At 41.5% G+C, this 60,948-nt stretch overlaps 3 protein-coding genes across 5 annotated transcripts; 2 read left to right on the top strand and 1 right to left on the bottom strand.

Moving 5' to 3' along the window:
• Positions 1 to 9,935: 9,935 nt before the first annotated feature.
• Positions 9,936 to 11,145, top strand: LOC118780822 (DNA-binding protein inhibitor ID-1-like). Its single transcript, XM_036533539.1, has 2 exons — positions 9,936 to 10,473; positions 10,663 to 11,145. The coding sequence occupies exons 1-2, from the start codon at positions 10,105 to 10,107 to the stop codon at positions 10,696 to 10,698; spliced, it is 405 nt and encodes a 134-aa protein (XP_036389432.1). The 5' UTR covers positions 9,936 to 10,104; the 3' UTR covers positions 10,699 to 11,145.
• Positions 11,146 to 13,801: 2,656 nt separating this feature from the next.
• Positions 13,802 to 18,856, bottom strand: LOC118781088 (MRG/MORF4L binding protein). Of its 3 annotated transcripts, XM_036533959.1 has the most exons (7): positions 18,660 to 18,856; positions 17,602 to 17,723; positions 17,378 to 17,459; positions 17,135 to 17,209; positions 16,948 to 16,984; positions 16,047 to 16,085; positions 15,269 to 15,426 (listed from the first exon to the last, which is right to left on the bottom strand). In XM_036533959.1, exons 1-7 carry the CDS (start codon positions 18,793 to 18,795, stop codon positions 15,348 to 15,350), a joined length of 570 nt encoding a protein of 189 aa, XP_036389852.1. In that variant the 5' UTR covers positions 18,796 to 18,856; the 3' UTR covers positions 15,269 to 15,347. The 3 variants fall into 3 exon arrangements, with proteins under 3 accessions (XP_036389851.1, XP_036389852.1, XP_036389853.1); XM_036533960.1 differs by lacking the exon at positions 16,047 to 16,085; XM_036533958.1 differs by lacking the exons at positions 16,047 to 16,085; positions 16,948 to 16,984 and having other exon boundaries at positions 13,802 to 15,426.
• Positions 18,857 to 19,093: 237 nt separating this feature from the next.
• eef1a2 (eukaryotic translation elongation factor 1 alpha 2) lies at positions 19,094 to 33,446 on the top strand. Its single transcript, XM_036533957.1, has 9 exons — positions 19,094 to 19,132; positions 19,893 to 20,024; positions 23,801 to 23,980; positions 25,771 to 25,950; positions 26,235 to 26,531; positions 28,918 to 29,068; positions 29,351 to 29,607; positions 31,241 to 31,475; positions 32,725 to 33,446. The coding sequence occupies exons 3-9, from the start codon at positions 23,837 to 23,839 to the stop codon at positions 32,850 to 32,852; spliced, it is 1,392 nt and encodes a 463-aa protein (XP_036389850.1). The 5' UTR covers positions 19,094 to 19,132; positions 19,893 to 20,024; positions 23,801 to 23,836; the 3' UTR covers positions 32,853 to 33,446.
• The last annotated feature ends 27,502 nt before the right edge of the window (positions 33,447 to 60,948 follow it).

Genomic DNA, 60,948 nt, shown 5'->3' with positions numbered 1-60,948 from the left:
CCCTGGGTGAGCCGGACAGGTGGCCTACACCACGCCACAAAGCCAGCCCTTTCTTCATACAGGCTTATCATTGGTTTTTTTTTTTTTTTTTGGTTGTTTTTTTTTTTTCCTCGTGGCAGTTTTTACACTTTGTTCAGGTTGTGTAAGAAAGGACACAAAAAACAACATGGGCAAGACAAACAAACACAATGCTGGCCCATTATCTCAGCACCCGCCTTCTCCCACCTGCACTCCACATCCTGTAAACACACATCCTGTACCCATGCCTGGTTTCAGAGTGGGCAGCAGTCACAAGGTGGGGCCACGCCCAGGCAGGTGTGGAGAGCATAGGGAAGGTTGTGCTGCCTGACGGGGGTGAATCGTGCTGGCCGGTCTAGTGAAGGTACTCCTGGAGTATCAGATTGTTGATATGTGCAACCAATTGAAAAACAGTACAATGTTCTCCTTCATATTTAATGTGTTTAGGTATCTTTACTATCTGTGCCTTTGCCTGAACACCTAACAGGAGTTAGACACACCAGCACACCAGCAGCAACTAGAATGGGTCATGACAGTGAAATTTCCTCATGTATGGATTTTATATGGATGGTATAGTGTCTGTGCATGTGTGTGAGTACATGCCCATTCAGCAGAAAGCTGGCAGGAGGAACAGGGCAAGCGGTGCAGAAGGGCGAAACAGCCTAGGGTGGGAAAAAGGCAGATTATTTATACATTGCAATGAAAACACGAGGGGTGCGGTTGTCAGTTTAGAGTCACAGTGGAGGCCCATTTGTCAAGCCCTCCACTGTTCCATGTACAATGCAAACTGGCAAAGCGCACAGCTTTGTGAAGGAGTGGCTGAAGCTTTCAACTGAAGGGATTTGTTAGTATTAATCTTAGGGTGCAACTCTGATGAGCAAGCTCAGCTCTGATCGCTTCTCTCTTAGCCCTGATGGGGGCACTAGAGTGACCATCCCCTCCAGCAGCACTTCTGTCCTGCATTTAAACTCCGTATTATAATTGCTATGCTTTCCCCTGGGCTGCAGGGAATGCCTCAAAGAGGAGACAGGTAATAGAGCTCACTAAGACAAACATCCACGTGATGCCCTGCCTTCTGAAGTGTAAAAAAGCTCATTGTCTATTGGGGATGTGTCTGTGATGGGCACTAATGTGTTGCAGAGAGGCAGAGAGCCTGTGGAAGGCTGATTGAAGGGACATACCCTTACATTCTGAAGGGATCTCTGCACATCAGAGCTTGCGATCTGTGAGAACAGTGAACCGTTTTACAGAGCCTGCTGGACTGCCCCTTCGTCTGAGGGGCAGTTGAGAGTGGGGTTATTACCTCTTACAGGGGCTGCTGTAAGTAAGACTGATCTCAGATTATCCTGCTCCAATAACATGCTGCTCTGTGTAAAGTTGTGTGCACCTGACCCCAGTGCCGGTGCCTCCCACTCCCCAGAGACCTGTCCATGACCAGGAGAATCCAGTCAGGGCAATATGAATGAAATTGGGAGTCCTATGAATTGGCTTGATCTCAGGCTAACATGCCCTTGTGCAGGGGCCTATCCATCAGCATGAGAATCACGCCAGGGCAGGGCAGAAGGGCAGGGGTGACTAAGGGCGCTTCCTCATCCTTTTCTCCTTTGATCTCTTTCCTCCCCGCTTTCTGCGTGTATCGCCCATAGCACCCTCAGTGCTGGAGATGTGCACAGCACCCACAAACAGCACCTGTTTCCCCCCTCAACCCCTTCAAGCCTCACCATTTACGTCCTCCTGACTGCTTCTCCTGAACTAGGGAAGTCTGGCCATCAGCTGGGCTCATAAAACGGAGCTGAGTGTCCGGCTGAAACCCCTCTCTGTGGGTTCAGACATTATGTCTTTACTGGACAATGCACTACAAATACAAGTTTGCCGCCTTTAAAGATAGCCCAAGAGCTGTTGCCTGAAGGAGTATGACTGGTTTACCTAACAAGTATCACCTAACATGTATGTCTGCTGAAATCTGGAATCTTTTTCTTGTAAAAAGCAAATAAGTACTCAAAAAATGACCCCAGGGACAGCACAGTCAGATTAAATGGTCCTTACTGATTTATAAATACTTGGCATGTCCGAGCAAACATATTGCCTTGGTTTTATTTTCTTATAGATATAAAAAAACACATAGGTGCCTTTTTATGTATTCTGCAGAGAAACAACACCAATGTGAATGAAAACCTGGCGCTCTCTTGTGCTGTCCAGATGGGCCCCTCTCTTCCTCAGCAGGCTGTGAAAGCTATGAGGAGGAAAAGGCGGCCTTCCTGATATTGCAGACGGCATGGTGAACTTTATTTGGGCTTGTTTTTTTTTTTTCTTCTGCCGTGGGTGACAGCTGTCGAGTGGCTATAAATCTTCGCCTGGCCAAAGACGTTCTGCCGTTGCCCAGCTGTGAACAGCTGGTGCTTCTAAAGGATCTTTTCTACCCCCTGAGAGTCTCTAAAGGTGCAATAGAGGAGACGGAGCGCATTGTTCTGCTGATCTGAGCCGCCGAAGGAACGGCCATTAAAAGGGGGGCTCGTTAACACAGACTCATTGTCTCAAACTAAATAAATAAATAGCAGAACTAAGCAGAAACAAACTTGTTGTTAGATAAGCTCATGAGTAGATTACTTATTCAGAGCTTCTCAATCTTGTCTCCTGTCAAAACTAATTTTGTCCTAAATTAAACAAAGGTTTGGTATTTTTCACAGCGGAAACAATAAAAATGTATGAGACAAAACTTGTCTTGTGCATTTATTTAATCTCAAGAGAGTTTAATGTGACATTCAAAGCTGATTTGTAAATCTATATCCATTCTCCCCTTTAACTATTGATAGCGAAAATGAAAGGGATGCTTTAATCTCAAAAGGGCATTGAAAATCGAATGGAGTCCGGGATGAAAAGGAGAATTTAAGAAAAGGAATCTTTCCCCCTTTCTCTCCCTCAGATGGTGGGAGGAATTTGCATTTTCAGCAGCTTGAATAATGAGCAGCGAGCTCCTCCAATCGAACGCACCAATGGGGCGGCGCCATCGAGGGGCGACCCTGACCCACACCTTGCGCTTAACACTGTGATACCTGCTATGAAGAGGGTGCTGTTTTTGAGCTCTCCGTGAGCAGAGTGCCTCAAACCCTTAACTCTGCCCCCGGAGTCCCCTCAGACTCCCCCACCCACCGCACTCTGGCTCAAGTGGAGCTCCCCACAACGCGCCTAATGACTCCCCGGCTACAGGGCACCGGCACAATGGAGGGATTGATTGTGTTTATTACCTTAACATGCAAACCGCAGACTGGTGGAAGGAGATCTTTTCAGGGATCTGATGCTCTGGGAGATGAGTTAAATCTTTCATCTGTTCTGGAGGAAGAATCAGAGCCAATAAGGGGGGGATGGTGGGGAAGAGAGTTCGGGGAAGGGGTGTGTGTGTGGTGGGTGGGGGTGTCCAGGCACGAAAAGGACTCCAGCATTATTAGATTTGCTACAAGCTATAACAGTGTCTCCCATTGTGTCTCCGAAGCCCCTGGCCGTGTATGGCCCCCATAGCTAGCTTCTCCAAGCAATTGCCATTGGAGTGGAAAGTATTCCAGAGCACAATGTCCAGGCTCTCAATAGATCTTTGCGTGCCATTGGTGCACTGTCATGAGCAGATGGCGAGCTAATTAGAAGCTATTAAGTGCTTTGATAGTGTGTGTGGGAACCAGGCTGACGAAGGGGCTGGTGCTCAGGCCCTGAATGCGCAGACAAGCTGCTGAGAAGTGCCCACCCAGCCTCTCCCCCTGGGTGTGAGAGAGGGGGCAACCGCGCCCTCGGCCATGAACACAAATCAGGACACCGTTAGTGTCTCCTACTGTGGGGGGAAGCCCCGCAGTAGCTTCCCATGCAGGCCGTGCATGCTGGGAAGGCTTGAATCTACTGTACATCCTCTTTGCTCTTTTGGTGTTCTTTCATTTTCTAAAATAAAGGCTTTTTGTCTATGCTTGGCTGGAAAGCCAGAGAGAACCGCTTGATGAGCTGGAGTGGATGTCCTCAGTTGGGGGGGGGGGGGGGGGGCATCCGTACACTGGCGAACCAGCAGACCCTCTTGAAGTGCCATTCATTGCGTTTGGGAATGTATAACATCGGACCCCTGTGGACCGAGAGACGGAGTGGCCTCAGCTGTCCTCCTTACAGTCGATTGGGTGGGGCCCTGGGTCTGAAATGAGCCTGACCCGCTCATGACACGTTGCTAAAATGTCTGCTGGAGTCAGCAGGCAGGATGTGACTCCCATAGGATGCTCATTAGCTGCCTCTGCACCAGGGATGCAGCCACCCAGGCACTTTTTACACTAGCACCAGCACTTTTAACCTTGATTTGCATCATGAAACATTTTCCAAATCAGGATTTTTTTCTTTTTGGCTAAAGAGTAGCAAACGGTCACACTTCAGGTTTCAGCATTCTAAACTGTATCCAAACCCACCTTCGGAGGTAGCATATGAGACATGGACAGCGTATTTATGAAGAGGGAAAAGTGCAAATATAAAGACAAATCTCTTATTGATGAGTTTTATGATCAGGGGTGTAATTAGCCTGTCAGTTTCTAATGTAATCTTTAAAGGTATGCTGAACATTAGGCTACACTGACCTGATGGGAGCTAGAAATCTGAATCATCTGGTGATGCCATCAGTAAACAGGATAATTTGTATGTAACCCCACTGCACACTGCTGTGCATGCTTATCTGGCACAGAGGTGTGCTGTACATGATAACGCTACACACTCTGAGAGACAATATAACTAAACACATTTTTCAATTGTGATGCTGAAATATGGTGGGATACTAATATACTCCTAGTGTAAAAGAGCTTCAGTGGTAAATATCTGAACGTTTTCCAGGGACAATGAGTGAATTCCCACCATGTCTGTTGCACTTACCCCTTACCTCCATTCACAGCCTCTGTCCCACAAGGTGTGAAGATGCTGTGTGCTTCCACAGAATCTATGCAACACAAATGAACACACTGTCCTCTTTTTGTTCCACCTCTCACATGGTTCTGTTGCTGTCACCAGTCCGATGGCATTGACACTAATAGCCAGTCCAGACATTCAAACCTCTCAAACTTCTTGATACACTCCTGCTCATGATTGCATTTGTTTAGCATAAAAAGTGGAAAATATTACTCAAGGCAGCTGAGCTTCTGTAACTTCTGTAATTTATCTTTATTTCTTAAATTAATTTCTTAAATTGTCTATGTGGCTTCTTTTCGTTTCCCTGGTGTCTTGGTATATGAAGTGCCGTGGACAGCCCCGCAGTAAATTGATGATGTTTAGCATCTTTTTCCCAGCCACGGCAATCCGCTGACCCTGACCCCGCTGACTATCACAATGCATTTCTGACACAGGGGTCAGTGGCTGGTGTTCGTCCCAGGCTGCCCTCTGGAAGACAGAGCCCAGACCCCCCACTGTGTCATTTTCCTGCACCCCAGGCCCAGAACTGCATTCCTCAGTGGGCCAGATGCAGAGATCGTCATTTCAGGAGAATGCAGGTATTCCACCCAGGATGCACAGTAGAATACACAGTGTTAAATATATCACAACATAGATCTAAAGAACGTCACACATGATGAGCTTATGACTGCATCATGTGCAGTACTGAGCACCTTGCTCCCTGAGCTTTCCATTCCATTTGGTATCTAAGACAGGTTTCTTTTACACAGAAACCTTCAAAATGAGATGTGAACACCTGCACAGAGCTACACCTGCTCCTTGACAGACTGTGGGAAACCAGAGGCCACTTTAAAGTTATTTAGTTACCATACGACAATAAATCTAGTTCATACTCAAATCATTTCGCATGCGGAGTACAAGCGCCATCTGATAAAAGGATGTTAATATTCTACCTCATGGAAGCCAGGTTCCCACGTCGCGCATGCAGGCTCCGCCCCTCCCCCCTCCTGACTGTATTCACCTGTGCACACCTGCACACAGGTGATTGTTATCAAACAGGAACAGCGAGATCTGGAAACGTGGACATCCTGCAGCTGAGAAGGATGTGTGAGGAATGTCCCTCCTTGTATATGACACTCCCTGCTTGCTGACAGATGCTTGAATGACTCAAGAAGGATTCTGAAACAAGTCAGCTCGAAATATTCACAGACACACAGCAGAAACTGTGAGCACATTGAAAACCATAAGCTGTGAAATAAAAACAGATATATTAAATGAAAAAAAAAAATGGAAAACCTTTCAGCAAGACTTTACACCAAAAGCCACCAGCCACTTTTGTGAGTACCACTGAAGTACAAATTATTTAGCAGTATACTACTGTGGAATGGCACAACCATCAAATATTTAAACACTCCAAAATATTTTTTTCTGCTGATAAGGCACTAAAATCAGCTGTAAATATCCTTCAAACAGTTCCTCAGTTCCAATAAAAGCACAACATCTTAAAGTAACCCGGTTCTCTGGTCTGAGACTGCTGCTCCTGCAGAACTGTCCCCTGGGAGCACCATTCCAAAATCATTTAGCACTTCTCTGGGAGCCATCGGCTCTGCAGGTTATAATTAATGCATCGTATTAACTTGTCCCATCTGATACCACCTCACCACTGAAGTTACATCATGCCCATGCACCCACACACAAGCATGACCTAACTCATTACCTTGCAGTACTGGTGTTTCTTTTTTTTTTTTTGCATTCTCGTCAGTGTATTTAAATGCCATCAAAGCCAGGCTTCCACCCTGACACAATTAAACGTGAGTACGATGAGGATTTAATTCAGTCATCAGAGAAGTAGTGGTTATTGTTAAGACAATAAAAGCGGCAGGAAACCTGTTCAAATATGCATGGAATGTCCTTTTTTTCTTATCATAAAGTTCTCACTCAATTTTTCTCACTTGTCGCTTCCTGTTCACAACCATTGGAAGCCTGTTTTTCGTTGAGATAAAGAGGGCGTGCACGGCCGATAAACTTCCTCTTTCTAAAAAGGAAAAGCCGGCATTAAAAAGGGAAAAGGCGTAGCTGTGGTGGAGGCTTGTGAAAACAAAAGTGTTGTGTGTTCACCGTCCCTGAGGGTGGAGATTTGCCACTGCTGGCATTCGGCTGCCGGTCTGACACAACGGTATGATCACCTCCAGCCTCTCTCAAAAACAACAACACAGCAGGGAAAGGGTGATAATGGGGGGCCGAGGTAAAGGGAATGCAGAAAGATACATTTTTTTACACATCAATTAATTGCTCATTTAAACCCCACCACGAATAATCTAACCTTTTCAAATGAACTACCGTGAGGCCTGAGGGTCAGTTGGGAGGGGGGGCGGGGGCTACTCTTCTCTGTCAGTTAAAATCAGGAGCTAATATGTTTCACTTTTATTCTCTCTCCCTCCTCTTTTTCCCCCTTGCCTTGATGTGCTGTAAACAAGATTAAAAGGGCCAGCTGTGTGGAGTTATTGTTGGTGTCAGTAGGAAGTGCTGATAGCTTTTGCAGCTGAACAAAAGCTGCATGAGAGAGCAAAGGGGTGCACCAGACACAGTGGCTCCAGCCTAGATTTCTCCCACAATCCTTGCTCTGCACTCCCATTGTTCTGGCTGCGCCCCTGGCTCCCTCAGCCATGACCTGAGACAACGGACTGTGAGGACAACAGGATGTTAAAAAAATGTGCTGCTTGTAGAGCGAGGTGTCACACTACCAAAAAAAAAAAAAAAAAGAAAAGAGAGAGGAAAAGGGAGAGGGATAGAGAGAAAAGGAACATCAACTGCAAAGCTGTAATGCACAAAATTCTTCCTGATTGTACTGACACAAATAATAAATGAGACCATGAAGATGTTATAAATTATCCAAAAATGTTTTGTTTGCTTTGGCAATATACACCATTTTTTTGAAAACAAACAAACACAAAGACGTCAAATAAATCAATAAAATAACTAAAATCTTGCACACTAATGTTTGTGGGATATGCATATCATATACATGTGTAGTCTACCACAAAATTCTGAAGTCTGGTTTTAATATTTGCGGTTCTATCCCTCTCAATTTACAAACGATTTGTTTTCATTTCTCCTATTCGTTAACAATTGTCCCCGTTTTTCCAGTTTCAAATCAATAGCACATTTTCAGACTTACTTGCAGACCGTGCTTTATCCTACACGTCCTGGTTTTTCAACACTGGCCAGTAAAACGTACTCAAAAATGCTTTTAAAAAGCAATGTTTCAGACCCTCCAACTAATCCATATAGTGATGTTTGTTGCTTTGTTGAGTATTGTAACTGTTCCTTTGCAATCAGTATGCTACGAGTAAACTACAAATATAAGCTATATGAACATTACAAATACGTTACTTAGTTATAATTTTAACTAAAGGTATGCATAAATTAATTACACACCAACAAACTTCATAGAGTGAAGATATTTTCGCTACTTAAAAAACGCACCTGCAACTGGATGATAAAAATGATTGCTCATACGTTAATCACTGTAGAACAAAGCAATCCTAAAGGAATTTGCTTTGAAAAGGAAAAAAAACCTCCATCTAGAGGCATCCAGGAACTATCACTACAATTCAAAGCCCTCTGTCTCTCTCTCCCTCTTTCCCCCCTTCAGGAAGCTGATCGAGCAAGCTGGCGACAATGGCAGTTTGCAGGTGTGCAGGGCGGTAATCTCTTCTGAGAGTGGTTTTACGTGATAAATGAATGACGATTTCTGCTGCCAGTTTGTTCTCAGGGTTTGCACTGCGCAGGTGAATGGGGGAGTGCGAGCCTGTTGTTTGTGGTCTCCATGGAGACCGCCCGCGCGGCGCCAGGCTGACAGGCGTCAGGGATTGTATGAATGGGTGACGTCACGGGGCTGGCGCCTGCCAGTCTGCCTCGGCTTGTTTGGACAATCTGGGGAAGATTCAGAGCAGAGCAATGCAATTTCAATGCACACATAAGGCTAAACACACAGTGGGAACATGTGAAAGAATCTGTAAACCTATTCATTGGGAACCTTTTTTAATAAGGGAAAAAGTGGGGTGTTGGGGCGGGGGAGGGTGTAAAAATATGCAATTTGTAAGTATAAAGCGCCCTTTAACGTGATTAACAGCGGTGTACTGTAGGTGCATGAGAATGTGTCTGATCGTAGATTGCGATGGTTTCGTTGAATAGGGAAATACTGAACTGGCCATTTATGAACATATTTCAAGAAATTATTTAAATTATTGAAACAACATTTTAACCATTGCTCACAATGAAAAAAAAACGTTCAGTGAAAGTCATTTACTGCCCCTTTGGATGTCATGTGTTTTCCCATGACAATAAGAACGTCTCATGAAAACTCAACACAGTTAATTTATCAATAATGATATTTTCTTTTGATTTGTTGTTTTTGTCAAACAAAAGAAAGACACTAATTTCAGGATGAGGAGGTACTTACTCTTTAAAATGGATAAATCTAATCCTATATAGTTAAATAAAGTATAATTACATAAGAATTAAGTGGCTTCCCCCTCATCTTTTGGTTGGGGATTTTAATGGTGAACTGTCACATTAAAATGGTCACGATAAAACGCATACTGGTGTACGTATAGTTTTTGTTTTTTAGTCTGAACCGGCAGAAGTTGTCAACTGTGGCTAAGCGTACAATTAAAGGGATATTTATCCGACGTAATTGCAGCATTCTTATGAACCCCTCCCCCCTCCCCCCAACCCACGTCTCGAGGCAATCTCTACACCTGCAAAGCCCCCAAGCGACGGACAGCTGGGTTCCCACATATCACCCATAAAAAAACACATTTGTTTCCATTTGTAACACCATCTCCTAACAGACTGTAAATCTAGATAACCAAAGCCGCGTTGTGATTGGTGGAAAAGAGAACGACGGGCCATCCCTCCGCTGTAAGCGCGACCTTCTGATTGGCCATGTACTGCAAATCCAACTTTTTCTGGTCACGCCCCCAAATCGTGTACGATAAATACGGCGTTAGCAGCCGGAATTAGATTATACTGTCACAGTATAACACTAACTCATCATCGTGGCTCTAGGAAGAAAACGTGAGCAGTAGCTATACTCTCTGCAATCTGTTGAGCAGCTGACTTCAGCATCTTATATTTACAAAACCAGTGACTTGCTAGATACAACGAGACCAACCGAAAATCAAGATGAAAGTTGTCGGATCTACCTGTGCCTTGAAGACCAAGGTTGGCAGCGAAGATGTGGTGAGGTGTCTTTCCGACCAGAGCCTCACTATTTCCAAGTGCAAGATCCCATTGCTGGACGAGCATATGAACGTCTTCCTTCACGACATGAACAGCTGTTACAGCAAGCTGAAGGAGCTCGTGCCCACTCTGCCAGCCAACAAGAAAGCCAGCAAGATGGAGATTCTGCAGCACGTGATTGATTATATCTGGGACCTGCAGGTAGAGCTCGATTCACCTGGCATGAACCGTCAACAAGCTACCAATGGGTCGCCGCTCACCCGTACCCCTCTGACCACCCTCAACGCAGAGCTGGCCAGCATCTCTGTCGAGGTAAGAGTCATACCATTTGCATCCCTCTCTATGCACGTAAAACATAGATGCTTATATCTCTGTATAGCTATGTGTTAGTAGGCGATATGTGAAGTGCTACTGATTGTCCAATCATCATATATAAGAATATTTCAATGAATGAATTTCCTTGCGGCAGTGTATTTACGTGTCTGTCCTGATTCTCCACAGAACGGATGCTCAGATGACAGAATTCTGTGCCGCTGATTTTGAAGCACGGGAGCCGTCATCAGCAAAGAACAGCGAGTGACACGAAGAACAAGAAGGCTGCCAAGGTTCATCTCGGCAGCTTTGAATCACGTAGGGAAGAAGCGACACCTCCCATGATAGCTGAAAGACTTTCGAGTACATCCTTTAAGCGACAAGAGGAATTGTCCTGTAGCTGGAACTGTCCTGCGATCTAGAAGAGCTCCCCACTCGTTACGGGTGGGACTGGGTCGTGCTGAGGGCAGTCACCAATATTAGCACCTCAACGATCACACTTGCTCGTTGTATTGGGGTTCACCAGAAAGGCTGTTTCATTCTTTCATTTCTCCTATTCTCTCCTTTTGTACTTTGTTAAATTTACACGTAGAAATTTTTATATTTTGTAAAAAATGTCAACTTCTCAGATTGCTGAGTTATATTTGTATTGTATATTACAATGCTATAAGATGTGAAAGTCTATATTGTTATTATTACAATGTACCTAAATCGTGTTTTTATTAAAACAAGAAAAGTATTTTGAAAACGTTGTCTAACCCGTTCTTTTTATATAATTGTGTAGATCTTGGGTATGGGGTGGGTAGGTATTCTTTTTCTTATCCCACTACTAATGGTAAACTTAGTGATGCCAAGCTCAGCCTGCTAAGTGACAGCTGCCATCTCACATCTACAACATCACACACAAACGGGCACATTAGGGGCTAGGTGTTACAAGAGCGCATGTGTTGGCATTGTTTTTGCTATCTTTATACTAAGTAAACCCAGGCCTACAATGCCACAGCGTCTTACCAGAGTTTTCAGCCTTGGCTTGACCATGTGTTCTTATACAACCAACATATCAACAAATGGCTGTCAACAGATGTAACACTTTCACTGGGTGAAAACATTCCTCAGATCACAGAAAGGAATATCAAGCTGTCAGCCTTGACTATAGTCATGAAGTGCTGGTGTGCATCTCATTAAAAAACACATCTTGACCGAAAGAGACAATAACTCGTCTTTGAACATGCTAATCATACAACTCACAATTAGGTTTTGGACAAATTCCGAAATGTCGCATAATTCACGTAGGACATCACCAAATGCAGTTCTTGCATGGGATTCCGATTGTAGTAGGGTACAATATTCTCTCCCACCTTTAACTTACCTTATACAAATCAATTTACAGGGAAACAATTATGTTTATGTTCCAATTAATTAATAAACACTGAATGAAGTAATTTTACACACAAAAATGCGCAGAAGATTGCGTTTTGCAGAAATTTGCAAGAGGATGTATTTTAACATTTTTACGATGAACGCATTTTAAAATAAATCAAATTAATGCATGCGTTTACATTTTCCCTTTCACACACACACAAAAAAAAAAACGCATTCGCGCGCGCGCACACGTGCTCTCGCTCTCTCTCTTTCTCTCTCTCTCTCTCTCACACACACACACACACACACACACACACACACAGTCTCTTTCTTGGCTGCGATCCCAGCCCATCTGCAGCCTGGCTCATGGATTACTGTTTGTTAATGTTTCAATCAGCTGTGCGCCCAGGAATGTGGAGCTATTTAACCTGAACTTCCCCAGGTGTGGCGAGGCGCCGTTCAGTCTGGGCCCGCCTGCCCTTCCCTGCCCTTGGCACAATGCTATCACACAAACACAATCACACACTGGCTTTGCTTTAAAACATTAGTACTGCAGCTGTGTGCATCGCGCTGCAGGGGAATTGGAACAACATTGCACCAGGGAGAAAAAATAAATCTTACTCTGGATTGCCTATGGCGAACCGTTTAACCCTTGCACGTCCGAAACAAAACGTTAAAGCTTCTTCAACAGCACCCTAAATAAAATAGGACTGTTGCTCTTCCTGCTATAAACAAAGAAGCATTAACCTTCATGTATACTTCCAAGGTTTTGTGTGTGGTAAAATAAAGAACCTTAATCTACTTTATTGTATGTTTTTAGCAGTTCATGCCATTTAATTAATATCTATGAGTCCCATTGTCGCTAGCACGCATTATGCTTATTCGATCGCAAATTAAAATGACAGTCAAAGTTTAATTATTTTTCACATAGATGTCAATGTAGAGATGTTAATTATGCAGTCTAAAGCTTCATATGTATAGTGATCATGTTAGTACCCACGAACTCAGCGACGAAGCGAATTAATTGTAACTGCGTAAAATTAAAACCATTCAGGTACTTCGACTGACATTTTATGATCTTACGCCCTCTTGTGGTACACTTGGCGAAACTTCAATAGTAACTCAAAAATCGAATAACATACGGAAATACACGCAATGACGCTAGTTGAATGACAGTTTCTACAAATGGGCATTTATAGCCAACACGCATAACCTTAAGAGGAATGACACAGTGGTATTACAAACAGCGGACACACAAAACACAGCCAAAATTCTTTAGATATCGCTGACATTAAGTAACCAAAAAGGTCCGCTGTTAAACCTAGTATCATGCTGCAGATATTGTGACGCCACGTCTGACATAAATCCACTAACACCATCACGAAAGCATGTATTTTTTTACCCTTGTCTTCAACATAGAAAGAAATACGGCAGATCAGTTTGCCAACACACGGAATGACCATTAGTAACAAAAGACAAAGACCACAAAACATTGGCAGGGAAAAAAGAAAAAAATATACTGAAAAAACTGACATGAATGTGTACCTGTACAATTAAGTATCCTGCTAGTTTAAATGTAAAAAACAGAAAGCGACAGTAAATCACATCTGGGGTTCACACAGAAAATCGTTTCACACAGTAAACCGCACCATCACCAGCCCTTCCAGGGACACAGAGAGCTGTAAAAGCAGTTTACTTTCATGTGAATAATGACATCATAACATATAAATCAGTAAAATTGTTTCTCAAAAAATACTGAGTGCACGGTTGTTTTTTCATTTGCAATAAGGGCCAGAAGACAGTGCCATGCACAGAAAGTTAAGGTAAGGTCCATATAAAAGGATACTGCTTAGAGACCTGAAATGAAACCAGACACCAATTTGCCAAAAATTAAAGTTTAATAAGGTATCAGCATGGAGCATGGCAAATAAGTTAAAAAATAAACACAAATTCAAATGGATGCTCAGACAAAATACAAAAGCCAATAAAAAAGAATGAGTGCAATTATTCCTGAATTTTGTTGATGGCCACTTAGCCAGACAGGTCCTCCACTGTATTCAACTGGGGACCACTGACAGACATAAATTGATAAATGAGACAAAAAACAGTAAAATCAACATTACAACATGCACCATCAATCTCACATGCTTTTCATTATAGGAATGGACACAATGAAATTTAGGCTGTGTGTGGAAAAAAATGCTTCAGATTTACTGGCTACAGAGTGCACTGGCTACAGGGTATAATCAGCAATCAAGCAGTCAGCACTGTAATAGCACTGAATGGAAAAAAGTGTCCATGGCTGTCATACACTACAGGATTCTCATATCATCAAGGCAAAAAAAACCCGGAGCTGCCTGGATTTCTGTACCTTTAATGGAACCCTCCTTAAAAACCATAATGATGTTGAAAACACAACACCAGTAATTGTCAGTCATTCACCTATCATTCATTCACCTATGAGTTTATGGCAAATTCTTTGACAATGAAGCCTGCTGCAAACGGATATATTTACAGTTATATGTGCATGTATGCATATTTATGGATAGTATGCAATACATGTGCTATGTATATTGTATATTTAGTATGCAACATAGGTGAGGTGTCAAAGTATTTGTCATAAACAGTCATGAATGATTATGGCAAGTATTTTGTCTTGCCCAGGTTCAAGTAAAGTGATACCATGATTTCTAAGGAAAAACTTCAAAGTCCAGCTCCTGGTTCTGCATTGCTGGAAAATGATAAGCACACATTCAGTACAATTACTTGTCAATGTTAGGCTCAAAGGGAACAATACTGTGACAGTATGGTCTTCCAGCAAACACCGTGAAAAATGTCAACTCACATTTCTCCAGGAAAAAGGTTGGATATTTGCAATGAACTGAACCTAGCGCCACAACAACTAAAACAAATTTCTTTCAGTTATTATCACTGTCGGGTTGTGCATGAGGGAGAAGTTCTTCCATCTATCCAAACAGCACGTGTGACTCCGGGCCATTGTTTTTAATTCAAAAGTCTGTTCAGTGACATCTAGGCCACAGACAATGCTACATGTCAGCAGAATTACCTACAAACCTTTCACAGTGTGATGTAAAATCTCACCAAGTACACAAACCTTACCATTAACCAATTCAAACTAACGACAGTGGTTGCCTTGGACTGTGCGGGACCAACTTTTTGTCTGGGTTTAAGGCTTCTTTCTTCCCCACGATCTAATCTAATCTTAAAAACGCCTGTACGCTCTTAGCATTGTAAAATCAACTCCTCTCATGATTCTTTGCATCCCCTTTTTGGTGCGTTGTCGCATGTCGTCTCCACGCTCCTGGCCTCACAGATCTGCACTGAGAGCGCGGTCTTCCCGCTGCGTCACGACTGACCACGGTGGCAGCTCGACGGTGACCCCTGCTGGCTACGTCCTGCGGCGCTTGGACCCACCCGGGCTGGAGGGGTTACTGTTGGAGAGGAGCACTTTCTCAGTCACACGGTTCCTCTTCCTCTTGTCTGACCCGCTCTCACTTGAAGCCCTCTCTCTGTCTTTCTCCTTGTCTTTGCTGCTGGCTTTTTCGGTCATCTTCACAGAGGAATTGCTGCCTGCAAAGGAGCGGAAAGATCAATGGACACAGGAAATTTGACTGACTGCGACCGAAAGGAGCTCTCATGGGCGGGATCATTCAGTTCCGGTGCTCTCCTAATTGAATTCATGCTTGAAGTTGCATACAGAATGTCATAGTTCCATGTTAAGATAAACCTTTCAGCGACTTAAAACTCTGTGAGATCAGCTTTTAAAAAGGCAAAGAAAACCAGCCCCTTGATTGTTTGCTGCTGGGAAAACTCAAGTATTTAGAAACTTCCATGTGGAGTATATACCAGTCCTTTAAGGCTGTCTCTTTGGTATGTGCTTAGTATGTTTAAAACAAGTCAAAGTTAATCTTGGATCTAATTTTGAAACTTGCTCACTTTTTTAAAATGAAGTATTACTCAAAAACAATCCTTTGTTGCCTTTAAACACAGAGAGGGCTTGAGTCGCTGGAAGGTAAAATGCATCTTTTCCTTTTCTACAATCATACCTGTGATTTGTGTAAAGAAAATAACGAACAAAAGTAAACAGAAATTCCAGGCCAGTTTTTCAGTGTGAAGGGTGTGGATCTCTATTGCAAAATGTAATAAGCATTCAGCGGATATCAAGCTTCTCTGCTGGTTATTATAAACACCTGGAAGGTAAAATGGCTTCCTCTGGTTGCTTTGCTCCACTGTGAATGCAGGTCAATGGGGAACAATCAGGATTTAGTGCCGTGTGGGTCACAAAATATGCAAAAGAAAAAAAAAAATCAACAAAAAATCTGATGTCAGATCACCTTTTCTTTCTGAGTATTGACCCACAACCTTAAAACTACTAAAACGCAATAAAACGAGTCACATGTTAACAACCATAGAAATAAAATTACTAGAACAGTTCTACATCTTAAGAGCAATGGACGGATGTGAGCAGCTTCAGAACTGGGCTTACATATTGGATACGAGTATGAATTTTTGTTTAAGAACCTGCTCTCAGATTAAAATGTAATTCTTCATCTATGACCGAAGCTGCTGAGACACCGTGTAGCTATGCCTTGTAAGGCGTTTCATTAAGGGTAACATTTATACTGCACAGTTTTACATATATAAAAGTAGAATTTCAGTCTAGTAATTCTAAATCTATGGCAAAGACCACAGAAGAACAAAGGTGAGTTCAATAGGCAACACTTTGAGCAATATTTCACCGGGTTGCTGACGGGAGGTGAAGTCCTGAGCTCATTTAAACACACTCAAACATCTTCAAGCTCTGGTCTTCAACACCCATTAACACCACTGCTGGTCGACACACACAACGTTTTGCCTTGTGAACTTACTGTACACCTGGCTACACAGAAAATATCTCTATGATTCCACATGCCATGCTTCTCATATACCTCCATGGTAAAGAAAAAACCAAAATCTTGCTTTACTAAGGAGAAAAACGCACATTGTCTGTGCACTCTGTTGTCACTTAAAAGGGCCTTTGGTCATGAGCTGGTCTGTACTGAGGTCATGTTGGAGTTTTGGAACAGAGTGAAAGTGTTCTTCTGTCCATACCTCTCAATATCCTGGCCAGCCAAACTGGGACCCAGACCTTAAAAATGAGACATAAATGACCAGAGTGAGGGACACTGGTTTGTGTCAGAAGATGGTGCCAAAGCGCTGCATTGGTGCAGCCAATAAACTCACTTCAAAAAAGGAAGAAAATATACAGGAATATAGAATAAACGTGTGAGATGAGAACCTTCTTCGTGTGTCGCAGGTGGATCTCTCTCTTCTTTGATTTCTTCTTTCACTTCGTCATCTGTCACCAGCTTCCCTGTCAAAGTGGCAAAATACTGTTTTGGTTTGCTGAAACAACTAGATCTCAGAATATTTTTTTTATTACTACTTTTTATTCCAGGTTTTCCCATTTGCAAAGGAACTATGGTGAGGCTTACTGTCCACTTTCAGGATAAAAACATAAAAAGATCACACAGGCCATTACCTTCTTTCACTTCTTGTATAATTTCCTCAGGCAGAACAAAACTCTTTTCAGAGTTGGGAAACGGCAAAATTTCTGATTCATGCTGCAATGAACAAAACGTATCACAGTAATAAGGATGAATTCCTTTTCATGCTTGATGGTTCTTTGCATTGCACACAAATCAATCGCCAACTAAGTGAGATGATTTCTTAGCACGTGACCCTTACGACCATTTGCTTACTTACCAGGGCTTGCATATCATACATTGTTCCTAGGTGGTCCCATATGACTTTTGATGACACTTGTCTGCCGATATTCTGGCTGAATTTATCACGAATGCAAATCATGTGAAAGTGACGATTTACTCCTAAGATTAGAAAAGAGGAAAAATTATACACACATCAACTGACAGTTTAATAAGTCAGCAAATCGCAATACAGAGAAATAATTGCAAATCTGGTGGAGTTTGAGGGGAGTTATCTTACTCAAAACCAGAGGGACGACAATTACAACCATTGCTATTCGACATTTTAACCAATTTTTCATCGATTACAATGCCATATAATCCCATGTTTGTGCCACTGTTATCGGTGCACCCCCTGTAGCAAACACACTGCAACTACAGCTAATGGCCAAAAAAGTCAACGTTGCTTTCTGTAAAGGCGTCATCCAAATATATAACGAAGAAAAACGAGTCCATATGCTTAGCTCTTGCTTCTTGTGGACCGCAGGGAGAACCGATTAAGATATGTGCCACTGGCTAGCTAGCTAGCGTCGCGCCGTAGCGATTTTGTTAGCTCGCTATCATCTTCCATTTTCTCTGGGTTGTTCGTGTTTAAATGCGATTTCTGAATGCACAATAGCCTGCCTATTGGTTGTATGGCCACGTTTGTCTGTATGGAGACAGAGTCGAACGGAAGACCTGAAGCTAACATGATTAGCTAGCTAGCTAGTTATTGGGAGCAAGTCGGCTTGTTAGCCACCTGGATGTTTTGCTACTGTGATTATGTAGCTAACTATTTTTTAGCAAATAGCGGGTAAGCAGTTAAGGTCGGTCTAACCTTACTTAACGTTAACTAGCTAGACGCATCATTTAATCAGAATGATAAACTTTACTACATGCGTTTACCGTGCATTCTGATCCACGACGTGTGTGTAACACATGTTGATAAACACAACTGGTTTGTCTGTAGCTAGTGCACTCTTGCAGAGGATGAACAGTCTACGAAAGCCCGGGGATTTGCTGGGGCCTTGTCGCGAAAACGTCGCGGCCGTGATAGTTCTACATGGTTTGGAATCTTACCAACAGGTTTGTGGCCCAGCATAGCATGGAAAAGGCACACCTCCACTTCTTGGCTCCAAATAACCGACTCTTCGGTTGGGCTGAGTCCCAGATCTGCCTGTTTTTCGTCTGTTTGAACAGCCTCTGCTTCCCCCATTTTCCCGTTCTCTTTATTACATGGAATGGCGAGTTCGACAGAAACTGCGAAACAGCGCCACCAGCTCACTGATTCAAAAAGGCCTGTGCTCAAGCTAAAGTTATGAATTAGAAGAAGAAGTACTGTGCCATCAGCTGTGCGTACAATTTCACCACCAAGAAAACAAATAATTTAAAGCCTTCATTACATCAAAACCGAGGCCTTCGGTTTGGACCAAAGTGAACGAATGTGCCAGTGCTATACAGAGGAAGCCATCCATGAGATTTGTTTCAAGAAAAATAGCCCACTGCACTGGGCATGTAAACTATGCACGCACCAACTGCATGGAAATGATCATGTAAGTGTCATAACAGCAGACATTCATCGTCTTAAATGAAACCTTAAATGAAAGGATAGACTATCCTTTCAGTTCTGCAGGCATAAAATCCAGTGTATTCTTGCTGATTATGGAACTGCATTGCAAGCAAAAGACAAGAAAAAAAAACAATAAAGGATACTGCTACAGCATATTTCAAAAAGAAATAACAGATATTTCAAGATCAAAAAGTAACCAGTTTTGGACTTTATTCCTGATCAAAATTCCAGTTATGAAATGAAATATTAGACATATTCAAATAAATAATTGACATATTTGAATAAAGCTGTAGATCTCTGATTTTATTTATTAATATGCATCAATGACTAACAAATCATATAAATAATGTTTTTTCATCATTAAAGATTTTGAAATGTTTAACCAAAACACATTGTTGAATGAGGAGATGTGACTCCTTCACGTACTGTACTCTGTCCGAGCGATGTGTCCATGTTTCATGTTTGTATCCTGTGAAGTGCTGCCTCTTCCCATTCTGTCAGGACAGTGATTTTTTTACTTTTATGTGTATTAATTGTATTAATTGTCATCTAATGTTTTCTTGGGCTGCCAGATGTTATTACTATCTGCACACCAGCCTCATATGTTTCTTTGCTGAATCACTAGGTCTCTATCTTTCTCTCTGTGTCCTTCTCCTCATCTCTCTCTCTCTCTATCTCCCCCTGTATAATCCGCTCAGTGCTGCTGCAGGTTTCTCACTGCAGTCTTTGCTGTTCCATCCCAGCTACCGCATTGCTGTATTACAGGGGGGTGCCTGCATTGCGCAGGCTTGGCCAATACTCCCATCCCCTCCAAGGAGCATAAAACTGCCTGGGCCACAGTGAATAGTCGGTGCTGTATGAGGTCGCAGCCACAGGTAAGAGGCAGTCTGCCTTAGTGTATAACCTCTTCTATAGCTTCGGGGTGGGAGGTGGGTTGGGGGTTGCCATGTTGTGTCGGATTGCTTTCACAAAGCACCTAGGGTTGCAGCGCAGATGTTTTGTCAGATTTTCATCATTCCTGTGGATGTACATTCACAGACAGAAATGATTTAATGTGTGCTAATTGGGGGAAAAAAATCCATATAAATATTTTATCACAGCACAAACACAAAAATTGTAATGAATTTCAAAAACAAAATTAATCTGTCTTGTGTCATACTCTAGGGAGTTGGAGAGATATGCTGCAGAAAGTTTTTCAGCATCCAATAATTGCTACTTTGATGCATGCAAACAGTTCATTTGATGTTTTTTATTCCTTCCAGGGCACATACAGCACACAGTATAAACCATTATTTTTGTCTCCATATGCCCTGACAGGGCTATTTAAAATTTACCCTGGGCATTACATGTGTCTGATGTATAAAAACAATTATTTACTAAAATGACAGTGTAGATATGCTTACCAGTACAGTAACATTTCAAGCATACATTTATGTTGTACAGTATGTTGCATTTAGTTACATTAATTGCTATTTTGTTTAAATGTACAAGGCCATTTGAAATGTACAGTAAACAAGATACATGGGTACATTATATATATCCTGGTGTCAAGTTATGTGATGTTTATTAAATTACATATATTAATTGATGGTTTCCATTTTAATTTTATGTCTTTACAGCTGTCATTCTTTATACTTCATAAATAACAGTTAATAAATTAACAAAGCAGGTTAAATATTCATTGGATATCACAGTTACAGAAATATTACTGTTCACATTTTCTTACTCAGACTCAAACCAGTGTCAAATCACACATATTTTCCTATGGCTATTACCTTTGAACATGGCAGCGATTGTCATCTCCAAAGGAGAAGAAGAGTTACATTATCAAGGGGCTATCTGCAACAGTCATAAATTTAGAGCATCTGGCATGGTTTTCCTATTCCACTTGAAATGAACAAAATATTCTATGGCTGTATACTGAAACAACATTTAGAATAAGCTCCTTTTTTTCTTTTACATGACTATGTTACAAAATTGTTTACTGAATCAGTGTGATAAAGCCATCCATTTTCTGGAGATCATGGTTTTCTTATTTTTAACACACTGAGCTGTAATTCACTGTTCTCATTCCATGTATAAGTATTCAATTTATTTTCTTGGCTAGTGTATAAAACCTAGTGTCTAATTGGATTGTTTGCCTAATTCCAAATTCAACAAAGATTCTTTTCAGTTTGTAATGGTGGCTTTTGAGCTTTACATTAACAGTAAGTTACTCTTTAATTTTAAATCATTACACAAAATCTATTCAGTTAGAGGAATTATTTGAAAAAGACATTTATGGCCAAGGAGGGCAGACACTGGTGCTGGGCTCTTGTTATTAGTTTCACATGAATGTCACCCATTGCAATAAAGAATTATAATTAAAATGATCATCTTGTTTCACAAGGGTGCAAGTATTATTTAATTATCATGTGTTCCTGCGTATGACTTTGCTTGTCTGTACTTCATCTCACTGTCTAGTGACAAGCATTAACGTTTTATCATGTAAAATTGTTTGTGAGAAAAACAAGTAGTAAGTATCTAGCCAAGACAATATAATTAGATTTGGTGTACCATAATTTAAAATATATACAGTATAATAAATAAATAAATAAATTAATAAATTAAATAAATAAATAAATAAATTAATACACTCATTCAATTGTATTCTTAATATTAAAGAACGTCTTTGCTAAATGTCACATTAACACATTTTAGATAGCTAGCTGTCTACTTTATAGGAGTTCACAATTAAATGCGCTGGGCTCACTAGTTCGTCTGAAGCCAGAGAGGCAAAGTCAGACAGCTGACTAGTCCAAAGGCAGACAACCTGATGGGACTCTATTCACAGGAATCCTTACTTTGCTATTCAGGACAGACAAAACAGAGAGGTAGCAATTGTTTTTTGCTGTAAAAAGCGGTTTGTCAGTTTAGTCAAACGCTGTTGACAGTTCGCCTTTTATTTTGGTTGTGTAATGTTGCGGCTTTGGCTGTTTTTCCACTTTGAACTCAAGGTGTCAAATAACAAAGTCTTGGCCACATATTCACCACCAATTTCCAGACACTATCTTCTAACAGTGTGATTGTCTCTTTCTTAATGAATGTTATAGTTTGATTAAGAAATTACATCGACAGACGTTGTGAAACGTTCCATTACTAATTATTCGTTTATTCGTTTATTCAGGCGTTCATTGACAAAAAGATGCAAGTCATTCACCACCACTGCCAACAAGGTTGTCCGGTGTACAAAAAAAAAAAAAACTTAAAATGTGACAACATACAGAGAATTCAGAATATAAAATGCGGAGGTCTTGCATTGTGTGGAATTCAGAGGGTGAATTATATCTGGAATGAGTCAGGGGGAAAAAAATGTTTAAAAATAATCCTTGCTGCAGACTGAGCAAGCAATGCAGACTGCAAACATAGTTTCAACACTATCTGTATGAACAATGTTATTACTGACAAACAGCACTATCCATTTCAAGTGCTAGTCCTCACTGCAGCTGAGTGGAATCGCTTACCATATGTGAAGTCGTAGCAGTGCAAGGGATGGCAAGCTGGGGTTTTTTGGTAAGAGGAGCACAAGGGATGCAGTAGGCCTCTATGAAGCAATGTGGAAATATCTTTGATTGGGCAATCTGCTTTCATAATGACTGTAATTGGACCTTTTATTTGGTTTACTTCCATCTGCAACAGTTCAAAGCTAGCTGGCTGAGATTCTGTTTGTATGTGTTGAATTGAGCAGCTGGATTTGGGTCATAGAATAGAAGAAATTATGAGTTAGCATATTAATTGTGCTTCTGATGGTAGGTGCATTAGTGCTTGGTTTCTGGGTATGTTTCATAAGGCAGCATGCACAGCCTGTAATGTTTTATGTGTGCCAAGTTGGGAGAAGTAAGAAATGTTTCATTTATAGCATGAAACCTTGATTGGCAAAATGAATAGAATAAGCCATTTTGAATGTAAATGTGAGCTTTGAAGTAACTGGATCAGCAATCGAAATTGTCCATTGATGATGCTAGTATTGTTAGTAATTGAGACCAAGAGGGTACTGTTATTTATGGTTACAGAACTTGAGTTCAGTACCATGTTGGTAAAACTTGCAATTCAAAAACAGAAGTGTTGTGCTACATTCATTAATCAGAGGGTTCATCTCTCTGACATGTAACCAAATCTATCTACAAACAATATATTATGCCATACATGCTAGCCCACTCTCCTCTACATCCTTGTGACACCTGGACACCTTTCACCTGTGGGGTTGCATGCCCCCTGTCTGTTCAAGCTCCCATTTGGTGGAATGGGCTTCTCACGGTGGTACTGACATGAGAGGTCCTTGCCATCTTCCAGCAGGGACTGAGGAACCACTTTTTCAGACTGTACTTTGGCTCCCTTTGATAATCGTTTGATAATTGCACTTTAATCCTTCCTTTTGTATAGCTCCTTTGGGGTATTATAACACTGATTAATACACTGACACTAGTTACAATATTGACAATTTCATTATAGTAGTGCAATCATTATCCATGGCCACATTTCTATGAGAAGTACCAGAGTATTCACTGTATTATACTTTGACACTGACACCTGTATACTGTATTGATGTTCATAGAGGCTTATTAGTTTCAGCATTGTACCTTAACTTACCTTGCCTGATCTGCCTGAGCAGTGCTTTTGTTCCTGAGGCTCAATCCAAGTTCTCAGAATGGGGAAGGAGAAGATCCACATCAACATCGTTGTCATTGGCCACGTGGACTCTGGCAAGTCCACCACCACTGGTCACCTCATCTACAAGTGCGGAGGCATCGACAAGAGGACCATTGAGAAGTTTGAGAAGGAGGCTGCTGAGGTAGGGCCAGTGTATGAAAAAAAAACTTCCACAGTGAGGGTATGTGGGCTAGAGGACCTCTGTATGTTAAAGCTTCAGTGAGGGTTTGTGGGTAATAGGGCCATTGTGTGATAAACCTTTGTAGAGGTTTATGTGTGGGTAGTAACTAATGGGTAATTCAATTTCACAATTACACAGACAATAACAAACCTGTTTTAAATGAAGCTGATTGAAGCAGATCTGCAATTGGACAACTGGTGAGTTAATGATTTAGAGTGGGATCCCATTAATGTTTACATAGACATTTAACACACATTGTTAAAACATTTCAGGTTTTTTTTTTTGGGGGGGGGGGGGGGGGGGGGGCGTTGAGGGTACAGCTTAAGGTTCTCCTTCACAAGGAAATAGGCCCTGTGTATGAAACAGCTTTGATGAGGGTTTGTGGGTAATTGCACTGACAAGCACCAAGCCCAGGAGCAGCAAAGACAGACTGGCAGGACCCTGCATATGTTTCAGATCAGCAGAACATCAGTAGACTGCTGCAGACTCTTAGATCAGCTACGGACAGCAGGAATGGGTTTCAAAGGTATTCACATCCAAATGGCCTGAAAATGTGCCTTTCTCTTAGTCTGGCCTCAAAATCAGTCTTGTGCCTGTCAAGAAGCCTGCTTTGCTTTCACACATACACACGGTGGTGTCTTGAACTTGTTTATAGGTAGAATTAATCTTTTAAAAAGTATTCTGCCAAGCAGTAAATACAGAATCAAAGCCTGGAAATAGTGTTAGTACGTGGGGTCTATTTAGAAGGGGTGAGTCTGCTACGTGGTAAATGTCTGTATATTTGTAAAGCAGCCCTGCCCGGTGCATCACCTTCGGTGAAAATATGAACAAAAATCATTATACATGAGCTAGGGCGTTTGTTTTTGACTTTGTGACAATGACAGTGTCATTTATTTCTCTGTGATAAAGTACTGTGGGCTAAGTGCAATGGGAATGAATTATAATATTAGCCCACAGAATTATAATAGTCTACAGTGATTTAACAAACCCATAACTGACTGGGAGAACAAATTATTGTTATATCCTCCTTCCAGGGCTCAGACTGTTGTGTTCTTAACCTCAGTACCATGTTTTCACAGATGTGACCTTCGGCAACTCCGCAGAGCTTATTATGCAAAATTAACTGTTCTCTACTGTACATAGCTGTTAGCCCTCTGTTTCCTTTTTTGTCAGCATGGATTAATTGGGAGTTAAAGCAAATACATTTCTAGGGGTGGCACAAAGAATTTACTTCATGGGAGCTTGCAGAGCAATGATATTGATCAATGGGCCATTAAATGGCAATTTCAGCAGAAAAATGGCCTGAGAAATGTATTTGTAAACCGAGGTCCTGGGTCCTGTCCATAAAAGTGTCCTTAATTAGTGAGCTGCTATTGATCTGAGAGAACTGAGGTGAAAAGGTTAGAATGACTGGGATAAAAAAGGACTCAGCTTGGAGTTAACTACTGGGGTTTTAGAATGAACAAATAAGTAAATAACCTGTTCATATTACATACACATTCTCAAGGATTACTCAACAATATCAATCACCAGGTTAAGAGCTTTAATATGACTCCAAGGTTTTGTCTACATCATGCGTTGATCAAAATTTTTACAAAAAGCCTGACTGGTGAATATACATCTTTCTGAGAAGTCTGTCTGCTTTTTCAATGTGGGTTTACTTTATTCTTCTGCATTATTGTAGTGTAGTATGTTCTTGGATATATGGTATGTGTACTAATCTGTGGAAAAAATTCCCTCTTGTATCCCAGATGGGCAAGGGCTCCTTCAAGTATGCCTGGGTGTTGGACAAGCTGAAGGCTGAGCGGGAGCGCGGGATCACCATTGACATCTCCCTCTGGAAGTTCGAGACCACCAAGTACTACATCACCATTATTGACGCACCAGGCCACAGAGACTTCATCAAGAACATGATCACGGGGACCTCTCAGGTACAGTGCGGCAGCTCCCCCTGAGACACCCAGACTCAAACACATTAGAGGTGCACTTAAAGGACACCAGTGCCTGTTTGCTGAAACAGTGTCAGTGGTGTGCCTAGCTTTGATCAGTCAAACGTTATATTCATCGAACCACTGTAAGTGCAGAGTGAAATCTGTGAATTTTGCCATTCAGGCTTTCACCTATCAGGTGATGAATGATGGTTGTGTTTTCAATGTGTGTTCAACGCTCATAATGTTCTGTACTCACTAACAGCTGAGTGTGCGTCCATTTACAGGCAGACTGTGCAGTCCTCATTGTGGCAGCCGGGGTCGGGGAGTTTGAGGCAGGGATCTCGAAGAACGGGCAGACGAGGGAGCACGCCCTTCTGGCCTACACACTGGGCGTGAAGCAGCTCATCGTGGGAGTCAACAAGATGGACTCCACCGAGCCGCCCTACAGCGAGAAGCGCTATGACGAGATTGTGAAGGAGGTCAGCGCTTACATCAAGAAGATCGGCTACACCCCGGCCGCCGTGCCCTTTGTGCCCATCTCTGGTTGGCATGGGGACAACATGCTGGAGCCCTCCCCAAATGTGAGTCGCCTGCACCCACTTCCCACCTCCCCTCACACCTTCCCTTGCACCCCAACAAATTTTTTCTCTCCTCTTGGTTTGATAGTTATTTGCTTCAAAATGTGAGCTCTGAAGTCAGTGTTAGATTGTTCAAGTTCAGTAAGATTTGCATTTTTTGCGCAGCAAGGAGATGCGACAAGCAAAAACATGGAGCACAGATTTATATCATAGTATTATCAATTTAATAATGGATTCTAGTGGCACAATGATTACTCGCTCAACACTACTCGGACATAGAGAACAAATCTCCTGGTTGTATTTTACTTTTTAGCCCAGGATAAAGAAGTAATAACATGGTACAAAATGGCACACAGAAACAGGCACAATGTGTCCAATAGTCACGTTGTTACAGTCATGATTACACTTAGATGAAGTGGTATTAGAACTGTACAATGTTACCAGTCCGATTTATACTAAGGACACTTCAGTTGGCCTTCTTCAGTTTACAGTAACAGTGGTTGAGATAACAACATCAGTTCAAACAAACCAGAATATAAAAATAGATCTGAATACATCAAAAACATTACTTCAGATAATGGATAAAATCTATGCAGGGGAAATTATTACAATACGTAACAGACTGTATTCCATCTGTGCCATTGCTGATTCTTAGGTAGATCATAGCTTGGCAGTCTATTTTTCAAACCATGTATGCCTTTCTGTGAAAAATGTGGGTGAGCAACCACTATCTGGGAATTAATTATTGTGTATATTCTTCTATTATTATAGCATCCTTTTTGACATAATAATGGAAACTAAATACATTTGTCTGTGTCTGCTAATTAATTTTGATTTTGAATTGTCTCTGCTTAATTTTTGTTCAAGGATTTCATAAACCTGTAAAGTAATGAAGCATTTCAACAGTCTTTGTAATTTAAATGAACTCCTTGGAACCAGAAGTACCATAGACTGTAGACATAGACATAGAACCAGCATATAAGCAAATGGATATGAGTGTTTTGTGGTATTTATTATTGGTATTTATCAAGGCTATGTGATTCTCCTTCCTGAAATATGCCTTATCCTGATGACTGCTTACAGTTCCACAGCTGTCCACAAGTTGTCACCATTTCTTTATATGACACACAGTTTTCTTTTGAGATACTAATTGTTTTATTCCTCTGGCAGAGACACCTATTTTAAATGTTATTATAAATATGACAATAATTAAATTACAATGTTCTTTTTAGCAAAATAAAAAATATAAATACATGATACTAAAACTTACTACATGAGAGTGAGAAGTGTTTAGGGAGTCCACAATAATAAAGACAAGGAAGATAATTGTATTTGTCATGAACTGGGAATTCCCAGATTGCCAAACTCATACCTGCTTTTGAATGAGGCAAACAAGCCTAAAGTCCTAATATTTTTCAATGCATTCAATGCATTGTGTTTTTATATATGCATATAGTTGTGTGTGGGAGTTGAACAGATCACAAGTGTTAGCAGGTGACAGCATAGTCAGGGAAACAATCTTCTGCCAAGATTTTACTGATGTGGAAATTAATTCAGCTGAAATTAACCTTGAGGCAATGAATTCTGACATGCACCATTGTTGATTTCCTGGTATTATGATGCATATTATTTTGAATTAAGGATGCAGTTTTAAAGGAATGATCATGTATAATACAGTAAAATGATTTACAGTGAAAAAACAACACAACACTGAAGTCCCTCAATAACATGTTCAGCTTCAGGTCAAATGAATGTGACATACAGAATTTTTATGACATTTATTTTCATTTGTTATTAATTGATTTTTGAACATCTGAAAGCGTTTCACTGTTTCTATACCCTTTGACCTGAACCTGAATATGCTTATGCCAGTTGCAATACTTTAGTTTTAAATGCATAGCTTTGGTGTCTAGAAAAAAAGAGGACAAGGAAGCAGAGTGGTGTATTGGTGACAAGGCTCGTAACCCAAAGGTTGCCAGTTCAGTTCACCCTGCTGTTGTACCCATGAGCAAGTTAACCCACATTGCCTTAGTAACTATCAAGCTATATAAAAAGGTAACATTTTCAGGTTGTAAAAAACTATCTGTCAAGCAAAAACAGTCAGTCACAGAAATATTTTGAATTAACGAGTAAATTTATATATTAAACAGTAGATTAATACAGAAATACAGTGTAGTTAATATTCCTAGTATGTGCGTATCATTGACATTTTAGGAAGAAGATACACTGACATTTTAATATTGCTTCATGGGTTATGTCATTACTCCATTTGTCATTTATTCATCATTTACTCATCCAAAACTTGCCGTCTCCAGACAGAAACATTAGCAAAGAGACGGTGTACTCTTTTTCAGCATGTCTGGTGAGCTGCTGTCTTTGTACTCTGCAGATGCCCTGGTTCAAAGGCTGGAAGCTGGACAGGAAAGAGCACCATGCAAGCGGAGTCACTCTGCTTGAGGCCCTGGACACCATCATGCCCCCAACACGGCCCACAGACAAGCCCCTCCGCCTGCCTCTGCAAGATGTCTACAAGATCGGAGGTACAGTGGGTTCCACACCGTTACCACAATGCTACACTGCAAATGCTCATACATGGGGAAGATCAGAACCTACACCCTCACACACATAAAGATGAATAGAAGCAAAAACCTCACACACACACAGGTGGTTAGAGCCAGGTGTGATACATATCTCGATGATCTGAAGCAATTCCCTTGTGTGTAACTGTAGAGGTTCTAGATCAATGCTTAGCCATTACTGTACAGTTACCATTGTGCTGTGATGATATGTGATAACACATTTTTATCCACCCATAACAACAGGTATTGGGACAGTGCCGGTAGGACGGGTGGAGACAGGGATTCTGAGGCCCAGTATGGTGGTGACCTTTGCCCCTGTGAACATCACCACTGAGGTGAAGTCGGTTGAAATGCACCATGAAGCCCTCAACGAGGCTCTGCCCGGAGACAATGTGGGCTTCAACGTGAAGAACGTGTCTGTGAAGGACATCAGGCGAGGAAACGTGTGCGGGGACAGCAAGTCTGACCCACCCCAGGAAGCCTCTGCATTCACGGCCCAGGTCAGGAGGGTGTGGCCCTCAAAACCCCACCAGAACTGCATTTGTCCACAGATCAATCAGCACTTAGCTGTCCCTAGTGCACATATTGCAATTTTCAACCCAGCTTGGCGCTTTTATTATCCTTGCAAATTCTTGGTGAAGTTGGGTGTGTGTGCAGCAAAATCATAAGTCAACTTTACACCTTAAATTGTGTGGTGCGTCATGTCCTATGAGTGATAATAATTCACACATTTCATGAGCTGCAAGTGGATATCTAGCAGCTGTGAAATCTTAACCGAATCCTGTTCAGTGTTTGGTTACATGAGCAGTGAGGGACTGCCAGCAGCCAATGGAAAACATGCAAACATAATGTGTCAACAAAAATCAACTGTTTTCTTAGTAGTTAGTGTTTCCTGTAGAACCAGTGGAAGAAGCAGTGAAAGGGCTGTGAAATAACACAGATGAAATGTACAAGACATGAGCTCTAGGCTGAACATACACACTGGACACTGGACTGAGTAATGTATTTAGCTGTGGTAAGAGCATGTGGGTTTATTTAATCCATTCCCAACCCGCTAAAACTATAAACAACAGAAGCACAATAAGTGGAAATAAGTAGCCAATTAGCCTGATGGAAACAACTGGTGACTCTGTGTCCACAGACTTCTGGTAAGTGTGTTATAGCCTTTATAGGACTTCATCAGTCACCAGTGGGCGGGACCATACGGCTTCAAAATCAGCCGGACACACAGTATGATTCCCAGATTGCGAAACCCATGTGGTGTGTCCACTCCTACTCCTCCGATGCTGTAATAATGCATGTCATGTTTACACTCACAAGCAATTGTCCATAATGGTAATATGTGTAATAGGCTTTACTTTATCCATCAGCACTGCAGAGGGCCTGGAATGCCACAGTTCATTTGAGCACTCATCCACCTGATTCAACTAAATATTTTCCTTAAAGTGCTGTCGACAGCAATGCCCAAAGGACCCTCAACATCAATTATTCTTTCAATCTGATGATTTTAAAATTGACCACAAATTATTTCTGACTTGTCTCATTATAAATACAGAAATACAAAGGTGCTTCACATTGCAGATAGTTTAGGAATTGCTGTGTACAACTCTTAGTTGATGCTCACCTCTCAGACACATGATAAAATGAGGCACTCTCCGTCGTGCCACCATTCTGAATTGATTTAACTGTGGTCTTAACAAAGCCATTTCATGTGCTATCCCAGTTTGTAAATTGTTAGCAACTTGGAGAGTGCTGGAAACGATGCTGGGCTCCAGCCCTCCAGAGTTAACATTGGTCATACAGGGTGCATCAATTTTTCAAAAGGTTAGATCTCTCTAATCTTTCCCACTTTCTCAAAAAATGATTTCAAAGACACCTATGCCCTTAAAAATTCTTTTTGTGCTTTGATGAAAATCAATGCTATCTTCTGATTCTGTCTGTTGAGTTCTGTTACTTTGTGATGTGGATTCATAATGCATGAATTGCTCTTCCAGGCCCTGCCTCTTGGTCTCTCTTCCTCTCTTTCCCCCTCTCTCCCTCTCTTCATGTCTTTTCCCCTCTCCCTCTCAGCCTCTGTGTCTCTCCCATCTATCTTTCTCTCTCCTTCTTTGACACCCTCTCTGTGTCTTCCAGGTGATTATCCTGAACCACCCTGGCCAGATCAGTGCAGGATACTCCCCTGTTATTGACTGCCACACTGCCCACATCGCCTGCCGCTTCGCCGAGCTCAAGGAGAAGATTGACCGCCGCTCCGGAAAGAAGCTGGAGGACGACCCCAAGACCCTCAAATCTGGAGATGCTGCCATTGTGGAAATGGTCCCTGGGAAGCCCATGTGTGTGGAGAGTTTCTCCAAGTACCCACCCCTGGGTGAGCCTCCCCCTCCACCCCCCCAGCCCCTCGGACTCCTGGTCTCACTCAGCTAGCAGCCATGCTATTCACGTGTCATTAACCAATTTAAACCACTGACGCACTTTTCAGAATTCCACTTATTTCCTCAGGCCAACATGTGAGCTCTCACATCTTGTTCTTGTTCCTAAACTAAAGCTGTTTTGCTTGCAAACAAACAAACCCGGAGGCAAAGCGCATAGCCAGTCTGGTTCCTTTCACACACTGTATCAGATTACTTTGATTTACACCGAAAAGTATAGAACAGAGGTCTGTTGAACTCTCTGCTCTTACTTTCTGTTTTAATTGTTTGCAGCAACTCATTTTGCACACACTTGCACAATAATTACAAGTGTCGTTTTCCAGCCATGTAATATTCATTATTTCTACTAACCAGGCCAGATTATAGTGCAGTTTGTTCACGGATAATTTGCTCTTAACCTGAGAAATCTTTGAGAGCTGCTGCAAAAAAGAGTTGACCAGTCATATCCAGTGCAGTAGGGTGCAGTAGGCTGACAGCACAGACCACATCCATATAACCTTGCTCAGGGCCGATGTGTGGTCACTGAGAACAGGGGTCAGTGAAACAGAAAAAACATGAAAACATAAAAACTTTTTACCAGCATGAAATGAGCTCATCACTGAGATGACACAAAGGCCCTTTCAGGCCCTCATTGTTGATCAGGCTCTTTTAGCAAAGCAGGCTTGGATGCTCACATTTAAAGTGGAAGAAAAGGTAGAAAAGGTAGATTGTTTGTGTATAGCTGTCTATGGCTTGCTACTTCATGATGAATAACTGTGACTGAAAACATAAGTTCTTTTGTCCAGGGTATATACTGGCTGTTAATGCACAAAGAATAGGAATAGTAGTGGGGGGCATGGTGTGCCTCCCTATTACAGTAATAAAATGGTCCCACACAGGACCTGAATGATGTGTAGCTATGTTTAGCATGACCCTTGAAAGGCATCATTTGTAGAAAGGCTGCTGAATCCTCATAACAACTACATCAGTAAGGTAGTGCTTGACAGATAGCACCACTAACTAGAGAATGGACCAGAAAATCAGAGAGAACAGCTGCCTTTATTAGGATGTGGTTCAAGGCTCTATGCTATATTGAGGACAATTAGTATTATGTGAAGCTGTGTGTGAATGAGCTAGTCACTGCTCCCTCTCCTCTCTTTACCTGTGTGTGTATGTGTATGTGTGTATGTATGCGTGTGTATGAAATAGGCCGATTTGCCGTTAGGGACATGCGGCAGACAGTGGCTGTTGGTGTCATTAAGAACGTCGAGAAGAAGACCAGCGGCGCCGGAAAGATCACCAAGTCGGCCCAGAAGGCCCAGAAATCTGGCAAATGAATTGAGCGGCGTCAGAACGGGAGCACCTCGCCCGAAAATCTCCAGCCCCCTGCCGAGCTCCAGCACCACCTCCCTGCCGGGCATGCCCACACATGTGCTTGTAACACACTCTTTGTCAATGACTGGATGTTAACCATCAAAGTTCAATGGAAGTTCTTCAAGAGGAAAAGCATGCCCCTGCATTCCTTAGGCTACTTGTGAATTTTACCATTAAACTAGTCCAAGCATTGCGCTGCTGTCAGTATTGTTATTTCAGCACAAACATGGGCTGCAGACAGAGGGGAATCTGTCTGGGGTGAACTAAGCAAATAGTTCACCCAAAGGAGATGAATGGCTCCCCTCTTCATCAAATGTCACTCAAGGAGTTGTTGTGAAAAAAAGAAACATTTTTGCTAGAGCTTAATCCAGCGCCTAATGATGTAGAATATTTATTGCGGTGTGTTGCAAAGAACTAACCACTAGGGGGCAGGCCTCTTCCAAATATCAATATGTAAATCTTAGCCAAGAGCAAAAATGGTAAATGTGTTTATTTGTTCATGGAGATGGACTGTAAATTTCAATGATCTGATTGTAAATTTTCATTTCAAAATCACCCCCCCAAGCAAAAAAAAAAAAAAAACAGAAGTAATGACTTCATTTGAAATCTAATCTTGCTTTTTTTCCTTGCTTTGGTCAGCAACATAATCAATCCAGTATGGAAATAGTTTTGAATTTGTTGAAGCTTTTATATTTCTGTTGTTAATTACAGTTTAGTACTGGACTCTGGTGCAAAATATTTTATGATTAGGAAAAAAAATGATGTTATGACATTGTACAATCATTTTTAGCTTACTCATGCAATATGTCAGGATTATTCATTTATACCAAGTGATTTTGAATGCAGTTCTTTATTTTACATGATGCTGTCTGTCTTCATGTTTTATAATAACCTTTCATCTGGACAGCCACACCGCTATGTTTGAGTCAACCTCTGCAAAGTGTAGAAGCTAAGCATGGGCAGGGCCTTTAACAGGACACTCTGCCACGTAAATCTGTGTTGATGCTTGAGAAAGCTGATGCTTAGCCAGTAATGGGAACGCTTCCCTACTGACCAGTTTAAACCAATCTTCCAATTTGCTGATAACCATGTTGTGGGAAACCTCCCTAATGACACATTATGCTGAACTGTCAACTCTCTGTGGTCACATTCGCTGCAATTAATTGATTAAAATGGCAATGTTTTATTCAGCTTTCAGCTTTGCCTTCTCTTGAATACACTGTGTTTGTATTTTAAACACACCGAACAAAGTGCAGTCCTACTTTTCAGAGCAAACCTACACTGCTTTACAGAGTGAATTCCCATGATAATGAACAATGTTTTTCATATACTTAGACACACCGGATGCATACAGCTGTGTGCGTGGGACCCTGCTGGTCTGAATGCATATCTGAATGGCACATCTGTCCAGTGGCAGTTCAGGGCAGAATCAGTCAGAGGCTGTGGGGAATACACAAAAACCGTTAAACAGGGAATAAAGTACTTGGGTAGTACTTAACTGTGCTGGTTGGCAGTCATTGATCACCCCAGGGTGAACTGTGGGTCTTGATCACACTGATGAAACTACTGATAGAACATTCCCTTTGCTTTTGTGAAGACAAATACAAAGGACCGACAGCAAGCACCAGCACACTTCAACATACGTAATATTTGAGATTATGTGATAACCACAGGTGGTGGGACCCATCCATTCCCGTACTTTTCTTCAATAACTTGCCACTCCTGTCTAATAACAGGATGTGCTACCATTATCAGAGACAGTGTTTATGAAAAACATACTTGACTCAATGAAAATGCAGCTCAGTCTCCAATGACATGCTGAGGGCTTTGCTTCATCTGTTTTTTTTTATATAAATGTGAATGTCCCAATCCCCACCACCCTACCCCAAGGTCTGTTTGGGAAATGAGGAAGGCGTTGGTCTGAGGGTAAGTGACGCACTCAGGGTGTACCACGTCAATACATTTTGGAAGCTTAGCATTTCCAGCGGCATAGTAAATCTGAGTGTGGGTGAATCCCCCCTCCCCGGTCTGTCACGCCACGCATGTGGAGGACAGCTGTGTGAGGCCTGCTCTGCACCAATAAGGGGATTCCAATGAGCTTTAGCAAGAATAAAAGGAGGAATGTTCACGGATTAAAACTGTACGAATACCCCTGCCATGAACGAGGAAATACTTTCGTAAGCCCCCACCAATGCACTTCATTCCTCTTTTTCCCTCTCCTGAGAAGTCATATAAAAATACCAGATGTTATCAGGTGTATTTATGATGTGCAGCTCGAAAAAAAAAAAGAAAAAGAAAACACAACCTGCTATCCCAATTGAATGATGTGGTCTGGAGAGCAGTCATTTGAAATAGCTCACTGTTGATGTAACCAAAGTAGGCTATTTTTCTGTGGAGTGTACTAGTTAGAGAAATTGCAGCTGCCTCTTTATAGTATCCATAGTGTTTAACCCTCTACCAGGGATGTCAGTGTTGTCAATGTCAGGTGAGACAGCAACACATTAAAATCCCATTTTAAAAACAACAGCATTGTCCTACTCATCCTAACATTGTCAACATTTAGATGAATTGCCAGTTAGGATAGGATAGCATTCAATGAATTGCTAGTTTTGTGTGTGTCAATACTTTACCTCAGGAAAGGATTACAGAATGGTCTTAGAGGTGTATGTTGGCTCACTGTTATAGGATTCCGAATGGCACATGGAGATACATAAAAGCTTTACTGTTTGTTCTAAAACCTTGTGGTGTCATGAGCAACAATGTACTAGCATCCATCTCTCTTTCAAGGCCCATTTAATACTGAAAAACTGCTCCCCTTATAGTCGACAGCCAGTAGATTTTCTCAGCAGATGGAGAGTGGAAGTTTGTGTGTCTGACAGAAGACATGCATTCTATGTCAAATCACCTTTATTTCCAAACGTACACTCCCAGGAGTGTCTGTCCTGCTTTTTTCCCGCAGGTATTATTTTGTTTGTACTTCTTTCATCACCTTCACTGCCATCACTAATTACATGGTGGGCAATCTTGCTGGGACAGCCAAAGATAAGGGCAAAGGAAGAAAATGGCCATGTCTTCTGTGTCATATTTTGCATGGTGTTGTTATATATCATTAAGTTGTACACTACAGCTCTTGGCTTTGATTTTGTTTTTGGCTTGCTCGTAAGCCATCCAGTTAAGAGGCAAATTAGTTCTCATTGCAATTTTATAAACATCATTGCTGGCATGGTGCCTGCTTGGATGGTTCTGGAGGTCACCTCGTGATAAATGGTGAAGGTTCAGTAACTGGACAGATAGCCAGGAACAGTGACTGCGCCACAGAGAAATTGCTTTCCACCAGGGACTGTGGGTCGCTCTCCCTACCAGTACCTTAGTGTCTGTCCATCTGTTGTTTAAAAGACATGGAAAATGACTGAGCAGACATTCAGCCAGTAGGGAGTTTATATGAGTGGGTGCTGTTGGCCTCCGTGAGAGAAGCACTATTGAGGAGTATAGTCGGCCTCAGTAAACCCTCTGACTGGGCTCAGGAAGTCTGGTGCTGTGTGAGTAAACAAGAAAAACAAGGACCCGGGGAGACAGCTTGTCAGGAATGAGGTTAAAATATGCTTAAAATTCATTAGTGCGGCTTCACTGTCTTGTCTCTGTAATTCCAAGCGCAGAACAGCCCTGGTGCTGAAAGGATAATTACTGATGATTACAGTGCTCATGCTTTATTTATTAAGTAGCTAATTCTAGTTTACAAAACTTCAACATGTTCCCCTTCCAACTATTTGCACACTCTGTGTGCAAGAGACTCTTGGGCCTGCAAGCTCTTGTTTTATAGACAAATTTCCAGGATAGCACACAGTCAACCTGCTAAATTGACATAGGTAAACTGGTAAGGTTAGGAACATTTGGCTCCTTCCAAAGAATGCCTGCTGGAGATAAATTGTGAATGAATCCAGTTTTTCCTCAGCATTAAATACCAAGGCTGTGCTTCTCAGAAAAGCCTGCTCAGCTTGATTGCCCAGCCCCACAAACTTTGATTAACTGACACCACGGACCCTTGCAGCATTGCACCGTCTGACTCATTATGCTGGGACAGTGATTAGCGAGGTGCCTAACCTGAACAAGCAGAGACTGATTACACAGTTGTATCAGGCAACTTCATACCCATGTGAAACCAAGGCAGAGACTGCAAATACATATCCGCCCTGCTAGGTGCATTTTTCTTTTAAGCCAGTTGGAATTCTCATGAAGCAGACATAAGCTATGAAGTCTGTTTAGTAATCTTATGTTACAGCACTTTAATTGTTCTTGTGTCTGTACCTACGCAGAATCCAGGAGTAGTAATTTATATCTACAATTTACATGTTCTTGACAATCAAACCTAGGTTAAGAAAAGTTACTATGCCTAAATGTGTTCTAGGGAGTATCCATAGTATCAAAAATAAAATATATGAATAACATCTTACACTAACATAAAAAAGAGATATAAAATGCTCAATATAAAATAGAATACATGGCCTGTATTTGAAGAAGGTATACATAACTGTTGAAAACAAAAGTACTGTTATGGAAATCCTTGAGGCCTACAATAGCAGGCCTACAGTGGTCTGGTGTTTGACAGCTACTGGCAGCCGACAATAGATCGACTATGATTTGCCCAGAAAAAAAGAGCAATGGGATAGCTAACAGCAGCAAACAAATGACATTCACCTACTACAGTAGGGATCAAGCTTAGCCATGAAAATACTACCAGCCATGATACGCCAGTAATTAGCATACTTTTTTCTAAAGTGTATGAAATAGCATGGCTTTATTTATCTTGATTTTATCATGACACTGCAGTGGTTCTATATTTTTAAAGGCAAAAAGGATGAGTTTAAATTCTTATGCAACGTATTGTTTGAGATGTCAATGTTTAATCCATAAATCCCATGACCTATCCAGCACTTTCCTCAAAAGTGCCATGGTGATACGGTGTCTTGGGAACAAAAGTGGTCTTGTCCATAACTAACATGCGCATTATTATTATTATCATTATTATTATTATTATAGTGTTGTGTACCAACACAATTATTATTTTCATGTTGTCCTATAAAACAAGGAGTATATTGTTCCCATTACCTTTAGTAGCATATCTACAGTACTATCATTAACATATTATCTTACTTTTTTAGTTTTCCAGTGATACCCTCTGATATCGACTAATGTGAAAATCCATTTTCATGAAATATGCTGGAGTGAACCTCCCCCATTTCGGAATGGTAGAATCCTATTTTTCGCGGGCTCACGTTTCTGTTTTTAACTGCTATGTACTGCATATTAGATTTCAGCTGAGTCTCCTTTTTGGTATTTTAGAGTTTATGTCACCGGTTAGCATTAGGAAAGATAATAATGGGAATTCGCTGGCTAAGAGTGCTCATTTTTATAAAGTTTGATTGAAAAATGTGACAAGCTGAAGATGAAATCGACATTAAGATAAAAAAACGTTAGCTAGCTAACGTTAACTGCATCATTGTGAGGTAAGTCAGCAAAAAAATAGCTAGGTAGAAAGCAGTTATGGTTTATTAGCTACCAAGGGAGATAATGGATAATATACTTAGCATAACTTGCAGTGTGGTAACCAGTTGGCTACCGAGCATTTTGGCAACTAACTAGACTCTTAACTTCAATATCTGGTTAATCCGGTATGTTTTTAATAGACATACTTGGTGTTGTAGTGCGTCTATGAAAATGAACAAATGCACTGCAAACGAAAGGGGGTTTGTGCAGCGGGAATTTAAATCGATAATTCCAAGCCAACTTAAATGGTCGTTGGAAAAAAAGGACTAAGCAAATACATATCGTAATTTTTATTATTTCTGTAGGCATTTGGCATTTATATTTATTAGCCATGGAGATTGTGTAATCAAGGAATCGATTAAATAAAGCAAAGCAACAATAATTTTCTATTGATCTGAAACACATGTATTGATATTGTGATGTGGTCAATAAATGTTGGGCGAAAAGTTTATTTAAAAAGGGTAAAGGGCCAAGTTTGGTGAATAACCAGTTTGGGTAGACTGGTAGTAGGTAACTGAAAACCTGTGAATTTCAGTAGTGGTGGTGCCCCAGGGCATCACTGTCCTATTTATCAATTTACTGAATATTTCAATGATAACTCTTGCAATGAGTAAAACTGGATTTCACATACCCATGGACACATGTACACCCTCTGCCACCCTGAACGTTAACACCTGTTTCCTGTCACCCGCTGTTTTCTTCCTGCTCCCTTTGCCTGGTGTGTGCAGGGTTCACGCTGGTACAGCCGCTGCTTGTGGCAGACGTCAGTCTCTTCCTGCGGTTTCCCACAGTCGCGTTTCACACCTTAGTCACTGTCTGTTTATGAGCGGGTGATGGGGGCGGTAGGTTTGGTGGGGGCAGGCTCGAAGCCGTTTCACAAGCCCGTGCGACTCATCGCTCGGGGAGGGGTGGAATAAAGGCGGGGTTTTTTTTGCGGAGGGTGGTGTGTGGCAGGCGGACCGCAAAAGTGTGTTTTGGCTCCTGTGGATGTGTTTGATCAAGTTCACTCAGAGCAGACAGGCAGGAGAGGAATGATAAAACATTAATGACGCGAAGTTCTACCCAAACTCTGCCTCTTTTCATGTGTAGCGAGAACTGTAAACAAGTACTCTTCTTTTTGATGCCACTTTTAAGAACAACAAAAACAACTCGTAACAACACCGCAGAAATTCGGTTGGTAGCAAGCCTTTCCTGGAACATGTCTTTCCTTGGAGATAAGTGGGTATTTTCCCTTCTTTTTCCCAATTTGTTTGGGATTGTTTGTGAGAGGTACAAAGTAGTTGATCATTACAGCTACCATTGAGATGAGTGTTTCCAAACAGCATCACTTCTGCAAAATATTCATAATAAACGCATGGTGTATTTTGATTTGAGTGAAGGCCATGCATTTGCAAATGTTATTGCTCAAAAGGACATTTACAAATGGACAATAAAGGTTTTGGCATTTTGTTTGTAAAAAACAAAATAAATCACTTATGTCAACCTTTCAAAAAATGAAAAATATTCCACATGATGTGCAATAATAATTTTGCTCATTTCAATTTTTGACATAAAAAACTAGGCTGTATTTAATTACATTGACTGCTGACAAGGTTTAAATGTAGCCAGTTGTAAGAAAAACTGAAGACGAAAAAAATCATCTTTTCCTTTTGTCCCCTTTCTCAAGCCAGTAATGATGTTTAAATGAATTTGTGGTTGAATCCCATCTTAATATATGCATTGCTTGTCTTCTCGATTGTGTAAATAGCTGAAAAGCCTAGAGCTGTCATTAAATGATAAGTGAAATAATTACTGCCGGTGAGTTATAATGCAAAACACAGCCCCTAGGAGTGAGCCTTGCTTTCTTCAATAAATTAAACCGTCAGGTCTATTGTCAGAGAAGGCCATTGTTAGACATGAATTATATTTTGTTTTGTTGGAGGAAAACAACTTTAATAAAATTGAATGGAAGTGGCGGGGGCAGGGTCCATGTGGTATTTACAGAGAAACAACATCACTGCTCAGTCACAGTGCAGAAGGATTATATATAAATAAATTTTTCCTTCCTGCGAAAGCATGGTGAAACACCACAAAATATAGCTGCTCTTACAAAAAAAATGGTGAAAATGTCAATTTTGAAACGAGATCTCTTTGAAGTGGTGTTTCTCTCTTATCGTGTAGGGGGAGGAATGTGAACTTATCAGCATCCTCGGCCCTCTGTGCCACTTTGACATTTACTGGAAGTAATTGCTCCCTGGGAGGAAAAAAACTGTCCACCCTGAGTAGTGGACGTCAGTGTGTGTGAGTGTCACCGCAGTTCTGCGGAGGAGCAATGATGGACACTTGACCGAGCTTCCCTTCACACTCACGCTAGTCCATATCCTCCACTGTAGAATATTTGACAGAATATTTACTGTTAGATTTCTAGAAATTATAGCATATTCATGATATTGCAATTCAATAATTTGCTATAATTTGCTATATACATAGCATAATAGTTACATATACATATAGTACCAGTCAAAAGTTTAGACACACCTACTCATAGAGGGATTTTTCTTTATTTTCACTATTTTCGACATTTCAGGCATTTAAGCATAAGTCTTTAGATCAAAATGTATGATCAGAATGCATGTTTCCCATTTTCTTAATCAGGTGTGTCCACACTTTTGACCGGTACTGTGTACAGCTGAAGCACAATAGTTACTTTTTCATTGATCACTTAACGTACAATTTTGAAATCTCGTAACAGGGACTTATTAACAGTTATGTGGCTGAAACACGACCCCGTTCCATGGATTTGGTGGGATTTTTCTGCCAATTTCTGACCCAGCTCCGCCCCCTTCCAGGGGAGGTAACCTCAGTGGGGCTCACGAGGGCTATGTGTGGGGAACACACAGGAAGGCAGAGGTTGGTAATTACTTGTCTTCTCGGGGTTGCTTATGAAGAATACAAATGGGCCTCATAAAATTTAAACCAATTGTGTAAAGATATCATTTGTTAGCATGTCCCATAACAAGAATAGTGGAGTTGCTGAGCATTAAGATAGCCCCACCCATTAACAATAGTAGAAGTTTTAATTAATTTCCTTGCGTTAACCCTTAGTTGGTTCTGTGAAGGAGGTGTTCTGTAAACGTTTTATGTTGCAAGTTCACTTTTAATTTCCATTTCAGTGTAGAAAAAGGCTTTTCAGAAAGCTGATACTGCTGGTCATGAATCATTTGCCTTGTCGCTGCCTTTGCCAAACAATCCAAATATAACCAAGGTTAATAAATAATTTAGTGTGAAATATGAATTATTCACTGCACGTATTAAAGTCTGGTAGCTGCAAACGTTTTGGCTGGTAGATGTTAGGAAGACAAATGGTTTCAGCTTAAAGCATTTAGCTGGGTTTGGTTAGGCTGATAGAATTAGCTGGAGTAAAGGTTCAAATTCAACATTAACTTCCACAGTATACATTTGCATGAAGGGTAAAAGGATATCTTTCTTCAGCAAGCAAGAAATTGTCGTTACTTTCGAGTTGTTAGTGTGATATTGTCATTATGTACACATTTTGCCAAGTGATGTTTATCATTTACAGCTTGGTATCTTTATCACTGTGCTGTCATACGTTAGTGCATGGGTTGACAGATTCAGAACTCTTGTTTGTCTCCAGAGGGTAGGAAAGTCATCTTTGGGTTAGCCTAGTTTGCAGCTCAGTTAGCACATTACACTGGTCATCACTCAACAGGCTAAGAATAGCTGCAGCTCCCTGTGGTTGCAGTTGAGCTAATCGGTCAGCATAGTCTCCCTGTGGCCCTCACTGGAAGTTCATATTAAGGCTTGTAAAACTGACCTTTTTCCTCATTTAGAGAATACCTGCATAAATTAACATTTGTTTTATTTTAACCTAAAGGGGGATAGTGATGACTGAATAGGAACAGACCAAATGCTAGGTGAGGCAAATATGAAAACGTTCCTGCCATTATAACATCACAGAGTATTGTAACGCACAGAAATCACAGTGATGGCTGTACAGTCTTGACCAGTGGGTGGTAGCATTATTTTTGTCACCAATTGGAATGCAAAACAAAATATGACCAAAATATGAATATGACCCATTTAATGAGAGGTGGTTTATGGTGAGATCACAAAAAGTCCAGTCATTTTCTTCCATGCTAACAAGTACTGACATCCTCAGCCATGCTGAGTACTCGTCCCAATGGTATGTCCCCATGGCAGAAATAAACAAGCACCCTCTGGTGAGGTCTGTCATCAGAGAAGCAAGGCAAGTTTTGTTGCCTTGCCACTAACAGCCCATATGCGAATAAGGCCCTTTACCAAACTGAATACTTGAGACCTTAAACATTTCTGTGTGGTCATTTTAATCAGGCAGTTCAGCACTGTGCTTGCAATGGATACAATATAAGTCACACCTGCAACAAACAGCCCGTTTCCTGACAATTAAATGGTTCTCTTTTTGAACAGAAAGGATATGGATTGTTGATTTATCCCAGTTTCTGCATACATGTTTGTTGTTCTGGTATTTGCCCTCAAGTTAAAATATTCTCTGGAAAGATTTGAACTCTAATAAAACTAAAGAATATTTTTTTCTTGTTTATTTTGACAAGTTCCTACACAATTTTTTGGCAATTAATAGGAGAAACAGGTATAATGAATGCTGTGTATTACTTCATGTTTTACTCAATAAGGTAAAAGCGTGAAGCAAATCTCTACGTTTTTGGCATTTTAGTTTTCTTGCACAAAACCTCTGTCAGAATGTATGTCCATTGAAATGATCACTGGTTCCAAGCAGATGTGGCGCAGATCCACTGATATTTATACCATCTGAGTGGGATCACAGGGTACACAGATGTTTAGTTTGACGCATCCATGAACATTTGTGGATCTGTGCAGCACCTGCTCTAAGCTGATGCCTCTGATCAAACAGAACGTAAGTGTGAGTGCATCCCATGTTGCGAAGCCTGGCTGTGATGAGTGACATATCACCGATCATTACGCGTGGCCCGAAATAGTGCATTTTTTACCCATGCACCCTCCAGCACTTGTTCACTTATGTGAAAGCTGTTGAAGTATGTCATCAAAATCAGCACTCAATGAAGTGTCTTTTCACTTTGGACGAGGCTGAAAAGACTTAAGTATTGTAGAGCGCTTGCACAACATGGCGATATTTCATCTGGGTCAGAGGGTAAGAGGTTCTGAAGATACTGTGTTGGTAGCAAATAAATTAGATTTGATATTGTCAGGTGTGATTCGTACTATCAGTCAGCACATTGTAGAGATTATGTAAGCAATGAAACATTATAAACACAATGCCTATATGGCAACAAAGGGGCTGAGAATTGCATCTTGTATGGTTGCCGTCAAGAGAGGGTTTCTCTGTTTAAAAAACCTCTTCCTACATGTAGCTGGTTCTTTACTTGCCAAGATAGTTGCATTTGTTGATGGCTAGCTGTCATAAGTTAGCTAGTGCATTGAGATGCGAGAAAGCTAGTTGCCAGGTTTTTGGTGCTGTCAGGACAAGGTTGGTCTGACATTAAGAAAACACTCATATTATTGATAGCTGAATGTGTCTAGATCAATGTAGAAGTGTGAGACTAAAGGGGGTTAAACACTGGACAGTGTTAAGGCTGAATTTCAGATCAGCTGTGTGTGCTTGTGGGAAAATTCCACTGCAGACGTTTCATGAAAAGATTTAAGGGATGCAGTTTTCTCAAGAAAAACTGATACTGTGTTCTACCCTTATTTGGTCAAAGGACACTATTTGAAATATTTGTTTTCATGCCATTCCATCTCATTATGGAGGCAGTATGACTGAGAAACACAGTAAGTGGTGGGGTGTGTGACAAGGTAGAGTGCAGTCTGAACAGCTGCCCTTAATGTTTTTTGATGCAGTTTGCAGAGCGATTAAGGTTGTAGGGGATTTTTGTGTTGATGTGCTTAAATCTTTCAATGTGACAGGTGAGGACAGGGATGTGAAAGTTGTTTGCATACGTGCCAAAGTAGTGGTATTTGCTGTTGTGGAAGCCAGCCCTTGATTTCCCAGAAGCGTGCCATAAGGCTTAGCAAAAGGATGCTTTGCATGCAAATGATACTGCAAACTAGTCACGCTACCTCTGTGTGAAAATTTCTTCCCAGCTTAAGAGGTAAACTTTGGTCTAACTGGTTACCGGTTTCCTTCGCCGTCTGATTTGAAGCCAAATGTGGACTGCAGGTTGTCCTTCTTGCTAACAAGCTCTTTTGCTCATTCCGGTGGATGTTGCTGAGCTACTCATCGTAAACGAGAAGTCTCCCCTACCCTCTAAATTCCAGTCATGTATTGCTGGTAGTGACAATAAAGGTAGGCAAACACTTCAATTAAGTGGGATTAATGTATGCTTAGGCCTTGTGTGTGTGTACCTGTCTAAATCTTGTTGTCTAGAAGAAAAATTCATTAATTATTAAAACTACATTAATGCTTGTAATGCTAGTATAATTTAAGTAACAAGTTACATTTTCAAAAAAATTATCCAGTCCATACATTTTTATGTAATTTCTGTCAGTTCTTTTTTCAGTTTTTTGTGTACATTTAGTCATGGGTATGAATGCAAATACTGTTGATGTGAAAATCATATTTAGCTTCAAATATCATGATTCCCAATATGATTGACTGTTGGCCCAACCACACCTGTTGCCCACACACAGCAGATGACATGTGGCTGTGTTGTGCTCAAGCATCTTAAAAGTACCATAAACACATCAGATTAGCAACTTAATCAGTGCATTACTCATGGTGAGCTGTGTATGGAAGGTAATCTGCACCACTTTTAAACAAGAATCAAAGTGAATCTTGAATATTGTGCTGGAAGTCACTGTGGATAAGAGCGTCTGCTAAATGCATGTAATGTAATGAATATTTTTGAATTTTGACATTATTATAGTTGAAGTAAAAAGTGACTTGGGTCATGAGACACAAAGTGACAAATAAGCACTGGCACTGATTGCTTTATCCATGGAAGGCCAGTAGATGGTTTTATCACTATTGTCCAGTTCAGGTTTTGTGAGAGGTGCTGTCCGTCAATAGGGAGAGGCCCCTCAGTATGGAGACATCACAACAGCCTCTGTGAAATGAAAACCTCAACAGAAAAGCCAATGGTGAGATGCCTTTCTGTGGCTTGTCTTTGGCATGTCTTAACTGAAACAGATGAAGCAGGTCTTAGGAATGAGTCCTACATGCTAAATTCTCTTTTTGAGTGTTCATTTAGTCAGTTCCCAGAGCCTCAGACATTGGGAAAGTCCAAACAGAAAAATAATTCCCAGCAGAATCAGGGAGGGCACATTTAGTCCTTACAGTGTCTGTCTGCATTTTTTTCATTCCTGCCAATTCCCTAGTGGATTCATTTGTTTAATTGCTTAATTAGCTGGATACATTTACTGGTAATACCTCTCCTGACCTCAAATAAATTAGCTGGCATAATGTATGTGTGTTCCAACCGAATTTGCCTTACTGAAATGTTTGAGAAATGTCAAAACGAGTAAATAATTTGATCAATTATGAAAGCGAGAACACAAATTTGGAGGCTCTCCTGCGGTTTAGTTGGATGCGGTTTAGGGAGTGGAAATATCCTCCATGGCGCCCAGGCCCAGGAATGGGTCCCTCTGTAAAAGGTTTCAGTTTGAGCAATAAATCAGAGTGAAGGCCTAACGCTGACAAAGCTGAGCCTCATCAGTGTCAGGAGGCGGCGTCGAAATCATCGAGCGTTTTTACAAAATAACCCAGGAGCGCAGCCGGCAGACGCTCGTAATGGGCCCGAAGACCTTTCATTTTGCATGAGGCACTGACAGCCTCAGTGTGGAGCCTCACCTGATATTTACACTGCCCGCGCGAGAAGGGGACAGCGCACGTGGGCAGACGCCTCATTCCAAAGCAAATATCACTCGGAATAATGAGCACCTTGTCTGATCTGTCCAGCAGCAGACTGCTCTCCCTCACATCCGAAGGGGCGGTATCGACTTTGCTATCGATCGCGCCGGGAGAGTCGCCGGGGGGCTGCTGTGCGGATGCTGATGGAGCAGGAGCAGCTCGGGAGACCCTGCCCTTTCCCAGTGTATTTCGTCTCTGTTTAACAAGCAGGCACTTTGCCTGAGGTTTAGTCGGACATTCACGTTATCCCCCCTCAATACACAGCCAGTTGATCAATGCTCAGTCTAATTCCATTGTTTTCTGTCAGAGTGATGCACTTCCCAGAAGCTCAATGGCACAGCGTCTGTTTAACAGATAAGGTCATGTATCCTTTTTCTACCAAGTGACTACATACTGCTTGCTTGTTTTTGCTCTCCTCTGTCCGCCTTTTTCAGCACTCAGACCAGTCGGGGTGCAGATGTGTCAAACTGGACTTACAGCCAGGTTAAATGAAAAGTCTGCCAGCTAATTTGCAGGTTCAGTTTGGGATGGGACCAGCTGTGTTTTATAAGGTAAAAACACACCACTCTTAATGCCAGAATTTGTAATTGGTGATTAGCAGGTGGCCTAAAGTTTTGATTTGATTCCAACCTTGGTTTTTTGGCAGACTAGTGTTAAATGGGAGTGCAAAAATGCAAGGCACACTGAATCGATAGAAGGCAATTACACTGTATGTCACAGGAGAATGAGTCATCCTCTTACAAATATGGGCCATCATCATCAGGCCTCATCAATAACCTCTGCACTGAAACACGCACTGCAAAAATCCTGCTAAAACCCATCACAGCTGTCAATACAAAAACTGTCTTTGGGGCACTTGTTTGAGTTTAGGGAAAAGTGAGGCTTCTTTTTGTCTTTGGATTTTTTTGCTTCTTATCTTTAACAAAGATAAGAAGATATAATTGTCCTTTTGCAAAGGAATCAGATACTCTGATCCTGTGATATTGTTCTAGACGTGACAAATATATTTATAGATATACATATATTATAGATATCTATAATGTGTGCTGTGATTTGATTTTGCCAATAGTGTCTTTGGACTTGAAAAAATGAGGAGATGTATGCCCAACTATAGCTCAATATCTGCAATTACCTCTAAAGCAGTGTTTCCCAAACTTTTTTTCTGGGGACCCAGTTTTTTAAAATGACAAACCATCACAACCCAATTCACAATAGGCCTTATCTATAAATCGTGAGAAGAGAGAATTTGTACATAAATGAACGTTCCTGACCATTTATACTGCCGTTTCCACATCACCTTATATTATCTTGAATAGGTAAACCAGCCATTTCGAAGAGATACATGTTTGATAAATCACAACTTCATTTTATGCACGTGTATACATGTTAAATACTTTATGAATGAGACCAAATAAATGCATTTAGGTGGAGTTAACAGGCTATCTCATTGTTTTTACTTCCTCTCATCAGTGAAACAATATGTACATTTTAAATACTTTATAAATGAGACAAAATAAGTGCATTTAGGCGGAGTTAACAGGCTCTCGTTTTTCCTCTCATCAGTAAAACAAACAGAATGTACGCTAGCCTTTCATACTAGGTTCAATGTTATAAGTACAATTATCAGAACAATACGGACATTCAGTAGCGGTTTTAGCGTACACACTAAACAGCTAATCACACCGGTGTGAACGTACGCCCGAAAGGGGTAATGTGATAGGTGGGCCATGGAAGAAATTCTGCATTTATTTGGCGACCCAAATAAAATCTCCTGCGACCCACCTGTGGGACGCAACCCAGTCTTTGGGAATGGATGCTCTGAAGAACAATTGGCATACAATCAATTGTTTATGTTAAATCTGTACATTGGCTCCCCCTTCAGTGAAACACCAAATTTTAGGAAATCAGAAAATATGGGGTGTTTGTGCCTTTTGGGCTTTCTTATCATAATGCTGAAAAATAGCCTTATGTCAAAGGAGGCTGGGTGTGGGGGATTCTTTACTTTAGCTGGAGTAGCATAGGACCATTAGATCACCCATGAAGTAATCTATAACGCACGGGTGGAGTAGTGTTCACACCAGATAATGTAAAGGCAGCCGAAGTCTAAACTAGGACAGGGAAAGGCACACATAGCACAAACTGTCTACTCAGTAAGTATTACAGCAGAAGCATAGCAGCTGTAAAATGGCAATGAATGGTTAGCAAATCACTAGTTGTGTGTGCCACCAACTGTGCATTTTTGCACAATGATTGGCTTCAATTTACTCTCACCCACAATATATCCAGAGTTTTAGGGCATCTCGTGGAATATGAAACTTCAATGAAACTTCTGCACCTAGCATTTTAAAGAGCTAGACATTCCAGTAGCTTTGTGGTAATTAGAGACTTGGCAAGACTATTTCTCGTGGCTTTGGTCTTTCTTCTCCATCCACCTCTTTTCTCTCCCACCTTTTACCAGATTATCTGCCATGGCAACAACATATTTCAGCGTAAATGCAGGGAAACATTCTTGTTGTTTCCAGCAGAGACCTTAATAACTGAAGCAAAAGAAAAAAAAATAGAAACTGTGAAACATTAAATAGTACCATTCATTGAAAATAGAATAAGGCAGCAGGGCATAAGTTTTCCCGGTGTTAAACACAGAGTGTGTGAAGAGTTCATTCAAGGTTATTCGTTTCAGATGTTACCAATGTGCTTGCTGACAGTAACAGACATCCACTATTCAGTGTGGACCTAGAATTCCACTGACTTCAGTAATCCCAGATGACGCTTTGTGCGGCCACGGAGAGGGCCAATGCTTGACTTTATCGGCATTTTGCCTCTTTTTTTTCCATTGCCCTTTAAGCTACATTTGTTCTTCCTGGTATCAGCTCTCGTGATTCAATGTGAAGAAAATCTATTCGAGCAGCAAAGGGGGCTGGAAAAAGTCATCTGTTATGAGGCAATTTCTCTTGCTATTGATTTACACTCAAAAAAATGCTCCCTGGGCAACCTGGTTAGTGTGAAGACAAGAGCATCTAAATTGTATTGTGCAAATGAGTTTTAAAAGCTGCTGGAAGCAGCTAAATATCTAGCATCAATATCCAGAGTGCATAGTTTCAGGCTGTCTGAGAAGGCTGGGTTTTCAGTAAAGCCACAGTTGTAATGTGTAATAAATGCACATGCCCTGAAAGCGCTGAGGGCATAGGAAATTCAGATAATACAATGCATCATGCTGGCAATGACACTGGACACCTCAAACAGCTGATCCAAGCTCCGTTTGAAAAGTTACCGGTATATCAAACTGATGTACTGCATCAAACATGCTGCAAACAAAAAAAGTCCTACCATTGCCTCTCTCTTTCTCTGTCTCTGTCTCTGTCTTTCTCTCTCTCTCTCTTACTCTACCGTTCTTCCTCCCTCCCCTGCATTCTTTCATGACTCAGATTAACTTGCTGTTTACGGAACAAGCTGTGAAGGTAGGATCTTTGTCTGATCTACTGAACAACTCCACCTATAGTAGCTTGTTTTAATTGAGCTTTATGTGGATGTTTGTCAGAGCCTTATGAAACGTGCAGATTTCTTAGGTTTGGAAATTCTGGTGGGTCAGAGAAATATGCTTTGTATTTTGAATGACCCAGCAAATGTCAGTCTGAGAGACGGAGAGGGGAACAGTGGCTGGGAAGAAGGAACGTGAGAGGGAGAGAGGGAAAGGGAAGAAATGGAGAGAGAAGGAGAGACCAGAAGAATGAGCCTGCATGTGAGCGCTGTTAGGGGTTCCAAGTTTTCCTCAGACTCACCCTCTTGCCCCACCCTGCTCCCAAAGCTAAAAGCTCCTGTTCACCTCAGGTCTCTGGATCTCCTTTTGCTTTTGTCTGCATGGGAACGCCAGTCTTCTACCTCCCCTCTCACTTCTAATTCTGAAAAAGAGGGCACAGATGAGAGAGATTAAACTGAAAGGCGGTCACCAGTTATAGTGTTACTCAGAGTTGACTTCATATCTTAAAATTGGATACGTCTAGCATAGCACTAAAACTGCCCGGTACATGTCAGTTCCAGAGAATGCATTTGTGCTCAGTCCAGCTGCCTGGGCCGTATTGAGTATCTCTAATTTCCATTATACTATGATCGGTATCTTCTAAGATGCAGAAGAGTGCCATTTAAGTGAAATTACCTTGCTGTGTACAAAACTCCCTCTATTTATATTTTGGTCCAGGTTGAGTCATTTCTGTGCTGTTGGGAGAAGTTAGTTCAGTCAGTATGTTGGCAGGCACATCTTGGCTTTGAAACGTACTCTGTTATATATATTTTATGACACGATGAGCAAGATTAAACAGATATGTTGGAAAAGTGATACTTATGACTTGGGAAAAAAGAGAAAATATGTTAACTGCTGAGAAGGAGCTGTCAACACTTGCATAGTTGACAGCAGCCATGTGACAGTCAAATTAGGGAGCTGCAAATTATTTACATCTCTTAACACAAGGGAGACGCCAGTCTTGTCAGCTGGCACTCAGTGGCTGTCCTTCAAAAAAAGAATGCCAGAGCGATACTCCTGAGGGTCTTAATTTTCCTAAATCTGCATCATCTTCTAGGGGCGGCCCTACGCGATGAGTTGGGTTTCCTCCAGGAGAAATAAATATAGTGAATGATAGATGTAAATGTCAAAAAAGCAAAGAATGTTGTCTGACAGTTTAATAACTGCTCTGTGATGGTACTCTGGACAGCACTTACCAAGCTTAACACCTCACCCCTGTAAGTTCAGGATATCCCAAAAAAAAAAATAAGACCATGCAGCTTTTGTACGCATATAAAGGATGCCTTCTGTGGAAATAATGTATCTTTTTTGGGAAGGATTACACTATGGATGCTGTGTCCGAGTGGGATAACTCATAGGCTTGGAGCTTATCCTGATTTCTGTGGCGTGAAGCAGCTCGATGAACCAGTAAGCCCCATGGACAGGTGGCATTCCATTCTCCAAATCCACCTCTGTAATGCTGAGTGGCAAGCATGGAGGCGGTGGGTAACATGTTTACAGTTCTATTGTATCTCAGCTTGGGGTGGTGCTCACAACCCTCCAGTGTTAGAAGGGCCCCTCTGACCATAAAGCCACTGAAACACTCTTAAAGGTCATACTGTTCTTTAAGTGTCATTATTTTTGGCATAAAACTAAAAGCTATTGTTTGGGATAGGTGCCTAATTATTTACGGGAAATGCCTCCATTGTTTGTATTTTCTGCAGAGGAGTGAAGGCGTTCAGGTACTCTGAAATTCATCTCCGCAGAGCAACGCTGCTCTGTCTGTCTCATGACTACAGATGAATTGCGAGTCACAGATGAGGTAATTCTGATACTGACAGCAAGCTTTTAATGTGCTTTCTAGTTGATGAAGTAAATCTAATATAGGAGGCCTTCAAACACCCTTAATAATTTGAAACTCCAATGATTTATTTCTAGCACCTGCCTGCTCCTTTTTCGCTTTAACCTTGAATAACAGTTAGACTGCAGCAGTGATGGAATGAGCGTAGACACCAATATGGATCATGCCACACCGGGATATCTTGGTGGCATGCGGGTGACAGATAGTTCTGGGTTCTGATAACTTTATCCAGATGAGTACCAACAAAACATAAGGAGGAGGCATGACCGGCAAGGCTGGAGGAGGACTATGGGACTGTAATTAAAGGCGGAGGAGGAGAAGTGTTAGCACTGTAATTACAGCAGGGGGAGGAGCTTCCATGGATGTTGGCTCTCCATGCTCCCTGGTGGCAGTGTCCCTCATGTGCCACCCCTGATGGCTGCTGTGTTACCGACCTGCTAATTACCATCAAACCTGTCCCCACACAGCCTCTCCTTCTCACTCATTTGTCACTGGTTTGTCTTCAGACCCGTTTCGCTGGAGCATTCCAAGCATGTTGCGGTTTGCAGGCGTGAGCACGCATACGGCCATCGGGGAGAGCGCCACGCTCGTGGCTCTGGGATGCTCTGGCTCTGCTTGGGCGGGTCTCCGCTCCCCTTGTTTGCGTCGCTCCTCTTGATGTGGATTTCTCGATGTTTTGCTCGAAGCGCGGGGAGGGCGACGTGCCTAAAGTGATGTGCCTCTACAAACGGCCCACTTCTTCTTGCTGTGATCTGCTTTAGCAGCGGTTTCAGAAGCGTGTCTTCTGAATCCAGAGCACGGCGTGTTTTCTGGAGGCTCCCCCCAGGCTTCCATTTGAGGGAGGCCCAGATGAACGGCAGTTTGATGGAGTCAATTCAGATGGAAAATCCAGACCCTGAAGAAACCTTTCTGAGTCTTTCTGGCTGACTCTGGCTGTGTGTCTGCTGTCAGTTTCCCGGTGCATGTCTGAGCACTATTCGTTCAGTATATAAGAAAACACAATGAGCCAAGTTTGTGTTCTCCCTAATTTTGGTTCATAAGTACAATAATGCCTGGAAGTATACACGAGCACTGAGAGTACAAATGAATATTTATGGCCTCCTGAATAAAGAATCTTCTGGGCAGTTTGGGGACGTTCGCGAAATGTTTATTCATTAAAGGATTATGCAAAATGGCAAGTGAGGCGTGTTCGCACATTCTTTCATGCCTAATGGCAAGGAACTAAAATCCAAACCTTTGTACAGACTGTTGGAAATGACACATTGTTTTGGGAATTATAGAGAATGCTGTTCCCCATGGTAAATTAGTCAGACTCCCCTAGTAGCTGCTCTTGATATGCAGTGTGCATTTAATGACATCCTATGTGTGCATGTGCACAGACAGGTCTGTTTGTGTCTATATATGCTTTTCTGTGTGCATTCCTGTGTATGTGTGAGTGTGTATGTCAGTGCGTGCATATGCATGTCTGTGTGAAATGTGTGAGTGTGCTCCGGTGCTTGTGTGTGTCTGCATGTTGGCATGTGTTCAGGCACACAGGGCCAGATGGGTGCTCAGACCTGCCCCAAAGCAAGCACTAGCACATGTTCTCAGCCACTGCTCCCGCCCTGTCATTTTGTTGATACCTTTTTTTTTTTTAAAAAAAAAAGCCCTGATGACCTCTTATCAAAGGCTCAGTGGGCACCTCTCCTCTGCTCGCCCCGCTGTCAGCCGTGTGGTCTTTTAAGCGTATCGACTGTCCCTAGCAGATGGCCGGCGTTTAAGGGTTGCGTTGGGTGCCAGAAGGGTGCTGTCAAAGGCACTTCTTTGGCTGGAGAAGCCCACAGTACCTCAACTCTCTGTCACTGCTGCTGAGACATCAGCACCTGTCTGTACCATTACCACAGAATCAGAGCACCACGTCTGCAAGACCTGGAACACACTTATGTCGGGTTTTTTTTTTCTTTTTTTTTATCTGCCTTATAGGTGCTCTTCTTTTTTTTTTTTTCTCGAAAGTCCTCATGTGGGTGAGGATTTCTGAAGTAGGCTGTCTTTGTGCATGAGGTGCAAATATGGTTAAGCTGAGAATGTGCTAAATGTCATCTGTCTCTGCCTTCATCTTAGAGGTTCTTCAGATATTTCTAACCTCTGTAAGAGGAGTGTGTGTGTCAGTGATTCTTTTGAAACTGTTGCAGTGAAGGAAAGGATTCATATTAAGGTCGTTTGGCTGCAGGTATCATGTTTTACGAAAAGAAAGCACCTTTACTGAAACAAGATGTTGGCTTCTCTTCTTAAAATTTCTCATCAGCTTGTCAGCAATAATAAGAAAAAAAGGCTTTGGCAGGTACAGTATCTATATGAAAAAAGTTGGTAATGCACTATTCTCAGTTTACATCAAATGTTTTGTTTTTTTTTTTTTTTTTTGGTTTGCACGCTACCCCAAAGCTTACAGTTCTCGACAGAGGGTATCATGCCAAAACCCCTTTTCTTTCCTTTTAAACCTGTCACAGGTGTCCTAAGGTTGGGACAAAGAAGAGCGAAGAAGCCAGCCAGCACTGGGATTGGATTCAGTCTGGCGACTGTAGATGAGGGTTGGAAAGGTTTTATTACCTTGACGGAGAGCTCCTTAAAGTGGGACAGTCTAAACAGGCAAGGTCAAAGCAGGTAACTGGCTCGTCTGGCTCTGAGATATTTTTTTTAAAGATAAATAGACTAATTGCCATTGACAAGAAAACAGTAGCCACACTCAGTCTGCAGAGGTTGAACACCCAACCACAGCCAACCCAAACAGTCAGACCGCTGAGATTTTCTGAATTGTTTATTTACATTTTTGAAATTTAATTTGAAGAAACTGGTGGAAAATTCGAACAAGCATGCAGGTAAACCTTGCGTTGCTAGCTCGTAAATGCAAAGTTGTGTCTCACATCCAACGTTGGAAATCTACTGGCTTGAAAACTTTTCACAGTACCATACAGAGACATTGTAATTTAGAAGATTTTAGCTTTGACTTTTAGAAGAACATACACTTATGAATGCATATATTTTTGATGATTTCTCTTGGGTGTTTATTATGCGATAGGGCTGTTTTAGTGAGTGCAAAGTAATTGGCCCTCTATACTGATATTTCCCAGACGTGTCTGTTATTTTTCTTTATCTCACTTTCTCTTTCTCTCATCTGTTCAAATATGGGATGGAATATTGATGGGTGCTATTACTTTGATGTGGACTGATTTGCTCCTGGTTCTCTCATCTCCGACAACTTCTCTCTATTACACTCTAAAGCAGTGCCTGAGATGTCGGCTTTCCTCAAAAAAAAGGAAAAAAGCCAGAAAGATAAAAGTAATGGAATGAATCAGATGCGGCCGGCATCCTAATCCGATCGGGAGCGGCTGTGACTCAGGCTTTCAGCCTGTGATCTCCACATGAAGTGAAGGGAACTTTCATGTGAGATTGTTCTTCTTGCGCGGGCGCTTGCGATGACGAGCACGAGGACGGCGCTGACTGGCCAGGCCTCGTGGCGCTTTCATAGTACCTGCATCCCCAGCCACGTCTCTTCAGAACTTGTGGCATGCACTTTGCTGATGTTCTGGATGTCGTGGGCTGGCTCACGCAAGTGGGATGGTGGCAAGGTTACAGGACAAAGAGGAAGACGTTTCCACAGGTTTGTCGGTAGAATCCTCCCAAGTTTTCTGATTGACGTTGGCTGCAGGTCATTATTTTTCTTCAAACCACACCGACCTTGCCTATAAACAGTTATTCCCATTGATCAAAAGTTTTTCCAAGGCTATGAACTTTTGAAGTACCAATAGACCACCTTTCAACACCTCACTTCTGTTTGTTTCTTTGTCACCCACTCCAGGGGTCTATGCCCACTCTTTACAGGATGGAGTCTACATGCAGAGACATTTTACAAGGCCTGACTGCAGGTAATTTTTCTGTATGGTGTGGAGTTAATCAGCACAATGGTACCTTGTTAATGCACCACACCACACAAGCTGAATGGAACACTCAGGAGTAGGTGGTTGAGGTTCTTTTGTCCACAAAGTGAGAGCAGAGTGTAAAAGGGAAAGAATGCACGGATGAAAAATTCATATCTTTTGAGGGTTGCAGTTTGTGTTGTCAGTGAAATATCGGAGGGCAAGTACAGAGATGTTTCTCATTAATGTGTTCTGCTTATGACCTTGTTCACAGAAAAATGTTTTCCATTCAGCCAAGCTCTGTATTCAATGTTTTTCCTAAAAGATATAATAGGTTTATGGAAAATGATGTCTCATAAATACCAAAGGAGAGTGTGTGTGTTTATGTGAGAAAGGACAGGGAAATCATGCGTTCAATTATTCAGAACACACATCTGTTCAAAATAAAAGAGAATTCAGCTTCCCACAGCTCAAGTACAGTACACATACCATCAGTACATTGGAATACCCGAGAAAACACCCTTTTTGTCAAATTTGTATATTTAAACAAAGGACATTTATTTTAAAAAATAATCCTTGTACACTAAGGCCTGGATTCAGTCAAAACCAGAAAGCCACTTTAAGGAAAATTAAATTCAATCTAGCAAAAATAAACCTCAGATTAATCCAGCAGTGAACACAATGGAGTGACTTTGCTTGAGCCATACAGAGTTATGGCATGGGAAACCAGATTGTGCAGCCAATGATACTGATTTGTCACTGAGTGATTGACACCAGAGGTTGGGTCCTGTCCTGTCCTGTAGAAGTAAACATCCCCACCCTTTTGAACTAAGTGTTTTTGTCTTTGTGAGTATACAATATGTTGTATCAAAGGGTTAAAGCAGTGGGGATTGTTAAATTGGAGATATACAAACAGGTTCTTTAGACAGCAGCTGTCACTTGGCCTTCACTGTCAATGCCTGTTAAAGCTCCTGTCTCTGTCCTGGGCACCACTCATTTCAGGTCACACCTTATCATGTTTCCTGCTTTTCCTTATTAGCATAAAGTTTTTGAACATAAATGTGAATTAACTGATAACGGATAAGCCCTTATTACAGACACAATCATGAGAGGGTTTGTGCAGTATCATGGTGTAACAGTCTTGCAGCAAATCTAGTACAAATTTGGCTGATCTGTTGGGTAAGACTTACCTCCTGAGTATTTGCAGTCATGTCTGCCTGCCGCTGGATATTTATAGCCCTGGGTAGGAATAGGTTTGACTTACTTCTGTAATACAAAAATCCTGTCATGCCTGTTGAGAGACAGGTCATTCTGAAGTTGTGCTTCCAGCCTATAATGCTGAGGGCAGGGTCAGAACATCAGAGATGGTGTCAGACAGGCTGCCCCTCATTTGTCACAGAAGAAGACTTGGCTAAAATATTTCTACTCTTTAACAGCAAAAGTTGCACAGAATGTTGCCACATTGGATAGTGAGGGACTAAATCAGAATCTGGTCAAATTCAGGTGTTATTCTTGATCTTTGATTGAGCTACTCTGCTTCATTATGCAGTGAGTCTGTGTGTACATCCATAAGGGGCACCATTTTATGGAAATGTTTGTTAAATAGAATAGTCAAATAGAACCAGACACCATCAAGTTGAAAGACCATCATGTTGTAGTTCCTAATAAGGAATGCCCAACACACCTGGGGTTATGGGAATCCTCTTTGTAAGAGAAATGGCTTACTCTGGGTACTCCTGTGCAAAATGTGACATTAGTAATGAAATATTGGTGAGACACAGTAGAACTCAAGTGGGAGATTTTTTCTAAACTGCTTGGCTTGACAGCCCCTCCACCCCCAGCAGAATAAAAGATTATGTTCAAGATAATTTGAAATAATTGTGGCTGTTCTCCAGTCATGTACTTGTAATGACCACTTCTAAAGCTGGTGTTGAATGTGAAAAGGAAACTGTGATAGCATATTTGCAATTACTAAGTTATTCTGGCTTGATCATGCAGACCAGAACAGACTTTATTAGGCTGCGTGAAACCACTGAGTCTGTAGACACTCAGACGCATGTTCTGGTTGGGTTGTAGTGGGATTTTCCACATACTGTATTGAAATGGAATGTGTTTTTTGTGTTGTTCTTTCAGAGTTAATTGAGAGGCAAGGTTGTCTTTGGTTTCTGATGCTTTGCATTATCAGTAATTTTGAATAGTTTTAAAAATGCGGTTGTGGTGTAAAATGCTGTCTAATTTGAACACACAACCAGTCGGCATTAAGGTTGATAGCAGTCACAAAAAATGTGACTTTTAACATGTGATGTTATTCTGTTTTGTCAGGGCCATACATTGGGTTCTTTTTGCACGCAGCAGAATTGCAGTAAAGGTGGAAAAAATACCATGGCAACATCCTGGCAATACAAAAACCAGTGTAGACACCGTAGTCTCAGTCCCTCTGTCCAATCAGCATCGTCTAGCAAAGGACCTTATGTTGCATATGTTGAACTTTTCAAATCAAATTTAAGAGTGATACCTCTTTAGTCTCTGTTAGCATTGATGCAGTATGCCAGTCAATAACCAGCAGCAAGGTGTTTGCTTACTGGATTTGGGTCCAGTGCATTCCTCTCTGACTCCACATCTGGCAGTGGGCATGTCTTCACTCTTGCCTAGACAAGGGAAGAACTACAATCTGGTGGTCCCGCTGTTTATCTTTTGTGTTGCCCTTCCTAAGGCAGGCCTAGTAGAGCAAACCTTTGTGACTTTATCATTACTGTGTCATGTTGGTTAGGTTAACTGCTCTCTATAGAGATGGCTCCTTGGAGTCCTTTTCTTAGTGTTATTTCCTGTGTACTTGGGGAAGCCCACTCCCCAGTCTGCACCTCTACGTCCCGAAAGCTTCAAAGCCTTTTTTATTGCTGCACTGTGACAGAGGCAGACTAAAGGTGATTTTGGGAAGTGTGAGCCATGGTCTGAGTATCTCTCCTCTATGCATCACAGAGAATGTTTCCACAAGTTTAATTAAAATCTGTTTTCAATCTGTTTTCTTTTGATTCCAACTATTTTTTGTGCACATGTAACTCAATTCAAATGGAGAGGTATCAGTGAAACTTAAAAGGATGCTATACAGTCTTAATTGCTTTTTCTTTCTTTTGAAATTACTTTTGTCGATAGTTTTATTTAATTTAGATTTTATCTAGCTTATTGTTTATGATTATCGTGACCAAAAACTGACATTCACTGATTAACATTTCTAAACAATCAAGCTAACTTTGAGAGAAATGTTGATAATTTAGCTTTATTTTTGGAATTGCAGTGCTCAGACAAATGGGAGAAACCATTTTTAATGTCTTGCTGGTTACATCTGCAGCTGATAACCACCAAATCACAATGAAGACAGACAACCATGCCTGAGATTTAATGTAAGTTGTATAATGCTGTAGCAATCTGTTTGTCTAGCCAGCTCGCTATTAGTCTAGTAGACTTAACTTTAGATTGAACTGGCTAGTATAAACTGACTTGCTAGCTAGAGCCCTAGCAAGCAATGATTGCCAGATGCTCATCAACCAAAAAGGCATAAGTTATTGTCTGTGCTTTTGTTTTCATCTTAGCCAGCTTGCCATCTTTCTTCTAACTTAGTTGTTGTTAGTTAGCTAGTGAGATAACTACATTACAAATGACATTATACAGAAGGTGAACTGTGTTTTTATTTTTGTGGCTTTGAAACAATGAAGATATTCTCTCTCAGACCTTGAAGCTTCAAAAGTGCTTTAGTTAGCTTTGACAGAATACAACAACATGTAGTACATTCATGTATGTAAAAATATTATCACATTGATTAATTTTGACAATTACGTAAATGTAAAATTACTGTAGCCACAGTTAATAGTTATTAGTTCATTCTATACAAAAGCAGATCCAAGGAAAAAAAATCAAATGGAAAGAGGAAACACCTAGAAACTATTGAAGCTTGCATCTGAAATAACAAGAGCTGTGTGGCGCCAGCTCTCTCTCTTCAGGCTGCTGTTTGACGTGGTCCACACCCACCACTACCACTACCATCACTGTGGGACACCCAGGTGCACATCCATTGGTATGTGGCCCCTGCACTCCGTGTTGTCTTTTGTATTGGCCTCTCATTCCTCATTCAGTTGCCCCTGGCTTTCCCACAGGACCCAGAGGACAGGCCTTTCAGAGGCCTGTCAGTGTGCCACAGACGCCCCATAGGAATATCAATGAGGGGCCCCTCACCAGCCGAGCTGATTGAAGAGGCTTCCCTCAAAGTGCCAGCGTGGACCAGCAGATACTAAGAACCTCAAGAACAACACTTCAGCATACAACAGAGGAGGTGGGAGAATGTCTGTGGAGAATGAAGGACATCTGTCTTCCATTGGTGGATGGTGAAGGTGGAGTAGGCCCACTGGGGTTTTGAGGAGTGTGTCTTCTCAAACATGAAAATAAGTCATGTTTTGGCTGCTGGAGGTTTGGGTTGTCATCTCTCAAATTTATGTATATGTGCAATTACACTACAGGAATACATGGTTCACATCCTTACAAAACCACGCATACTGTGCTGGTCATAAGTTAACACATACCGAACATTCTCAGAGCGTTAAAATGCTTATATTACAACAATGAAAGAAATCTGTATACTTTCAAGGTCTTTGGCTCACTATTTGAAAGCACTCCGAGAGTAGAAATGATCGCTTATACTCATGCTACACAGAGGATTGCAATGTGGGCAAAACACAGTGATTTAGCTGTTGGAGCTAGCTGCAGCCTCCTCTACCTTAACTTATGAAGAAGGCAACCTCCTAGTGCTCTACACTTCTCCAATGTCTGAGACCCCAGCCAAGCACAACAGAGAAATTGTCAGGATTGGCATGCCCCAGGCATCACTGAGCTAGAATATGGGGTGTAATAGTGGGAGATTTTGTCATTCATCGATGCACCAAATAAACATTTCCCCTCCATTTGAACCTCAACTGGGTGCACTGAATGTGAGAATGACAAGAAGTTTATAATGTTTCAAGAAAGCAGATAATGTATTCGCTGAATGCAATTTGAACCCCGGCCAGGGCTCCCACGCTGCATGACTCACTGTGTGAACTGTACATTTGCAGACAAGATCCTTCAGAACATTTCATATTTTCATACTAGGGTCTCAGTGCAGCACCTTATCAAGTTGCCAAGTTCTCTCGGTTATGTTTTTTTTTCTCCTAAATGGAAAATCCAGTGTTTCTGTAAAAGGGAAAGAAACACAACGCTGGGATTCTCGGCACTCCTGAGGCCTGTCGCAGCACACGGGGGGGCTTCTCAAGTGTCATCCTGCAGTGGGTCTTTGCCGTTAGATGTTTTCCATCCTGTTTCCGAGTTCAAAGTCTGGCCGTAGCGGGGGGGTTGT

Source organism: Megalops cyprinoides, chromosome 7 (assembly GCF_013368585.1).
Source record: "Megalops cyprinoides isolate fMegCyp1 chromosome 7, fMegCyp1.pri, whole genome shotgun sequence".
Taxonomy (NCBI): Eukaryota; Metazoa; Chordata; class Actinopteri; order Elopiformes; family Megalopidae; genus Megalops; species Megalops cyprinoides.
This window is presented reverse-complemented; position numbering and strand designations above follow the sequence as displayed.

Bases quoted from the DNA above. Each gene is read 5' to 3' on its own strand.
- eef1a2 (XM_036533957.1), top strand. From the start codon at position 23,837: ATGGGGAAGGAGAAGATCCACATCAACATCGTTGTCATTGGCCACGTG. The intron at 25,951-26,234 runs GTACAGTGCGGC...GTCCATTTACAG, and splicing joins TGATCACGGGGACCTCTCAG to GCAGACTGTGCAGTCCTCAT. The intron at 26,532-28,917 runs GTGAGTCGCCTG...TGTACTCTGCAG, and splicing joins TGCTGGAGCCCTCCCCAAAT to ATGCCCTGGTTCAAAGGCTG.
- LOC118780822 (XM_036533539.1), top strand. From the start codon at position 10,105: ATGAAAGTTGTCGGATCTACCTGTGCCTTGAAGACCAAGGTTGGCAGC. The intron at 10,474-10,662 runs GTAAGAGTCATA...GATTCTCCACAG, and splicing joins TGGCCAGCATCTCTGTCGAG to AACGGATGCTCAGATGACAG.
- LOC118781088 (XM_036533958.1), bottom strand. From the start codon at position 18,795: ATGGGGGAAGCAGAGGCTGTTCAAACAGACGAAAAACAGGCAGATCTG. The intron at 17,724-18,659 runs GTAAGATTCCAA...TTCTAATCTTAG, and splicing joins GCTGGGCCACAAACCTGTTG to GAGTAAATCGTCACTTTCAC. The intron at 17,210-17,377 runs GTAATGGCCTGT...CCACTTTGACAG, and splicing joins TATACAAGAAGTGAAAGAAG to GGAAGCTGGTGACAGATGAC.